Source organism: Pleurodeles waltl, chromosome 6 (genome assembly GCF_031143425.1).
Source record: "Pleurodeles waltl isolate 20211129_DDA chromosome 6, aPleWal1.hap1.20221129, whole genome shotgun sequence".
NCBI classification, from domain to species: Eukaryota; Metazoa; Chordata; class Amphibia; order Caudata; family Salamandridae; genus Pleurodeles; species Pleurodeles waltl.
The window spans coordinates 1,400,633,519-1,400,705,607 of record NC_090445.1 but is presented as its reverse complement, the minus strand read 5'-3'; positions in this window follow the sequence as shown (position 1 = coordinate 1,400,705,607).

The following is a 72,089-nucleotide window of genomic DNA, read 5'->3' as shown; positions in this document are numbered from 1 at the left end:
TACACCACACTCCTTCCACATGGCCTTTAAGTATGCAGACATGAAATTGCTTCCTCTGTCTGATACTACTTCCTTTGGGAAGCCCACCCTGGAAAATATTCCCAGGAGGGCCTTTGCCACTGCAGGAGCTGTAGTGGTCCTTAAAGGAATTGCTTCAGGATATCTTGTGGCATGGTCCACTACCACCAAGATAAACCTATTGCCTGAAGCAGTAGGAGGGTCAAGGGGGCCAACTATGTCAACCCCTACCCTTTCAAAGGGAACCCCAACCACAGGCAGTGGGATAAGGGGTGCCTTTGGGGTGCCACCTGTCTTGCCACTGGCTTGACAGGTTTCACAGGACTTACAAAATTCCTTTGTGTCCTCAGACATCCTAGGCCAATGAAACAGGGGAACAAGCCTGACCCAAGTTTTCATTTGTCCTAGATGCCCAGCTAAGGGAATGTCATGTGCCAGTGTTAGGAGGAACTTTCTGTACTCCTGAGGAATCACTAATCTCCTGGCAGCTCCAGGTTTAGGATCCCTATGCTCAGTGTACAAGAGGTTGTCCTCCCAGTAAACTCTGTGAGAGTCGCTGACATCCCCATTAGCCTGTTTGACAGCTTGCTGTCTGAGACCCTCTAATGTGGGACAGGTTTGCTGTGCCACACTCAGCTCCTCTCTGGCAGGCCCCCCTTCACCCAAAAGCTCAGCAGTGTCTGCTTCCAGCTCCTCTGGTGTAGGTTCTGCACAGGGAGGGAATTCTTCTTCCTCAGAAGTAGAATCCACTGTAGAGGGAGGGATAGTAGGAAGTGGTTTGCTTCTACTAGCCCTAGCTTTAGGGAGCACTTGGTCCATTGTTCCAGGATCCAAGCTTCCCTGTCCTTTTTGCTTTTTGGCCTGAGACCATGTCAAAGCAAAAATATGCCCTGGGATGCCCAGCATTGCTGCGTGGGCCTCCAACTCCACATCTGACCAAGCTGATGTCTCCAAATCATTCCCTAATAGACAGTCTACAGGTAAATCTGAAGCTACCACAACTTTCTTTGGACCAGTTACCCCCCCCAGTTGAGATTTACAACAGCCATGGGGTGGCTTTGTGTTATGTTGTGAGCATCGGTTACTTGGTCCTGGTGTCCAAGTATGTGTTGTTCAGGGTGCACCAGTTTCTCAATCACCATTGTGACACTGGCTCCTGTGTCCCTGTAGGCCTGGACCTCAACACCATTTATTAGGGTTAGTTGCTTGTACTTCTCCAAGTTATGGGGGCAAGCAACCAAAGTGGCTAAATCAATAGCCCCTTCAGAGACTAAAGTAGCCTCTGTGGTCTCCCTAATCAGACCAACTCCAACTAAATTACCAAAAGTGAGCCCAGCTACTCCCTTAGATTGGCTATTAGTAGGTTTGCTCCCACCACCACTGCTATTAGTAGGGACACTAGGGGTAGCAGTAGGGGTTGTAGTGGTAGGAGCAGTGGTGCCTTTCTTTGGACAACTGGGATCTGTTGTCCAATGGCCTTTTATTTTACATAAATAGCACCATGGTTTCTTTTCCTTGTTCTGATTAAAGGAGGATTTGGACCCACCACCCCCACCAGAGTGTTTTTGTGGGCCTGATGAAGACTCATTTTTAGATTTGTCCCCACCCTTGTCTGAAGACTTACCATCCTTCTTTTTGTTGCCATCTTTGTCACCCCCTGTATGAACTTTTCTGTTCACTCTTGTTCTGACCCATTTGTCTGCCTTCTTTCCCAATTCTTGGGGAGAGGTCAGATCAGAGTCCACCAAGTACTGGTGCAACAAATCAGACACACAATTATTAAGAATATGCTCTCTCAGGATCAAGTTATACAGGCTGTCATAATCAGTAACTTTACTGCCATGTAACCACCCCTCCAAGGCCTTCACTGAATGGTCAATGAAATCAACCCAGTCTTGTGAAGACTCCTTTTTGGTCTCTCTGAACTTTATCCTGTACTGTTCAGTGGTTAAGCCATAACCATCCAGGAGTGCATTCTTAAGAACTTGGAAATTATTAGCATCATTTTCTTTCACAGTAAGGAGCCTATCCCTACCTTTTCCACTAAATGATAGCCATAGGATAGCAGCCCACTGCCTTTGAGGGACATCCTGTACAGCACAGGCCCTCTCAAGTGCAGCAAACCACTTGTTAATGTCATCCCCCTCCTTATAAGGGGGAACTATCTTGTGCAGATTCCTGGAATCATGCTCTTTTGCAGGATGACTATAGGGAATACTGCTGCTGCCACCATGGGTATCTAAACCCAACTTCTGTCTTTCCTTCTCTAATTCAAAAGATTGTCTATCCAAATCCAGCTGTTGCTTTTTAAGCTTCAGTCTGGTTTGTTCCACCCTCAACTTATTGAGTTCCCTCTCTAACATTCTGTCATCAGGGTTGGTGGGAGGGACATTTCTAGAAACAGAGCTATGATGGGAATGAACAGAAGGAGACCTGTCCCTTACAGAAGCCACCCTAACAGCTTGGTTTACAGAAACATTACTACCAGTATGGTGAGAATAAATGCTTTTGCTATGATGTGAGACAACACTATTTATTTGGTGTGGCTCATCATCATTACCATCTATGCTAGATTGTCTAGTAATGGGCAGGCTAGGAAGTTTCTTTCCTGAATCTTTTCCTGGGGGAGTCCCTGAATCAGATTGGGAACTATTAGGTACTTTTTCAACAGATGGGGCACCTATGGCCTTATCCTGTTCTCTAAGCATGTTAAGTAACAGTTCCAAGGAAGGATTCTTCCCTACACTCAAACCTCTCTCTATACAGAGACTCCTTGCTCTTTTCCAGCTAAGGTTGTCATATGCAAGTTTGGACAGATCAACACTTTGGCCTGTGGCAGACATTTTTTTGAGAGAGTTAAAAGTGATAGAAAAAGAGGAAAACGTTTTCAGAACTTTTTGGAAAGACAGAAAAAAACTTTTTAAACTTTTAAGAACTTTTTGAAAGTTTAGAGGTACTTTTCAGCACTTAGAAAAGAGTGAAAAGAGGAAATGCAAAACTTTTTGGCTATGTGTATATACACTGACCTTGTTTTGTATATTTTTCTCTTATGAAAAGTACAATGACAAGAGTGGTAAGTAGTCTCAAGCACTTATCCCACCACTGCACAACCAATGTAGGAGGCTGGACTGGCTTGTAGTGAGTACCAAGGGGTACTTGCACCTTGCACCAGGCCCAGTTATCCCTTATTAGTGTATAGGGTGTCTAGCAGCTTAGGCTGATAGATAATGGTAGCTTAGCAGAGCAGCTTAGGCTGAACTAGGAGACGTGTGAAGCTACTACAGTACCACTTAGTGTCATATGCACAATATCATAAGAAAACACAATACACAGTTATACTAAAAATAAAGGTACTTTATTTTTATGACAATATGCCAAAGTATCTTAGAGTGTACCCTCAGTGAGAGGATAGGAAATATACACAAGATATATATACACAATAGCAAAAATATGCAGTATAGTCTTAGAAAACAGTGCAAACAATGTATAGTTACAATAGGATGCAATGGGGAAACATAGGGATAGGGGCAACACAAACCATATACTCTAAAAGTGGAATGCGAACCACGAATGGACCCCAAACCTATGTGACCTTGTAGAGGGTCACTGGGACTATTAGAAAATAGTGAGAGTTAGAAAAATAACCCTCCCCAAGACCCTGAAAAGTGAGTGCAAAGTGCACTAAAGTTCCCCTAAGGACAAAGTAGTCGTGTTAGAGGAATAATGCAGGAAAGACACAAACCAGCAATGCAACAACTGTGGATTTCCAATCTAGGGTACCTGTGGAGCAAGGGGACCAAGTCCAAAAGTCACAAGCAAGTCGGAGATGGGCAGATGCCCAGGAAATGCCAGCTGCGGGTGCAAAGAAGCTTCGACTGGACAGAAGAAGCTGAGGTTTCTGCAGGAACAAAAAGGGCTAGAGACTTCCCCTTTGGTGGACGGATCCCTCTCGCCTTGGAGAGTCGTGCAGAAGTGTTTTCCCGCCAAAAGGACGCCAACAAGCCTTGCTAGGTGCAAATCGTGCGTTTGGCGTTTTTGGACGCTGCTGGGGCCCAGGAGGGACCAGGAGGTCGCAAATTGGACCTGAAGAGAGAGGGGACGTCGAGCCAGACAAAGAGCCCTCACTGAAGCAGGTAGCACCCGGAGAAGTGCCAGAAACAGGCACTACGAGGATGCGTGAAATGGTGCTCGCCAAAGTTGCACAAAGGAGTCCCACGTCGCCGGAGACCCACTTAGAAAGTCGTGCAATGCAGGTTAGAGTGCCGTGGACCCAGGCTTGGTTGTGCACAAAGGATTTCCGCCGGAAGTGCACAGGGGCCGGAGTAGCTGCAAAGTTGCGGTTCCCAGCAATGCAGCCCAGCGAGGTGAGGCAAGGACTTACCTCCACCAAACTTGGGCTGAAGAGTCACTGGACTGTGGGGGTCACTTGGACAGAGTCGCTGGATTCGAGGGACCTCGCTCGTCGTGCTGAGAGGAGACCCAAGGGACTGGTAATGCAGCTTTTTGGTGCCTGCGGTTGCAGGGGGAAGATTCCGTCGACCCACGGGAGATTTCTTCGGAGCTTCTGGTGCAGAGAGGAGGCAGACTACCCCCACAGCATGCACAAGCAGGAAAACAGTCGAGAAGGCGGCAGGGTCAGCGTTACAGAGTTGCAGTAGTCGTCTTTGCTACTATGTTGCAGGTTTGCAGGCTTCCAGCGCGGTCAGCAGTCGATTCCTTATCAGAAGGTGAAGAGGGAGATGCAGAGGAACTCGGATGAGCTCTTGCATTCGTTATCTAAAGTTTCCCCAGAGACAGAGACCCTAAATAGCCAGAAAAGAGGGTTTGGCTACTTAGGAGAGAGGATAGGCTACTAACACCTGAAGGAGCCTATCAGCAGGAGTCTCTGACGTCACCTGGTGGCACTGGCCACTCAGAGCAGTCCAGTGTGCCAGCAGCACCTCTGTTTCCAAGATGGCAGAGGTCTGGAGCACACTGGAGGGGCTCTGGACACCTCTCAGGGGAGGTGCAGGTCAGGGGAGTGGTCACTCGCCTTTCCTTTGTCCAGTTTCGCGCCAGAGCAGGGGCTAAGGGGTCCCTGAACCGGTGTAGACTGGCTTATGCAGAATTGGGCACATCTGTGCCCAAGAAAGCATTTCCAGAGGCTGGGGGAGGCTACTCCTCCCCTGCCTTCACACCATTTTCCAAAGGGAGAGGGTGTCACACCCTCTCTCAGAGGAAGTTCTTTGTTCTGCCATCCTGGGCCAGGCCTGGCTGGACCCCAGGAGGGCAGATGCCTGTCTGAGGGGTTGGCAGCAGCAGCAGCTGCAGTGAAACCCCAGGAAGGGCAGTTTGGCAGTACCAGGGTCTGTGCTACAGACCACTGGGATCATGGGATTGTGCCAACTATGCCAGGATGGCATAGAGGGGGCAATTCCATGATCATAGACATGTTACATGGCCATATTCGGAGTTACCATTGTGAAGCTACATATAGGTAGTGACCTATATGTAGTGCACGCGTGTAATGGTGTCCCCGCACTCACAAAGTTCAGGGAATTGGCTCTGAACAATGTGGGGGCACCTTGGCTAGTGCCAGGGTGCCCTCACACTAAGTAACTTTGCACCTAACCTTTACCAGGTAAAGGTTAGACATATAGGTGACTTATAAGTTACTTAAGTGCAGTGTAAAATGGCTGTGAAATAACGTGGACGTTATTTCACTCAGGCTGCAGTGGCAGGCCTGTGTAAGAATTGTCAGAGCTCCCTATGGGTGGCAAAAGAAATGCTGCAGCCCATAGGGATCTCCTGGAACCCCAATGCCCTGGGTACCTCAGTACCATATACTAGGGAATTATAAGGGTGTTCCAGTAAGCCAATGTAAATTGGTAAAAATGGTCACTAGCCTGTCAGTGACAATTTGGAAAGAAATGAGAGAGCATAACCACTGAGGTTCTGGTTAGCAGAGCCTCAGTGAGACAGTTAGTCACTACACAGGTAACACATTCAGGCACACTTATGAGCACTGGGGCCCTGGGTTACCAGGGTCCCAGTGACACATACAACTAAAACAACATATATACAGTGAAAAATGGGGGTAACATGCCAGGCAAGATGGTACTTTCCTACAGACCTGACATCTCAGATTTGCTAGGATAGTCCCGAGTTTTTACCACCAGTCTTGGCAAATGTGAGTACATTTAGCAAATGTTCCTGTTTTCAGAAGGGGCGACTGAACACAGAAATAGGCCAGTTTTCATGCATTTCAGTGCAGGATTATTTGGTAGTCATCATAAGAAGGCTATTTAGTTAACACAAGTAACACTGAGTAAAAGTTGTGTTTAATTCCTTATATTGACTCATTGACATTTCAGTGGTGGTACGAATTGTCAATTAGATCATTCTGTGCCCTTTGGTTGGTGTAACATTATAGTCCCACTTCTTTAGGCCATTGATACCACTCGGGGATGGGTTCTAACTTGATTTTCTTGCAAGGGATGGATGCCTAGAGATGGAAAATATGTGATAGCAAGTCATCACTCTTTGCCTTTTGCCTGATATTATTGGATTAGCAACCATAGCCGGAAAAAATAATGTTTTTCATATTTTTGATAAATAACATACAAATTCATCATAATATGTGGACATATACATCTAATTCCACCAGATTGGTTAAATGCAATATAATTTAAAAATAATTATGAATATTAATTACAATAATAACAATATAGTCCTTAAAATAATAACAATAAAACTTCATTTTATTCCTCATATATTGATATAGATTATATGGATCGTTTTCACTTTCACTTTCAAATAATAATAGTTGGCACATCCTACATAGGCAATGTATGCCATGAGTGATTATAAACACAATTTTATCATTCACATTCGTCGTCATCATCTTCTTCTGAATAGGTGTCATCGTTCTCTGAGTCTGTTTGATTTTCACAGGCGGGAAGTCTGCACACGTCAGTGCACTTGAGGTCATTTAGAGAGCAGAAGCATGTTGGTAGTTTGCAGTTCCTAATGCAGGTACAGGCTAGTAGATCTAACACAGCTGGAGGTGCTGGCTGCCCCTCCATCCAGTCCGCTACTAGTTGCTCTTCTCCCTCATGTTTTTTCAGCTTTCACCCTTTCCCTATTGGACTAGGCATCGCGTGGATCATTCAGAAGGCATCTCTTGTTTATAGCAGCTTGATAACTTGCATGTTCAGCATGTTTCTTCGGACTGTCCCTGATGACTCTATCTCACCCGTCTTAGCCTAGAATAGGTGATATCTCAAGTTATTCACATGATGAGCAGAAGATTTTGGTGCATAGAGCAAGCACAAGAATTGCTCCAATTTGTCAATTCATTCTTCAGAGAGATCTCATTCGTCTCCGAGCTGCAAAAATGTTTCCTATGTATATCTGTTTGCGGACAGGATTTTGCATGCACTTAATTTTCCTTTTCTTGCAAATACACTTACTACATCACTTCTAGTAAATGTATGGAGACCTATCATAGCTCGAAAAACATTTTCACCAAGAGTTGAAGCTATTTTTCTAATGTCAAGGACTCGCATGCATATTTTAGTACCACATTTCAGAAACAATTTTGCTGTGATTCTGTCATGGAATCCCAAACACATTATGAACACATTGGTGTCATCTGAGCTTATCATTACTGCCCCATAACCCTCATTAACAACATGTGCAGCATGCAGCACCAAACAACCATCTGCTTCTTCGTGTGTACTGTTGCACTTTGTGGCTCCCTTCAGATGCAATTTTATAGCATTTATCTTCACAGTTTGCAAACAGTGTTTAATTCTCAAGTATCACAAAATACTCTGGTTTCCTCCATTCGTTAACAAGAACTGCAATGAGAGTTGTTTTATTCCTTACGTCGCTTAGGAATTTCCTCTACTTTCTGACAGTCTAGGAAGGTGAGAGGCTCTGTAGCTGGTGCCCTCTCTGCTCTGATTGTCCTTTGGCTGTTCTTAATTGATATCTCATAGTATATATCAAACACAACATTGATTCTTTGACTCCTATTGTCTTCCTGCAAAGCCATGGAGAAGACAGACATAGCCACCTCACCAAAGTTTGATTCCTCTCCTTTTACTGTCTGAACAAGAACCATACCATCAATCAGCGTGGCTGAAATTCCAGGTATTTTCTTGGCACGGATAATTTTTTCTTCAAGCATGTTGCTAAAACAGCTTTCTTTGTCTTTTGCAACAGATCTTTCAGAGTTGCTAAAGCCCATGGTAAAAGTCGTAAGGGATGAGAGAGTACATCCGCCATTTGAAGGTTCCGATTCTGTGCTGTCACAATGATTCGACCAAATAGAGCTTTGCCTGCTTTCATGATCATTGTCCTGCCATTGCAGTTCACTCCCTTCTTCTTGGACAGGTTAGAGAAGGTTTTTCGTTTGTTCATTTTCATTGGGTCATGAAACTTCTTAGTAGGTGGATTATTCTCAAGTCGCTCAAGTTTGAGGTTTGTATAGCACTGTTCGCCTAGTTCATGTGCCTTCATTATGCCGCATACAATGTCTAGAGATGCCTTTTTAGCAGCGGAGAGCTAATGAGATCATGTGGCCCATCAAATGGGTTTATCCAGCTTTTAACCAGACTAACAGCTCTCGCAACAGTATCTTTGTCTTTTTCAATTTGTGACTTATGTAGGTCGGCGTGAGTCAGATCTGATGTTACAAACCATTTCCCTTTTCTGACCCAAAAAGGCGCTTCTGTGTTCAGTCATCATATAATATCTTTTCACAGCACCCGCCTTGAGGTTGAACCTTGTCGTACCACCTGGAGTCTGTGGACCTTATTACGACCTTGATGGAGGGGTTTCCTCTATCACAAATGTGACGGATATCCCGTCCGCCGTATTACGATCTCCAATGAATATAATGGGATCATAATAGCATTGACGGCATATCCGCCACATTTGTGATGGAGGAAACCCCTCCGTCAAGGTCGTAATAAGGCCCTGCTTGTCTTTGTTGACTGTTACCTCTGTCCACATACAACATCCCAAATGCAGAGAGATCTCAATTTGTCATGACAAAGATGTTCCAGGAATACATCCCAAAGCTGTTTTACTTCAACAAAGGCAGCATTCTGCAGGAGGTTGTCTAATTTCTGTTGGCATAGGTCTTTGCAAAGTTATTAACATGCTCAATGAAGGAGTAGACTATCTGAATGTTCTCTTCGTAATTCTTCTCTACCCAGGGGATGAATTCCAACCAAGCCAGTCTAAAAATAGTTTTTGTGTACTCGAACTGCATGATTGTACATACAACCTTTTAGCACTGATGATATTGATTCTTCTGCTTTCATGGCTACTTCAATGGCCAGCATCTTGAAAGTGTTTTCCAAGAATGAACGTGACATTGCAAATGGTGTGAAAGGTGCCCATTCAAAGAATGATTCTGTCGTACGTTGCTTTATGCTTCCACATGATCTCATTTGCTTTTGGTAGATGCTTGATCCATGTCCACTACAATTTTTTATCAAACTCAGTGAATCCCTTATCAGCTCTTACTGTTTAAAAAATTTCAGAAACAGTTGTCAACTCAGTTGCAGGGGCGTTAATGGTGGGCAAGTAGCCAATGAAATCCTGTGATACACTAACTTGGCATCTTGTACTGATGTTAAACCCTGTTGAACTTGGTATTATCTGTGCAAGGCTTGCTTCATGTCTTGTAACAACCCAGATTATGAGGGTCATTCTGACAGGGTCACCGACCACGGGAGCACCGCCAACAAGCTGGCGGTGCTCCGTCGAGCATTCTGACCGCGGCGGTTCAGCCGCGGTCAGAAACGGAAAGTCAGCGGTCTCCCGCCGACTTTCCGCTGCTCGGGAGAATCCTCCATGGCGGCGGAGCGCGCTCCGCCGCCATGGGGATTCTGACACCCCCTACCGCCATCCAACAGGATGGCGGTAGGGGGTGCCGCGGGGCCCCTGGGGGCCCCTGCAGTGCCCATGCCCATGGCATGGGCACTGCAGGGCCCCCGTAAGAGGGCCCCACAAAGTATTTCAGTGTCTGCCATGCAGACACTGAAATACGCGACGGGTGCCACTGCACCCGTCGCACCCCTGCAACTCCGCCGGCTCCATTCGGAGCCGGCATCCTCGTTGCAGGGGCATTTCCGCTGGCCCGGCGGGCGCTCTTTTGGAGAGCGCCCGCCGTCCCAGCGGAAATGTAAGAATGGCCGCCGCGGTCTTTTGACCGCAGCGGTCATTTGTCGGCGGGACTATTGCGGGCGGCCTCCGCCGCCCGCCATAGTCAGAATCAGGGCCTATGTGCTTATTTTGTGCAAGCTTCAATTGGGCAATACATTCTGGCATGACTTCAGTACTTGTCATCAATGGCTGAGGCCCAACTTGTTCACTAGAAACATACATGAACAATTCTTCATTATTTGTGGGGGTCAATGTTCTTTGCTTTTTTCTCAGTGCTTGGGAAAGGAGCTTTAAAAGGTTGTGGTACAAACAACTTGGACAGTACAGCTACACCGTTGACTCAATGAGTTGTCCCATTACCAGTCAGAGTCTCTTCCAGCCTGTCAATGTTTTCCCATGCTAAGTTAGTGAAGACATGAGGCTCACTGTCGGCTGGAAGAACAATTTGCTCATTTAAGGTCGCAGCAAGTTTCTGAAGACATAAGGCGGTATCATTTTCTACCAGTTATGAGTATGAAATCCCATGACAAAGTCTGTTTAGAGTGCAAATGATTTCACCATTGCCTGTCAGCATTGTTATGGTGCATGGGAGCAACAACTGCTTGGGGGTTTTCTGCTGGCTAATGCATAAGTAAGGTGACCCTCTTGCACGGCTTTGTGTTTTATGGATCTCCAGTCAGAAGTCCTAAAAGGAGCCGTTTAAGGTAATCAGGCACTGTACATGAATTGTTATCAATGTCTGATGGATGATATGGCCATGGTGTTGATGTCAAGTTTGGTTTAATCATTGTTCTTATGTGTGATGATTTTGGATCAATGATCTTGTTCACGTCTGTTGCCTTAACCCTTAAAACTGATAATTCTCTTTTCAAACTCTGGTTTTCTCTTAAAATGTCCTGTAGCATGGCACTATCAGGTTGGGCAAATCATTTTCCTTGGTTGTCTGGGAATATGTGGAGGCTGTGACAAACTCGGAGTCCAATTTTCTTCTAATATGCTTCTTGGTTCATTTGTCTGTTCCCTGTATACCTCCGCATGTCATGAGGGTTTCAAGCCTTGCAGTGAGAGTCGTCACATGTATTACCTTTTTGGTAAGGAGTAATCACAGTTGTAATGTATTGAAATAGTTCGTAATGTGCTTCATCTCTCATATTTTTGTAATGATCATCGGTTTGAATGCTAGATGCATGATCTTCCTTCTTTGCTCTAACCGTTGTATAGTTCCTATAACAAGATGCATGATAATGGGCTTTGCAGCCACTATGTCCCTACTACAAACTGCTATCATTTTTGAATCACAATCAATGGTTGCACACTCTCAAAGACTTTTGTCAACTCTGAGCTCTGTGGCCTTGATTAATTCCCCACGCATTCATGTTCCCTGGTAGCATTTGATCTTTCCACAAAATATACATTCTTTAGCATACACGTTTGACTTTAATGGTGTTCTTCTGTTAAAGCGTTTACTTGTACACTCACTTGTTCCACTATCATCACTGACACTAGCTTTAGTGTTTTGCTTAATAGTCTGTAAATCTCTCTTCATAGTAAACAGGCTCCTGCACCTGTGGTAAAATACTTGGGGAATCATGTTGCTTTCCAGATTTCTCACAATGTCTAGCAGTGGAATGTGATTCCTTATTTGAGCTGCCTCTAACAAAGTCTTCCATGATAAGTAGACCTGCAAGCTTATCAGCGTAACACCATTTGGACATTTGGCCATACATGAATTATTGACTGGGGATCAGAGGGACTGGATGTGCTTGTTTCAGTCTTCTTCATGATGCTACACGGTCATTCACCACCAGTTCTGGAAAAATAAACTAATTAAAAAAATTATAAATTTTACTTGGTGTACTTAATATAATCATAATTACGATTATAAATATTATTTATAAAAATACATTTACTGTCATTTTTAATAATAAAATTTGCAATAATACAAAAAATTATGAAAAATGTTCCATTTACATCAAGGTATCTTGGGAGTGAAGTGCTAACTCACAAAAGGAAAGAGTTATGACTAGCTATCACACATTTTCCATCTCTAGGCGTCCATACCTTGCCAATAAATCATATTAGAGCCTATCCCCCGAAGTGCTACCACCAACATGGTTTGCTAACCTGTGCAATGTCACGATTTTGGTTTTCAAACACTGGTCACCCAAAGCAAAACATTGTGACATGCATTTAAAAAGGTGAAAGACATGTTGAAATATAAAAGGAAAATAACATACTTAAAGTATTGCTGCACAATATAAAGTGTGCAGAAATAGTGTGAAGTAGTAAACAATATAAAATATATAGTAATTGAGTTGCTATCAATGTTTCCACTGCACTCTGTTAACCACTTCTGTGCCTTGGACGAGATCATCTCGTCCAAGGCTACAGTTCCCCTGTGCCTTGGACGAGATCATCTCGTCCATGGCACAGGGGAACTTGGGGGCGCGCTAGCGCGCCCCCCCCCTCCCCCCCCATTGCAAAAGCATTTCTCTTTCAATCACTTGGGAGGCCCGGAGGGGCTTCAAAGGGAAGGAAAAGTATTTCCTTCCCTTTGAAGTCTCTCCGAGGGTTTCAAAAGCCGGATTGCTTGCATTCCGGCTTTTGAAACCCCACTAGACACCAGGGATTTTTTTTTTTTTACTAATCTTCACATAAGGGAGCGACCCTTTGGGCAAGGGTCGCTCCCATGGGGGGCATTTTTTCAGGAAGGCCTTTTCTGCCCCCCCTGGGGGCAGATCGGCCTATCATTAGGCCGATCTGCCCCCAGGGGGGGGCAGAAACCTCTAGGCACCAGGGACCATTTTTTTTTTTTTTTTTTTTTTATGTTTCATTTTTTTTTTTTTTAGGTGGGGAGCGACCCCTTAGGCAAGGGTCGCTCCCCTTGGGGGAAAATTATATTTAGGCCATTTCTGTCCCCCTTGGGGGCAGATTGGCCTATTTTGATGAGGCCAATCTGCCCCCAAGGTGGGCAGAAACGACTAGACACCAGGGAGCTTTTTCTTTGTGTGAATTTAACGCAAGGGGAGCGACCCCTTAGGCAAGGGTCGCTCCCTGGGGGGGGCAAATTTATTTTAGGCCATTTCGGCCCCCCCTGGGGGCAGATGCCCCCAGGGGGGGCAGAAACCTCTAGGCACCAGGGCAATTTTTTTTCTTTTTTTTTGTTTCTTTTTTTAGGGATGGGGAGCGACCCATCAGGCAAGGGTCGCTCCCTAGGGGGAGGCAAATTGTATTTAGACCATTTCTGCCCCCCTGGAGGCAGATTGGCAGAGTTTAGGTCAATCTGCCCCCAAGAGGGCAGAAACCAATAGGCACCGGGGATTTGTTTTTTGGCGCCAATGTCACGCGCAGGGGGAGCGACCCCGTAGGCAACGGTCGCTCCCGTGGGGGGGGGGGGTGGGGGGGGGTTGGGGGGCAAATTTATTTTAGGCCATTTCTGCCCCCCCTGGGGGCAGAAACCTATAGGCACCAGGGGAATTGTTTTTTTTGTTTTTTTTGTTTGTCTTTTTAGAGATGGGGAGCGACCCATCAGGCAAGGGTCGCTCCCTAGGGGGAGGCAAATTGTATTTAGACCATTTCTGCCCCCCTGGAGGCAGATTGGCAGAGTTTAGGTCAATCTGCCCCCAAGAGGGCAGAAACCACTAGGCACCGGGGATTTGTTTTTTGGCGCCAATGTCACGCGCAGGGGGAGCGACCCCGTAGGCAACGGTCGCTCCCGTGGGGGGGGGGGGTGGGGGGGGGGGTTGGGGGGCAAATTTATTTTAGGCCATTTCTGCCCCCCCCGGGGGCAGAAACCTATAGGCACCAGGGGAATTTTTTTTTTTTTTTTTTTTTTTTTTTTTAGAGATGGGGAGCGACCCATCAGGCAAGGGTCGCTCCCCTGGGGGGAAAATTGTATTTAGACCATTTCTGCCCCCCTGGAGGCAGATTGGCAGAGTTTAGGTCAAGGGGGCAGAAACCACTAGGCACCTGGGATTTGTTTTTTGGCGCCAATGTCACGCAGGTGGAGCGACCCCGTAGGCAAGAGTCGCTCCGGGGGGGGGGGCTAAATTTATTTTAGGCCTTTTCTGCCCCCCCGGGGGGCGGATCGGTCTATTATTAGGCCGAACTGCCCCCCGGGGGGGCAGAACCCTCTAGGCACCAGGGCAAATTTTTTTGTTGTGTTTTTTTTTTTTTTGATTTTTTTTTAGAGATGGGGAACAACCCATCAGGTAAGGGTCGCTCCCCTGGGCGGCAAATTGTATTTAGACCATTTCTGCCCCCCTGGGGGCAGATTGGCCGATTTTAGGTCAATCTGCCCCCAAGGGGGCAGAAACCACTAGGCACCGGGGATTTGATTTTTGGCGCCAATGTCACGCTGGGGGAGCGACCCCGTAGGCAAGGGTCTCTCCCGGGGGGGGGTGGGGGCTGGGGGGGGCAAATTTATTTTAGGGCATTTCTGCCCCCCCCCCTGTTTTCTGTGAAAAAATATGTTCTGTCCACGTTGTGTTTTGGGCCATTTCCTTTCGTGGGCGCTAGGCCTACCCACAGAAGTGAGGTACCATTTTTATTGAGAGACTTAGGGGAACGCTGGGTGGAAGGAAATTTGTGGCTCCTCTCAGATTCCAGAACTTTCTGCCACTGAAATGTGAGGAACATGTGTTTTTTTAGCCACATTTTGAGGTTTGCAAAGGATTCTGGGTAACAGAACCTGGTCCGAGCCCCGCAGGTCGCCCCTCCTTGGATTCCCCTAGGTCTCTAGTTTTCAGAAATGCACAGGTTTGGTAGGTTTCCCTAGGTGCCGGCTGAGCTACAGGCCAAAATCCACAGGTAGGCACTGTTTTCTTTCAAAAAATGTGATGTGTCCACGTTGCGCTTTGGGGCGTTTCCTGTCGCGGGCGCTAGGCCTACCCACGCAAGTGAGGTATCATTTTTTTCGGGAGACTTGGGGGAATGCTGGGTGGAAGGAAATTTGTGGCTCCTCTCAGATTCCAGAACTTTCTGCCACAGAAATGTGAGGAACATGTGTTTTTTTAGCCAAATTTTGAGGTTTGCAAAGGATTCTGGGTAACAGAACCTGGTCCGAGCCCCGCAAGTCACCCCATCTTGGATTCCCTTAGGTCTCTAGTTTTCAGAAATGCACAGGTTTGGTAGGTTTCCCTAGGTGCCGGCTGAGCTAGAGGCCAAAATCTACAGGTAGGCACTTCGCAAAAACCACCTCTGTTTTCTTCCAAAATTTTGGACGTGTCCACGTTGCGCTTTGGGGTGTTTCCTGTCGCCGGCGCTAGGCCTACCCACGCAAGTGAGGTATCATTTTTATCGGGAGACTTGGGGGAACGCTGGGTGGAAGGAAATTTGTGGCTCCTCTCCGATTCCAGAACTTTCTGCCACAGAAATGTGAGGAACATGTGTTTTTTTAGCCAAATTTTGAGGTTTGCAAAGGATTCTGGGTAACAGAACCTGGTCCGAGCCCCGCAAGTCACCACTCCTTGGATTCCCCTAGGTCTCTAGTTTTCAGAAATGCACAGGTTTGGTAGGTTTCCCTAGGTGCCGGCTGAGCTGGAGGCCAAAATCTACAGGTAGGCTCTTCACAAAAAACATCTCTGTTTTCTTCCAAAATTTTGGACGTGTCCACGTTGCGCTTTGGGGTGTTTCCTGTTGCCGGCGCTAGGCCTACCCACGCAAGTGAGGTATCATTTTTATCGGGAGACTTGGGGGAACGCTGGGTGGAAGGAAATTTGTGGCTCCTCTCAGATTCCAGAACTTTCTGCCACAGAAATGTGAGGAACATGTGTTTTTTTAGCCAAATTTTGAGGTTTGCAAAGGATTCTGGTTAACAGAACCTGGTCCGAGCCCCGCAAGTCACCCCATCTTGGATTCCCCTAGGTCTCTAGTTTTCAGAAATGCACAGGTTTGGTAGGTTTCCCTAGGTGCCAGCTGAGCTAGAGGCCAAAATCTACAGGTAGGCACTTCGCAAAAAACACCTCTGTTTTCTTCCAAAATTTTGGATGTGTCCACGTTGCGCTTTGGGGTGTTTCCTGTCGCGGGCGCTATGCCTACCCACACAAGTGAGGTATCATTTTTATCGGGAGACTTGGGGAACGCTGGGTGGAAGGAAATTTGTGGCTCCTCTCAGATTCCAGAACTTTCTGCCACAGAAATGTGAGGAACATGTGTTTTTGTAGCCAAATTTTGAGGTTTGCAAAGGATTCTGGGTAACAGAACCTGGTCCGAGCCCCGCAAGTCACCCCTCCTTGGATTCCCCTAGGTCTCTAGTTTTCAGAAATGCACAGGTTTGGTAGGTTTCCGTAGGTGCCGGCTGAGCTAGAGGCCAAAATCTACAGGTAGGCACTTCACAAAAAACACCTCTGTTTTCTTCCAAAAATTTGGATGTGTCCACGTTGCGCTTTGGGGCGTTTCCTGTCACGGGCGCTAGGCCTACCCACACAAGTGAGGTATCTTTTTTATCGGGAGACTTGGGGGAACATAGATTAGCAAAACAAGTGTTATTGCCCCTTGTCTTTCTCTACATTTTTTCCTTCCAAATATAGGAGAGTGTGTAAAAAAGACATCTATTTGAGAAATGCCCTGTAATTCACATGCTAGTTTGGTCACCCCGGAATTCAGATATGTGCAAATAACCACTGCTCCTCAACACCTTATCTTTTGCCCTTTTTGGAAATACAAAGGTTTTCTTGATAGCAATTTTTTACTCTTTATATTTCAGCAAATTAATTGCTGTATACCCGGTCTAGAATGAAAACGCACGTCAGGGTGCAGCTCATTTATTGGCTCTGGGTTCCTTGGGTTCTTATTGAACCTACAAGCCCTATATATCCCCGCAACCAGAGGAGTCCAGCAGACGTAACGGTATATTGCTTTCGATAATCTGACATTGCAGGGAAAAGTTACAGAGTAAAACGTAGAGAAACATTTATGTTTTTTTCACCTCAATTTCAATATTTTTCTTTTTCAGTTGTTATTTTCTGTAGGAAACCCTTGTAGGATCTACACAAGTGACCCCTTGCTGAATTCAGAATTTTGTCTACTTTTCAGAAATGTTTAGGTTTCTGGTATCCAGCATTGGTTTCATGCCCATTTCTGTCACTGACTGGAAGGAGGCTGAAAGCACAAAAAATTGCAAAAATGGGGTATGTCCCAGTAAAATGCCAAAATTGTGTTGAAAAATTGGGTTTTCTGATTCAAGTCTGCCTGTTCCTGAAAGCTGGGAAGCTGCTGAGTTTAGCACCGCAAACCCTTTGTTGATGCCATTTTCAGGGGAAAAACCACAAGCCTTCTTCTGCAGCCACTTTTTCCAATGTTTTTGAAAAAAACGAAATTTTCACTGTATTTTGGCCAATTTCTTGGCCTCCTTCAAGGGAACCCACAAAGTCTGGGTACCTCTAGAATCCCTAGGATGTTGGAAAAAAAGGACGCAAATTTGGCTTGGTTAGCTTATGTGGACAAAAAGTTATGAGGGCCTAAGCGCGAACTGCCCCAAATAGGCAAAAAAAGGCCTGGCACAGGAGGGGGAAAAGGCCTGGCAGCGAAGGGGTTAACAAACAAGTCTATTTCCTGGAGACGCTAACATATATACTAGAATATGATAAGGCAATACTGTGCATTGATGTGTAATCTTCAGAAGCCCTTTGCTGTAAGAGAAATGCTGCGGAATGACTTGTGGGATCAATGTTTTATTCTGTTTACCCCCCAAATTATTGACCAGTAATCTAAATACAAAAAAAGAGGCTGGCAGTAACTCACTTACCGGCACTCTTCGTGATAGGCATGATAGATCTCCATAGATCTTCAATCCAAACCCTGACGGAGCACAAGGAAATGGAAACTGGCCCCACCAGCCTAAACTTAACCCTCAAACAAGCCAACACAAACACACACTCACAACTAATCAGTATACGTGGGATCAGGGCACCATGGAACCAGTGCATGGACAAATATCGAGGTGCGTGCCTTAGAAATAGATCTAGAGCCATTCATCTTGAGACAACCACAACAAATATTGATAAACCCTTTCATGTATTTGCCTCTATTCCCACCAACAGAAGACCTGAAAGGTGAGATTCCTGTAACCAATTTGTGTAGAACTGCAGATCAGCAAGAGCAAATGCACTGTTCAGTAACACGTACTTATAAGATGGAACGTGGAAAGTAAATGCCTTTGTGACAGCACTGACAATCTGAACACTTCTTTACTCCTGGGTATGAAACAGCACATAGCTTGATGAGAGTATGCAGGAGCAGTAAAAATCAGTAAAGCACATTTGAGCCTAGTGCCAACATGATTCCAGCTTACCTTCAAGCAAAGCTTTGTCTGGACCTTACACTCTTTACATGCTCCTCAAGGATTCACGACTAAAGTAACCTTGACATGAAAGTCATGTGCCAGATGATCAATTTGCAACCACCCCTGTTGATCCAAATGCCATGTACCTAGCATGTGTCACACCTGCATGACAGCATCATAAATGTGCTATACATACAACACTCATAAAGCACACATAACAACCCAACATGGTTGCAAACACTCTTGCAAAATATTCCAAATGCACCAGTACCATGGAGCACCCCTCAATACATTCTAAGGAACAACAAAACCCTAAAATTGAACCTGGTTCAGACATCCAAGTTCAGCCACAACCACAATAAGCAGAGAACACACAAAAATCATTGAACCATAGCTACCGACTGCACAGATCATGTGACCACCACAGCAAGACACCACAACTACTACATGAGTGGCAGCAGCTCAATAAGTATTAACCAACAAGTGATTGCAGCCATGAAAGTAAGAAGGATTAGGCTAGTAGAAACAACCAAGCTGCAAGATTTTAGCTGAGGTAAAGTGCATCAGTGCCGTGTAATGGCTCAGAAACCAAGTCGAGAAGAGAATGCAGCTTTGGAGCAGGAGGGCTCTAACACAAACCTACTTCAGTAATCAATGATCAGCCATATCCAACCACCTGAGATCTCAAACACCGTCAGATGGCTTCGCTACTGAAGAAACCCTTAGTTTAGACATTAGCATGAATTTTAGCCACTACTCTGACAGCAACCTGGTAAATTGATAAGATATTTGACATGCAAACTCGCAAAGGAACACATTGAAGGAATTGACAGAGTTGAGATGGAGCAACAAGAAAAGCACATGCCCATGGTCATCATCAAGCCATTACCATCATACACAACAGGTACACAGGTAGAGGTATCCCACTTCCGTAGTGGTGCTAGGACACCAACAGCCGTGACCATACATAACATGGAAGATACATGACTGTGCAACACAGGGAAGGATGCGTTTGGAGGGTGGAAGACCTTGTTATGGAGTCATACCCATAGAATGGGTATTTCACAGAGGCCACACTTAGAGCACAGTGTTTATGTACCCAGTGTCTGTGCATTAGTACAGCTATGCACTGGTTGTGACTGCCCCCTGGTATGTTTGTTGATCCCATGCATCAAGGCAATACTGTTTGTGGAGCTATAGGGAAATATAATGCAAGATGAAGTTGTTGCTAAAATGAGTTGTCTCTTCAGCTCATTCCAAGTTTATACACCAACGACATCAACAACTGACCTGGCTCTGCTAAAAATGGAGCTGAGGGTGAAAGAAGGTAGGCTGATATCAATCCATCATTAAAACCCACAGGTTTCTACTTAGCTTACCAAGGCTGAATATTGGACCTGGACCTCTCTGTAGGGTAACCCCCAAATGTTTTGCCTTAATTCCTCTTGGTTTCTGAATTCATTTTGTTAGCTATAGGACTGTGTGCACTTTACCACTGCAAACCAGTGAAAGTGCTTTTGTTCTCTCCTTTGAACACCTTAAAATTGGCTTACACTCAATTGGCACATTTAATTTACTTGTAATTCCCTAGGAAGTGGAACTACATGTACCCAGGGCCTGTAAATTAAGTGCTACTAGTGGACCTGCAGCCCTTATTGTGCCACCCTCTTAAGTGGCCCTTTAAAACAGTGGTTCCCAACCTGTGATCCTGGTACCCCTGGGGGACCACAAAGCTTCCTGGAGTGTTCTTGACTGCTTAGAAAATGAACTAATGTTAACAGATGAATGAAGTGGCTAAATATACAATTGAAAGTTGGACGCTAAAAATTAAATGACTATCCTCAGATTGATTTGTGGGAGCAGTGCAGATACATCAAACAGAAAATAGTATGAATGATGTGTGGGTTCAATTGGATTTTGAAAATCTTCAACCTTCCAATTAAAATTAAAAATGTTATTTTTTAATTTTATGTGTTTGAAAATTAAATAAAAAGTGTCATCATTTATGTATGTGTTTGATGGAATGCTTGTTTCTAGATTTTATGTGTATTGTTTTGCAGTTCACATCATCAACAGTGTTTAGGCCCCTGGGTCCCCATCTTCCAGTAATGATCAATTGGGGGAGGATCTCCGGATTCCAATAATGATTCAGCGGTGGTCCCCGCGTTCCAATAATTATAAAGTGGGGGGTCGACAGAAGTCAAAAGGTTGGGAACCACTGCTTTAAAACATTTCTCCTGCCTGCCATTGCAGCCAGAGTGTTCAGTTTTAAACTGCCATATCGACCTGCCAAAATAAACCTTTTACCAAGCCAAAATTGTCCTTTTTACTATATAACATCCACCCCCAGAGTAGGATCTGGACAGCCCAGATGGAAGGATGCATTGTATTTAAAAATTTGGACAAGTCCTTTTACGTTTTATATGTCCTGGTTGTGAAAAACGTTTATATTTGTTTTTCACTACTGAAAAGGCTTACCTCTCTAATAGGATAACAATATAGTTATCTTATTACCTCTAAGAAGCTGTGACTTCCAAATGGGAACGAGCAACCAGGTCATGTTTAGTGTCTTTGGATTTGTAATGAAAAATCATCTCATGGTAAAGTCAGAATTTAAGTTACAATTTTAAAAATGCCACTTATAGAAAGTTGGCATTTTCCTGTCTTAGGCATGTGGTGCCTGCAGTCTGTCTCTGGGTCACATGACTGCGTGTAGGTGACAGTTTAACTCCTAAACAGCCACACACAATCGAGAGCTTAGTTGTGCCTGGATGGGCTGTCACTGGCAGGGTGAGCGGGAGGAACTTTGCAGAGCTCTACTTACACTTGAATAGGCTATGTCCTGTCTCCACACAAAGGGCTGCTTACCCCATGTAGTTAGTCTGGTGCCAGGAACAGGAAGTCAGGACACCAGTACACTTGAAAGGGAAACCTCTAGAAGCTTCTCCCACTTTAAAGACGGAACCAGGTATAAATACTGGACCTCAGACACCAACTCTTCAGTACATTTCTTGAACTGTGGATACTCTACCAGGAGGAAAGACTGCTGTGCTGCTGAAAGGACTGCCACTCTGCTGGGCTGCTGCTCTGAAGGACTGCTGCCCTGCTGTCTGTTACCCTCCTGCCTGGGTGAGAAGGACTGGGTCTGCGTCTGTTGTGCCCAGGACTACCAGCGTGACTCCAAGGGCTAGTTAGCTGGCCTCCTGACTAGAGCCTCATGTGCAGAAGGTTCCAACAACCTTGAACCCAGCACTTGGACTGTGCCATCTGTGAGTCCTACCCTGCTAAGTGGTTCCACCCCAGTCCTGGATCCCTGGAAGTGGTCTGAAAGGTGCTCCGCAAGATCATCTCTGGATCCAGCAGAACTGCTGCATGGCGCATCCCCAAACAGAACCGACGCATCACCTCTGCTGTGTGGATCTTCCCTGGGCAAGGAATGCACATCGCCCTCGCAGCCTGCAGCCTCATCGGATTCGCCACTAGGCAATGCATCCTCACCGCAGGCCCTCTCATCCCAAGTAGACGGCAGCCTCATCGATGATGCTGGACTCTGCATCGCAACCTCGCAGCTCCTTAGAACCGACAAATTGGCCCGACTACGTGATGCATCCTCGACGACAGACTTTGCATCACAAGTCCCTCATTGACCAACCTACGCAAGACCAAGGACCTCCTAACCTTCAGAAAGCACCTTAAAACATGGCTTTTTGAACAGTAATCGGCATCCTCCCACTCCCAGCGCCTTGAGACCCTACCAGGTGAGTAATATGCTTAAGAAATTATTTGATTGATTGATTGATTGATGGGATCCTTGACAATGAAACAGGACCTAACATCTCAGCCTCACAGCTCCTTGGAACTGACGCATTGCTTCGATTGAGCACACATTTTCAACGCAGGAGCTCGCAATGCTCTGCCACCAAGATTTAAGGTACTATTGTTCTACAGAGACCCAGTTAGTGCCCAAACTGTAGATATGAGCATGTGTCGGACTGGGACAAAGTCCGACATTACCTGATATCTACAGTTGGTGCTTTGTGCTTTTTTGGTGCTATTTTCACAAAAACAAATTGCTTATTTCTGGTTCTACTGATTGGATTTTTGTTGTTTTAGTCTTATTTATTAACATCACTCTATTTTTTCTAACCAGGTTTGTGTGGTATTTTCACTTTGTTACTGTTTGAAGTGTTGCTGCTCTGTGCCAAGCTAGCAGAGGGTTGAGCACAAGTTAATTTAGGGTTGACTTGTGACTTCACCCTGAAAAGAACTGTCGCCCCCTTAACCAGTAACCCAATTTGTTTTACAACACTTAATAAGTGATAACGTTTGATTGGATGCAGGTGGGAAAGTCATATTTGATGTCTTAGAAATTGTAATTTTAAACCCTCTTTAATATTAAAGTCTGATTTTTAGTCACATTTCAGAAAATCCCACTCTTAGAAAGTTGGCATATTCTTGTTCTGAAAGTTTGGTGCCTGCACTTTTGTTCCTAGATCACATGATTAGATGTAGTTGGCCTTTGTGTATTCCTCCCAGGCACTATCACAATAGGGGGACTCGATGTTAGCAGGATGAACCATCTCTGGCAGGATGGAGGTCAAAGCTGTCACCTACCACAATTGCAATTGAAAGGTGCTGTCTTAGCACACACACAAAGGACGTCGCAGTTGCCTATTGTGGGTCCCAGACAGACTGGGACCAGGGCAGGGAGGCAGGAATATCCAGCCAGGTATAAAAAGGGGACTCACAGACCCACTCTTCAGTACACTTCCGGACCTGTAGATACTACAGAAGAAGGGTGCTCTGATGCGTGAAGCCTGCCTGGCTTGCTGAGAAGGAAGCCTGGACCTGCACTCCATCCCAGGCTGAAGTGACTCCAAGGGTCAGCTGACTGACCTCCTTTTCTGAGAAAAGGGGCACAACAAGCTCCAGAGGCCTCTCTGCAACTGCCCTGCGGATCTGCTGCAACTGAACCCACATGAGCCATGCTGGAGCTCCATGAGGTGCTTCCCAGGTCCTGGACTCTTGGACCCATATTTATACTTTTTGACGCAAACCAGCACCGGCGCTGGTTTGCGTAAAAAAATGTACCGCTGGCTAACGCCATTCCTACGTGCCAGGCAGGCGCCTTATTTAAGGATTGACTTTAGCCGGCGCTGCGGGGTGGTCAGAGTAAAAAAAAAATGACTCAAACCAGGCAGCGCAAGCGTAGGGAAAAATGGGGGTTGTGCGTCAAAAAATGGTGCAAGTCAGGTTAGAGTAAAAAATCATGGCTCTAACTGGACTTGCTCCATTTTTTGATGCACAACCCCCATTGAAATGACTCCTGTCTTAGCAAAGACAGGAGTCATGCCCACCTGCCCAATGTCCCCTGGGCATGGCCATTGGGCACAGTTGCATGTAGAGGGGCCCAAGTTAGGCCCCCCATGCCACTTTAAAAAAATAAAAAAATCATACTTACCTGGGATGGGTCCGCCCATCCATGGGTGTCCTCCAGAGGTGGGCAAGGGTGGCAGGGGGTGTCCCTGGGGGCAGGGAAGGGCACCTCTGGACTGCTTCCATGGTCAGAGACCATGGAAGTGAGCCCACTGGTCCCTTTACGCGAACCAAGGCGTTAAAAAAGGCGCACATCAGGCTGTGCGCCATTTTTTAAGGCTCGCCCCCTCCTGTGCGTCAAAATGATGCGGGAGAATAAATAAGGCGCACATGCCTTAAAGTCATTTTTTGGACGGAAACGCCTACCTTGCATGTCATTAATGCAAGGTGGTTTCCCGCATCCAAAAAATGAATCACACGGAGGATTTTTGACATCCGCGGGGCAGGGCGTCATAGTATAAATTAGGGGCAAGATTTGCGCTGAATGTGTGTCAAACATTTTGACGCACATTCGGTGCAAACAGAGTATAAATATGCCCCTTGGAACTCCCCATTGAAGAAAAGGAGAAATCTTGAAGTTTTGGGCTGTTCGCAGCCAGGAATGGGCCCATTCGTGCCCAGCTCTCCCTGCCCCTGCAGACTGCCAAAATGAAGCTCCAGTGAACCTGTCTCTTTGCGCTACAGAGACTGCCAGCAAAGACCAGCAACACAACATCTGCACTTCACACTACAGTATCAACAATCCAAGGTGGCCTCCAACGTGAAACTCCAGAACGACCATCTGTGACTCCTGTCAGGATCTTTGCCCTACAGGGATGCCACTCCGTGACTCTAGGCCTGCTGTTTACGCTAAAGAGAAGACTATCTGTGACATTCTCCCTGCTTCTTTGCGCAACAGAGCTCTTTGCACTAGACTGTAGAAGGTAACTTTTTCAGCTGGACTAACCTGGTGCCTGGTTCTGGCCCTCGGTGCATCGTGTTTGGCCTGAACTTGTGACTTTCACCCTGTCTTGCATGACCAGATACCCACTGGTGGTGCTTTGTGCTGTTAAGTGCTATACTTATCTGAAATATTTGAAATTGTTTTGGTGTCGAAGAATATATTACAATTTACTCTATTTTTTCTAAATAGGTGTGGGATTTTTCTTGTGTTGTGTTTTCATTTTACTATTGTTTGTGTGCTGCATAAATAATTTACACCTTGCCTCTAAGTTAAGCCTGAATACTTTTGTGCCAAGCTACATTAGCACTTTACTGCCTGGGTGAGACTACATCCCCCAGTATCCCGATGCCAGTACCATGCTCAGTAGGAGTAGCTCATTGCGCTTTTAAGTGCTTTCAGAACCCACGGCGCAGGATGCTGACATTTGCACTTCACTGCTGGGGTGGAACTACATCCCCCAGCAGCCTGGTGCCAGTACCAGGCACAGGAGGAAGGCCTCATCTTGCTTTTAAGTGCTTTATAACACCTGCGGCACAGGACACGTGCATGCCCAGGCAAAGACCAGGCCAAGAGCGGGCCTGTCTGTACCCATCAGAGTCCAGAAGAGGCTGGGCCACTCCTCTTGACCCCAGTGTTTAAGGTACTCTTTTTATCAGCATTCAGAGACTACCAATGGCCCATAGCAGAACTTGTTATTCTTGGATTTAGCTGTCCCGCTCACTTGGTCGGCTTAACTGTTTTCAGAGGGCTCGATTGATTGTGGAAGCTGGGACACTTTTCTTTAATTGACTTTTTCCTTTTGTATTGGGCCTTACCTTTGGTCTCTGCTTGATTTCTATTATTTATTTTAATCACTGCTCTTGATAGAATGTGTTTGGCCCTGTTTCTAAACCTGAACATTAGGCACAAAGGCTTCAGGATTAAGATTTGCCAAAGGGTCCTGCAATTCACCTAGCTGAGAGATCTCTGTTTGCCCCCTTTGGGCTAATCTGTGATAGCCTTTACACATAGATGGATAGAGTCAAGTTTATCCCCATATACTAGCGAGTGGTCGCCCATCTGGCGTTTACATGTGTAGTCCAACAGAACAATGCCCATCACAGAATGATCTGCGAATCACCACAGCGGACATTCGATGGCTGTAAACCATTGGCGGTACATACTGCCGCACTCAAAATACACACACACACATACAAAACAACACTACATTGGTCAATTTAACCCATACCACTATAAAACACATACCCACATTACCCCCAACCCCTTACGAATACAATCTATTGGCACAAGACAGACACCACGACTACAGACAAAATAAGAGCCACACACCACCTACACCTATACACCACCCACACACCCCACATCACATACCCCAACACATCACCCTACACACCCTCACCTACACAACTCACACAACCAGAATCTAAGAGGAGGAGCTAAGGGTCATGGTGGAGGGAAATAATCAGAGTAGAGCCTCAGCTATTTGGAGCACAGGTGCAGCAGATATCCATTGCTAGGAAGATGGAGCTATGGTGGAGGATTGTGGACAGGGTCAATGCCGTGGGACAGCACCCCAGAACAAGGATCAACATCAGGAAGAGGTGGAACGAACTACAGGGGAAGGTGCGTTCCATTGCAGCAATACACCAACTCGCTGTACAGAGGACTGGCGGTGGACCCCCACCTCCTCCCCCACAACTAACAACATGGGAGGAGCAAGTCTTGGCAATCATGCATCCTGAGGGCCTGGCCAGAGTAGCAGGGCCACTGGACTCTGGTAAGTCAACTCTATACTACTATCACCCCCCCACCTGCATGCCATCACATACCCCTACCCTCACTCCCATCACTCCACCACCTCGCACACCCCCCACCATCACATCTCACTCATCCCAATGCCAAGCCCTGCATGCAATACCAATGCATGGACACAACTCACAGACCTGCATGGACACCTATCACTAAAGCATGCACACTAGATAGAACTAATCATACCACCATACACCAACGTACACAAGTGAAAGCTCCCAGGGCAAATACAAACAAAGATAGCAAACCACTGATGCACAATATGTCACACACAGAAACAATAACACTGCATTTACATCCCCACAGGTATCCCAGCCAATGTCTGCGGCGAAGAGGTGGCACAGTGATGACAGCAACTCTGGTCACCTGGATCTGGATGACCAACCTGGCCCATCAGGGACCTCTGGACAGATGGTTACCCAGGCAAAGTCAAACACCACCACAGAGCCTCCCCCATCTGGAAACACCACCACAGCACCCACCCAGTGTACCCATACCTCTGTCCCCAGGACATGTCAATCAGCAGTGTGTCCACCACTACAAGGAACCCAGGGCACACCTCATACCCAAGACAATCAGGGACCTGGGGTTAGTGGCAGTGGGCACACGGTTCAGGGGACAGAGGCACAGGACAACAGGGAAACTGGGAGGACTGCTGTGCGCCAGGGGGAGGACAGGCCCAGGGAACCAACTCTCCAGGAGGCACTTGCAGAGATCCTGGGAGCCTACCAACATTCCCAGGATACGGTGGGCCAGATCCTGGACATAGTGCAGGAGAACATGCGGCTGCAGGAGGGACACTATCAGGGGATCAGGGAGGACTTGCAGGCCATCAACACCACCCTGGTCTCTATAGCTGGGGTGCTGGCAGACATGGCCAACATTATGAGGGAGGGAGTCTCACAAAAGCATGCCCCTGCCACTAGCCAGATGTCTGAACAGCCTTCCACCTCCACTGCTGCTAGTGGACAGGAGGCCCCGCCACACGACCAACAGGCCACCAGCACCCCTCCCCCTGCAGAAGGTGAACCACCCCGCAAACATTCCCTGCGATCCAGGCAGAAGCCAGAGACTATTGCCAAGACCCCCACCAGGAAATGAGACTCTCCTGATTGTCACCCTTGTGTCTCACTCTATCACCCTGTCCACCTTGAACTGCCATTGCTCCCCTTCCGATGTCCCCTTGGACAATGCACCTGTGCACCAAATAGACTGTAACAATACCCTGGACATTCCTCCATCATCACCCCATCCCAATGCACTTGCCCCTCTTGTTCTTAGCACTTCAATAAACACCCTTTGAAAAAATACAAGTATGGAGTATGTCAAACTTATTTAAGTATGTATTAGTTTAACCAGGTTCAAACATTGCAATTCGACTGTAGAATAATGTTCACATAGGAAAGACCTGTAGTTGGCTCCAGTGTTCACACCAGGAGCGATAGTGGGGCACCAACATTTGCAAAATGAGTTGCCAAAGGGTACAGTGAGTGGGCATAGAAGTGGGAAATAACAGCATGCCAGTGCCAAAGATAATCTAAATAATTACAATTAAATGTGAAGTAACACTATCCTACCTGTGTGTCATTGGAAGTATTATCGAATCACTGCAGTTGTCCTCATCCTCATCCTCTGCCTCCTCATCTTCACTGTCCACAGGGTCCACTGCTGCCACACGGCCATCTCCAGCCTCCTCCTCCTGCAGAAAAGGCACATGGCGTCTCAAGGCAAGTTTGTGCAACATGCAGCATGCCACTATTATCTGGCAGACCTTCTTGGGTGAGTAGCACAGTTAGATGGAGGCACCTGAACCTGGCCTTCAGGACGCCAACGCTCCGTTCGATTATCCTTCTTGTTCGCCCGTGTGCCTCATTGTAACGTTCTTCTGCCCTTGTCCTGGCATTCCTCACAGGGGTCAGTAGCCATGATAGGTTGGGGAAATCTGAGTCACCTGCAAATATCGAGGGACACCATTTAGCCACACACTATCCTATATGGCCCACACCATACCCATACATCAACATCTACTGGGTGGGAACCAGAGCTCACTTATTAGCCACACCCTGTACCTCTGTATTTGGCCCATCACATTTGGGATGCTGCTATTCTTTAGGATAAAGGCATCATGCACCGAACCGGGATACTTAGCATTGACATGGGAGATGTAGTGGTCTGCCAAACACACCATCTGTGCATTCATGGGGTGGAAACTCTTTTGATTTCTAAACACCTGTTCATTTTGCCGGGGGGGACGACAAATGCAATATGAGTTCCATCAATCGCCCCAATTGTGTTGGGGATATGTCCCATTGCATAGAAGTCAGTCTTCACTGTGGCCAAATCCTCCACCTGGGGGAAAACAATGCAGCTACACATGTGTTTAATCAGGGGAGACAACTTTCTTGTCAGCACTATTGAGAACATTGGCTGTGACATTCCTGCTGCCAAGCCCACTGTCACTTGGAAAGAACCAGTTGCAAGAACTGGAGCACGGATAGGACTTGCACAAGAGGGGGGATCCCTGTGGGGTGACGGATAGCAGATATCAGGTCAGGGTCCAGTTGGGCACATAGGTCTGTGATTGTGGACCTGTCAAGTCTATAGGCGAGGATAATGTGCCTGTCCTCCAGTGTTTCCAAGTCCACCAGGGGTCTGTACACAGGGGTATGTCTCCATCTCCTATTCATCTGCAGTGGTTGCAGTCTAAGGGACAAAAGAATGAGGAGATGGTCACAAACTGAACAGCGGAGCCACAACAGTACAATTCACAACGTTAATTTGCAATGGTTAAGTGGTATTTGACCTGTATGTCCTATTTTTAACTGTTACACAGTTATTATCCAGGGCCTGCCCCCCCCTGAAATGGCGTCCGCCTGTCCTGTGTGGAGGGACAGGTGGAAGTGAGGTAATTCCGCTGACGTTGTGCGCTGTTGCGGTAGGCGGTCGGGAACCGCCGTGCAACTCCTCATTGGTTAACATTGGGCCCTATGGGGTACAGTGGCCAATGGTGATGTATGCCGGCGGTGACGGTATGCACCGCCGCGGACGTGACCGCCGTTTTCTATCTGATCACTCACTTGCTACCTGACCTTCAGGAGGAGAGGACCAACACTGCATGTGCTGCTGTGACCTGTGTCTGGAACCTACCATGGCTCGTGTGACTGGTGAAAGGGCCCCTGCCTTCACCTCAGCGGAGTTGGAGCGACTGGTGGATAGGGTCCTACCCCAGTACGGACTGCTGTATGGGCCTCCAGACCAACAGGTGAGTACACTGTGAGCACAATGCATGTGGCATGAATGCAGGAGTGGTGTGAGTGTGAAGGCCTCATCTAGGGAGGGTTGGTGGATGTCCCCTGGGCGGCGTGCAGAATGTGTGCTGGGCCATGTGTGTGAAAATGGTGATGTGAAGGGGAGTGGGGGGCCATAAGTGTAACAGGCAGGACGGACTGACTGATACCATTTCCTGTGTGTATTTCTCTCCAGTCAGAGCCCATCAAAACAAGGGTATAAGGTGCGCCATCGTCAAGGATGTGCGGACCCTGGGGGTCTACAGCAGGCGGAGCACCCACTGTCGGAAACGGTGGGAGGACCTGAGATGCAAGGCACAGAAGACGGCGGAGGTCCAGCTGGGGATGACCTCCCAACGAGGAAGGGGTGCCTGTCGAAACCAGACCCCCCCGATGGCCCGCATACTGGCGGTGGCGTATCCGGAGCTGGATGGGTGCTTGAGGGCATCACAGCAGCCACAAAGGTGTGAGTACAGTGCCCATCATTACAACGTACACACAGAAGGGGGGTACCCGGGTAAGGGATGTGTGTCAGTAGGTGCCCCTGGGCCAGGCCTGACATTGCAGAGTTGGTTCCATGTTGACCAGGGTTCTGAAGTGAGAATCATGCTACCTAGCTCGTAGGCATCCACAACTGGTCAGGGCTGTGCGGGTCCCAAGTGTGCTGCATTTGCTGGTATGTGCCCCTCCCCATGCCTTGGTGGCTAGCATTATAACTGGTAGTGCAATGCATAGTGCGTAGGGCTGTTCCCTGTGTGTGACGGTGGTGTGTACGTCAACTGTGGTGTTGGTGCAGCCATTGACCCAGTGTATCCTTTGTCTCTTCCCCCACTTTTTGTTTTGTCACCCTGTCCTTTTATGCATTAGCATCATCTGGCGGAGAAGAGTCACTGGCGACGGAGGGAGCTGCATCCCACAGGACCCAGGGGGCAGAGTCCACCGAAGTTGAGGGCATAAGTGGGAAGGAGGGCGAGAGGAGCACCATGGCGGAGACAGGACGGGACATTTTGGACACAGATTCCTCCTCCGATGGAAGCTCCCTGGTGGTGGTGGGCACCACTGTGACCACCCCAGCTACAGGTACAGCCACCACCCCCGTACCAGCACCGCCCTCCCAGCAGCCTCTCAGCGAGTTGCCCGTGCCCGCTCACCCAGGAGGGTGGGCATCTCCTTCGCCCCAGGCACCTCAGACCCTGCCCCAGTGAGCCCTGCTGCCCTGAGTGAGGTGGCTATTGACCCCCTGAGATCCATCTCTGCAGGGCAGTCAACCATTGTGAATGCCATCCAAGGGCTGGCAGCCCAGATGCAACAGACTAATGCATTCCTGGAGGGCATTCACACTGGATTGGTGGCCCAACAGAGATCAATCAGGCTCTGGCCGCCACTCGGATGGCAGCCATTGTCCCTGTTTCTACCCTCCAACTTCCACTTCCCAGGACCACTCCCCTCAACCCAAACCTATCCCATGCACACAGGCAGACGAGCATGCACACAAGACAACACACAAGAGTGCCACAGGCAAACACAAGCACCACACATTATCCCACAGGAACTCACACAAACATCATCCAGATGCAGACATGCTAATGTCCACATTTTCCACTGTGTCCCCCTCCTCCTCCTCTTCCACCTCCCTCCCAGTTGCATCTGCACTCACACCTGCATGCACTACATCCTCGTCCACTACCAGCATCACCACCACACCTAGCAGAACACACACCTCACTGGCAGACACCTCCACAACAGCCATGCACACATCCCCTGTGTCCTCTCCACCTGTGTCTGTCCCCCCCTCCCAAGGTACAAAAATGCAAGCACTCAGACACCCAACAGCCAACCACCTCACAACAGCATCCAGTCCATGCACCTGCACCCAAAAACAGCAAACACCTCCTACAACCACTCGCTCTTCCTCCACTCCCAAACCTTCTCCCTCTTCCCTCCCCAATGTCCCTAAGAAGTTATTCCTCTCCACCATTGACCTCTTCCCTACCCCTCCCCCTGTCATTCAAGTCTGGCCAGGGTGGCAGAAACCCAGGCAAGCACCTCAACCACCCAGTCCACGGACCCAGTAGTCTCCACACCCACTCGTGGTGGGAAAGGATCCAGGGCAGCAGACAGCCTCAAGGAAATGGTGCATCCCCCAGCTGCTGCCCGGAAGGGCAAGGAGCCAGCCCCCGCTGCTGCTAGGAAAGGCAAGGGGCCAGCCCCAGCTGCTGCCAGGAAGGGCAAGGAGCCAGCCCCAGCTGCTGCCAGGAAGGGCATGGAGCCAGCACCAGCAGGCAGGAAGGACAAGGGGCCTGGTGCAGGGACTCAGAAGGAGCCCCTACCACCAACCATGGTTGTGCAGCCGTCCGAGGCTGCAGGGGATGGGCAGGCGCTTCACCCCACCACCAGCAGCAGCACCACCACCACAAGTGGGAAGCCGTCCGAGGCTGAAGGGGATGGACAAGAGCTTCCCCCCACCACCAGCAGCAGCACCACCACCAGTGGGCAGCCGTCCGAGGCTGCAGGGAATGGGCAGGGGCTTCCCCCCACCACCAGCGGCTGCAGCATCACCACCACAACTACTGAGCAGCCATCACCTCAGGCGGACAATATGTAGTCCTGCCTCCGTGGGCTGCTGTGCAGCCTGCCCCCTGCAAATCCGGTGGGTATGACACCCAGCTGAGAGACTGTGACCTTGCACTCCCCAGGATCAAGAGCACAGGGCACAATGCCCCCTCCAGAACCAGTGGGTAAGACACCCACCAACCCCAGCCTCCCCAGGATCAGAAGCACAGGGCACGATGCCCCCTCCAGAACCAGTGGGGAAGACACCCACCAACCCCAGCCTCCCCAGGACAAAGCACAGGGCATGTTGCCCCCTCCAGAGCATGTGGGCAAGTCACCCACTTGAGAGACTGTGGTCTTGCACTCTCCAGGACCAAGTACGGGGCATGTTGCCCCCTCCAGAACCAGTGGTCTTGTTACATCCGCCTGCTGAGGTGCCCCCCGTTCCCCATCTCCCTGAGGTGCCTGCCTATTTTCCAACTGATGCCCCTGCAGTGTTCTCTCCATGTTGGTGCAGGTGACAAGAGGGGCCTTGGACTTTGGCCTGTGGCCCTGTGGCCCACGCACAATGAGGACTGGGCAGTGTCCCTTGAACTGTACATATGTATATAACAGTTATATTGCATTTTCTTATTTCTACTGTGTTGATCTTATTACAATCACTTTCGAACATTCTTGTAGTCCTTGCATTATTCATCAGGGGTAAGGGGTAAATATGTTTTATTACTGCATCTGATTGTGTGTATGGTGTTGGGGGTGGGGGCGTGTGTGTTGCGTGTGTGTGTCACTCTCGTTTTCCTCCCTCCTCCCCCGTGTGCTAGACGGCTGTACTCACCGTCATTGTCTTCGCCGTCGTTGGCGTTCGTGGTGGAGCAGGACGTAGAAAATCATTGGGAATATTTGCAGTTCGGGCTCCATGGCAGCGTGGTTCTTCCCTGTGTATCCAAAGGTGAGTCCTTTCCCTTCTGAGGTCTGTTTCCGACAGGCTTTTGATGCCGTTGGTACTGCCTCGGAAAAGGTTTCGGTTTCCTATCTCATAATACAGTGGGCGGAACATTGACTTCCACCTGGCTGTTGGCGGCTACCGCCGTGGTGGATGTTGTTTCCATCCTGGCAATCGGTGTGGTAAAGTGGCTGTCTATCTGAGTTCTCACCGCCATGGTCATAATTCGGCTGTAGTTACCGCCAGCTTGTTGGCAGTATTACCGCCACTTTATCACCAACAGCCAGGGTTGTAATGAGGGCCTAAGGGCCGTATTTATACTTTTTGGCGCACAACTGCGCCAACGCAGTTGTGCGTCAAAACATTTATCGCCGGCTAACGCCATTCCAAAGCACCATGCGGGCGCTGTATTATGGAATGACGTTAGCCGGCGGAGCTGCCTGGTGTGCGTAAAAAAAAATGACTTACACCAGGGAGCGCCGGCGTAGGGGAAAATGGAGCTTGGGCGCCAAAAAATGGGGCAAGTCAGGCTGAGGCAAAATTTTCGCCTCAACCCGATTAGCGCCATTTTTTTTGACTCCCAACCCCCATTGAAATGACTCCTGTCTTAGCAAAGACAGGAGTCATGCCCCCTTGCCCAATGGCCATGCCCAGGGGACTTCTGTCCCCTGGGCATGGTCATTGGGCATAGTGGCATGTAGGGGGGCACAAATCAGGCCCCCCTATGCTACAAAAAAATAATAATACTTACCTGAACTTACCTTAAGTTCCCTGGGATGGGTCCCTCCATCCTTGGGTGTCCTCCTGGGGTGGGCAAGGGTGGCAGGGGGTGTCCCTGGGGGCATGGGAGGGCACCTCTGGGCTCCTTCCGAGCCCACAGGTCCCTTAACGCCTGCCCTGAACAGGCGTTAAAAAATGACGCTAAAACGGCTGGACGTCATTTTTTTTTACCCGCCCACTCCCGGGCGTCATTTTTGCCCGGGAGTGTAAATACGGCGCACATGCCTCGGAGTAATTTTTTAGACGGGAGCGCCTACCTTGCATATCATTAACGCAAGGTAGGTGTCCACGCAAAAAAATGACGCAAACTCCAAGATCTTTGGCGCTAGACGGGTCTAACGCCAAAGTATAAATATGGAGTTAGATTTGCATCGGAACAAAAACGACGCAATTCCGGCGCAAACAGAGTATAAATATGCCCCTAAGTCTTACCTAAAGAAATTAAACACAAGGACAAGCAAGGTTTTTCAACCTGGCACTTCTCTGCTTCAAGATGGCACTGGGGACTTAATAGGCGAGCTCCCTGTTATGGAAGCTGAGGAAAGGGACGAGGATGATAGACCTGCAGTCCCCCCCCCCCACTGATCAATGTAGAATATAAGAACAGATGCTTCTCCTGGGAACCAATGCAACTCCTTCTACCTCAAAGAATATAACTAAGAACCCTCTAGGTGAGGAGATGTTTTCACCCCACACAATTAAGCACCCTAGAAGTGCCGAATGGTGGCCCCTTGAGCACGTAGGCAATTTTATAAAAAGTTGGATCAGGAATTTTCTGGAAAAAGAGGTGCAAAACATCCTAAAAGCTGAATGTTCAAGGCCACTCATTAATGATAAAGTTTGCCTTACTTCTAATTTAGATACAGAGCTTATCACATTCCTCTACAAGTTGGGCAGAGACCTGAGGAAAGGACTCAAAAGGTTCCACAAACTCTGCCAGGATTGTCTACTCGATAGTGTCGGACCTCTGGATAGAAAAATTGATATGTCAAGGAGGCATATATCAAAAGGCTTCCTGTCAGTCTGGAGCTGTTGAGAGGCTGGACCCAGCATGCCATGGTTCTCTTGGGCAACGTAAATGCCGGGCTGAATGCCGAAAGGTGCAAAGCAGTCTTTATTAAAATCGATCCCAAGTTGGGAGATCTAGCAGAACAAGAACCTTTGGAAAATATGATCAAGACTTTAGGCAATTATGTGGCAACATTTACTACTCTTGATAGGGCTCAGTTCAATATGTGAAATGTTTTCAACACTTATGTTTTTTGAAGGGCCGGCCAAAGGGGACCTTATACTCGCTGTGGCTTACAGAGGTCTCATTAGAGACAAAGAGGCTACAGCAGAGGCTGTCAAGCCAGAGTGTCAACTGCATTCTATCCTCAAAGGGGACTTTATCAGTGTACAAGAGGAAATAGACCTCGCGGACAAGGTCTCTCAGGATGTCGGGGTGAGTACAACAATTTCTCTTTCTTCTTTTTTCCAGGGAAAAGTGGGAGGCCATCTCAAGTATTTTATCCACATGTGAGAAACCATTACTCAGGATCCTTGGGTTTTAGAAACCGTGCAGGATTTCAGAATAGATTTTTTGGAAACACCCTTCCAATCTACCCTCCCAAGAGAACTGCTCTTGAAAACAGATCAACAGAAAATGGTAGACCAAGAAATAGAATCTATGTGCTGTTGTCGAAGTGAATATGGAAAACAGAGTCTTTGTAAGTACTCTTTTGCTACTGGAGAAAAAAGACAAGGATTGGAGGCCTGTTATAAACTTAAGGGAATTGAAGAGGTTTCTAGTATGCAGACAGTTCAAGATGGAGGGATACATCTGTTAGGAGATATGTCACTAAAAAAAGATTGGTTGGTGAAACTGGACCTAAAAGTTGCTTATTTCACAATTCCCATGGCCAAGGAGTACCAAGCTTATCTTCAGTTCACCTGGCAAGGTCATCTTTATCAGTTCTGTTCAGTACCTTTCGGCAGCACCATGGTGCTTCAACAAGGTGATGAGGGCGGTAGCTTCCTACCTAAGAGAAAGAGTTGTCCGTATGATCATCTACTTGGACGATATCCTATTAATGTTGCAGTGCAAGTCTCAACTTCTGAGGGGCTTGGACATGGTTATGTTGCTATTGGTAAGTTTGCGTTTCATAGTCAACAAAGAAAAATCTTTCTCACACACTTGAATTTCTATGGTTCACCATAGATACAATCAAAGTGATTTTGCAACTTTCCATGAAGATGATAAACAAAATAGAAAGAGATCTGGTATGTCCTCAAACAGGATTCCTTTACTTTAAGAGAGTTAGAGAGATTCTTAGGTCTACTATCATACAGAAAGCTAGTCTAGTTTTGAGGTCCACTGGAGATAGAGCTCTTTGCAAGCAGACTGACCTTTCAACTGAACAATTACTACAGTTGGGTGCCGGATTCGGGAGCATTAGCTGTGAATGCTTTCCTTCAGAGCTGGAAAGAAACAAATTCTTATTCGTTTCATCCCTACGCAATGTTTCAGGGGGTCCTTCAGACAGTGAGACAGGAAGATTGTTCCCTCAACCTGATAACTCCATTTTGGGATTATCAGGCATGGTTCCTGATGACCTTGGAACTCGCTTGCGATGTTCCATTTATTCTTCTAGCTATAGAGGGTCTGCTGAAAGACATAGATGGAGAGGAACATCCTCTTGTCCTCACAGGGACTTTGAACCTTCTTGCATGGAAAATATCAAGAGATCTTCAGCGGTGTCGGGCCCTTCGGTAATTGCTCAAGAACTTCTCAAGGAATCCTGGACACCTGGAACCTGACACTTGTATAAGGGAATTTGGAAGACCTGGGTACGTTGGTGTATGGCAAGGGATTTGAATCCCATGGAGGCTCCTGTAGTTGAAGTAGTTAATTTCCTGGTAGAACAATTTGATAGGGGCCTCAGTTATAGAACCATTAACTGTTATAGATCTGCAGCCTCTGCAGGTCACAGTTTGGCTCATGACAAGAGTGTAGAGACAAATGTTTTGCTTTGTAGAACTGTTAAGATCATCAGGTGGAGGAGACCGCCTAGATGACGATATCAATTTTTGTTGGATGTTAATCTGGTTCTGATCTTGTTTTCTACCTGGCCAGGAAATAGATATTTGGATTAAAAAAGAATTACCATGAAATTGGCAACATTACTTTGCCTTATTTTATATCAAAGAATTTTGGATGTTAAAATGTTGGACGTAGGTAACAGGCTTTATGATCCCTAGTGAGTAATTTCTGAAATTACTAAGAGAACTAAGAATATGTCTGATAGCATTTTTTATTCGAGATATGATTCATACAAAAAATTGTGCATAGTAGATTGTATGAAAGAATATGACTCCTGTATGAATAAATTCTGACTTGATGGTGTAAAGCAATTACTGCTTTCTTTTTTTAAACCCCTTCAAACAGTTACCACAGCAGTTATTGCTAGGTGGGTGAAATGTACTATGCAACTGGCCAGCATTGGTTTAGTGACATTTCAAGCTCACTCCATAAGAGGTGCTATGGCTTGTCAAGTTTTTTGGAAAGGTGGAAGAAATCATGAAAATAGCTGGTTTGTCAAACGCTTCCACATTTGCTAGACATTATTGTAATCCAATTGAACACATGTCTGATGTGGTTCTAGAGGGCAAACAACATGCATATATGCTGCCTCCGGTCTCGTAATGAAATAGCGATTCTCCAAATGAAACGCCAAGAGAATCTGGATTTCAATAAAGATACAGACGGTAACATTATCCCACCCTCCTTTCCTGATTGAGGGTCTTGAAGTATAAAAATGAATAAATAAATACAAATCAATAAAGTAAAAGAGAAACGAAAAGAGGATTTTATTGATTTAAAGGACTTTAGTATGTAATGTTGCTCTTTTTTATGCATTTGTATATTTCTTCATGTACTTCAAAGGTTTTTCTAAATGTTTCCTTTTCTTTTAGATAATAGATCGTTTGCTATGAGGCGTTTGTGCTTGATGGTTTCTTAAGCCCTCTTCTGTGCAAAAGTTAAAGGAACAGGTTTGAAAGTTCTTCTCATGCATTTTAAAGAGGAGGAAGATTCAGTCCATGGACTACTTATGTGTTGCTAATGTTCTATTCTAGATTGTTGTTGTTCTATGATGTAAATTTTAATGAGTGTCATAAAAGGAATTAATGCATAATGGTAGCATCGGGTCTTGTAATGAAATACCTGAACAGCCACATACACTTTCACCAACCCACCAGATGCTCTGTCTTACTCTCACTCGCACACACTCTCAACACCACCAAAATCAAAACTAGAGGGAACTCATTCTCTTATATCACACCCAAAACATGGAACAACCTCCTTCTACACATCAGAGCCTCATCCTCACTTCTGGAGTTCTACTAGAAGTTGAAGACCTGGCTCTTCACATAAGCACCTTGGGGATGACAAAACTACACACATGCCCAAGTGCCTGGATACCCTCTTGGGTGATTAGTGCGCTATACAAATTAATATAACATAACACAGGTGAGATGGAATGCTCAAGGAGCGCTGTCAAACAGGACCCCCAATAAAGTGGGGGGTGAGACAAGGGTGCATCCTGGCCCCCAAGCTATTCTATTTATATATGAACTGCGTGGTGGAGCTGTTGAACAAATGTCAGCATAATGCGCCAAAGTCAGCTGGCATCAGCACCCTGGTGCTCCTGTTTGCTGACTATACTTTTTTTATATTGTAATGAACACCATTGGGCTTGCAGAAATTATTGGATTATTTCATGAGGTTCACTAAGAGCAGGGGCATAGAGATTAATGCTCGAAAGTTCAAGTTTATGGTTGTAAATTCCCACTGAACGTTTAGGAACAAAATGGTTGTGGATGGGGCTCCCACCGAGTAGGTCAAGAACTTTGACGACCTAGGAGTTAGGCTTACTGATACCCTTACTTAGGGCCTTCAGTTGGGGTACTCTGAAAAAGTTAAAATCAACACTAAGGGCCTCAATACGACCCTGGCGGGCGGCGGTAAGCTGGCAGTAACACCGCCAACAGGATGGCGGTGGTGCATTAGCCACGGCCATACCGCCGGCCCCTCCAACATACCGCCAAGCTTCCGCCTTGCGGTCATAATCCCCAGGGCAGCGGTGCAAGCACCGTTGCCCTGGGGATTATGAGTCCTCAACGGCCAGCCTGTCCATGGCGGTGTGGCTGGCGGTAAGGGGGACTCGGGGTGCCCCTGGGAGCCCCTGCACTGCCCATGCACTTGGCATAGGCAGTAAAGGGGCCCCCAGGCACAGCCCGTCGCACATTTCACTGCCCGAATTTCAGGCAGTGAAATGCGCGACGGGTGCTGCTGCACCTGCTGCACATCAACATTGCCGCCGGCTCTATTACGAGCCGGCTGCAATGTTGATGTGACTTTTCCGCTGGCCCTGCAGAAATGTCATAATAGGGAGCCAGAAATACTGCCAGCACTGCCGGTATAGTGGAACCCACAGCTTCTGCGGTCTTTTTAAAAGACCGCCGAAGTTGTAATGAGGGCCTAAGTAGGGCCATTTCTCCAGCCCTAGAAGTTTATAGAGCAGTGGCTCTTGGAGGAGCACTGTATAGGGCAGAACTTTGGAGCTATGGAGTTGGTTCTCAGCTATTGCAGGCAGAAAACAAATTTATGACATCCCTTTTGAATTTACCAAACAGTACCCCTGTGATGCCTGTAAGATGAGAGCTGAACCTAAAAATGATAGATCACATTGCCAGACTCAGAATTCTGAACTATTGGGTCAGAATCTGGACAACACCAGTCCTGCCTTCTTATAGAGCTTATTTTGAGGAGTTAATTATTTTAGTTAAGAACAGTGTCACATGGTGGCTGAAATCCGTGACTGGACTGTTCCTGTGGTGAACACCAGTCCTGCCTTCTTATAGAGCTTATTTTGAGGAGTTAATTATTTTAGTTAAGAACAGTGTCACATGGTGGCTGAAATCCGTGACTGGACTGTTCCTGTGGTGAACAGGGTCAAGACTGATTTCAGTTTGGCTGGGTCCAAACTGAAGTGGCCTAGTGAGCAAAAGAACAATGGATTAAACCCAGATCTATGACAGTGGGTGAGTGTTTGAAAAGTTTCAGCACTCCGTCCATCAGTCTTTTGTGTTGCTGAAGTCAGTGAAAGCCTTGTGTAAGATGTTAAAAATTGAGTAAGTATGGAATGACTCAAGCAAAGTGGAAAAAGGAATACCCAATCGGATCAAGGATATATATTATGGATAACATTCTCTTGAAAGTATGGCGTGAGCCCAGGCGTGATGGCTTGCTTTTGCGGAGCAGCAAGGGGGATGTCGCTATTGCCCTTAGAGAGGAACATTATATATTTTTGGTCCCAGATATAGCAAGCCGAGGTCAAAGTAGTTTCTTCTACTTTGACGTTCCTTCAGTGTAAGACAGTATCGGAAGGCCCTCAGGCCCATATTTATACTTTGTGACGCAAACCTGCGTTAGCGCAGGTTTGCATCAAAAAGTATAGTGCCGGCTAGCGCCATTCCTGGATGCTAGCCTTGCGTCATATTTAAGCTATGACGCAAGCTGGCGCTAAGGCCCAGTTAGCGTCAATATTTTTTATGCGAACCGGGTAGGGAAGGCATAGGGAAAACTGGAGGTTGTGCGGGAAAGAATGGTGCTAGTCAGGTTAGAGTAAAAAAAATGACGCACAACCCCCATGGACATGACTCCTGTGTTAGTAAAGACAGGAATCATGCCCCCCAGCCCAATGGTCATGCCCAGGGGACTTAGGTTAGGCCCCCCTTATGGCACTTAAAAATAAATTTGAAATACTTACCTGGACTTACCTGAGATGGGTCCCCCCATCCTTAGGTGTCCTCCAGGTGTGGGTGCAGGTGAGTGGGGGTGTCCCTGGGGGCGGGGAAAGGCACCTGTGGCTGTTTCCATGGTCTCTGACCATGGAAATGAGCCCACAGGTCCTCTAACTCCTGCCCTGACCCAGGCGTTAAATAATGGCATAGTGACATTATTTAAGGTCCTCCTCCTCCTGTGCATGATTTTTGCACGGGAGGATAAATAAGGCGCTAGGGCCTTTGAGTAATTTTTTGCCCGGGAACGCCTACCTTGCATCTCATGGACACAAGGTAGGTTTTTTTTCTTCTTTTTTTTTGGTCCTTAATCACCGACTGAGAAGGGGCTTGCTTCAAAGAGGTTTTGCTCTCCTATTTCTCGGCGTGCCTAGGACCATCTGTCTTGCCTCTGTTCCCACCTTCATTCAGTTCTACCGCATACTACAAGAGCAGAACGTTGCTTCCGGCAGGTCGTGTAATCATTGGACCAGACAAGTTGTATAGGAATAGATCTGCCTCGCTACTGATTCAGCCATCTTTTCAATGGATTCCAAAACCTTTTTTTCTTATTCTCTTCTCTGGAATCCAATTTAAAATTATATACTAGTGAGTCCTTGCACTCTATAAAAACAGGGGGGGAAGAGACTGATCTACTTCTAACAGATCTCTCTCCTGGCCAATAATAACATATAAAATAGTAGTTTTGCTTCATGGCTCTTACTCGCCGGTGGATCATACGAACACCCAAAAATAACTGACGGAGTGCTTACCTCAAAGTTTACTTGTAAAATCTCACTTATTGCTTCACCAACCTTCTCCCAAAATGTTCCAAGCTGGGGACATTCCACAAAGATATGCAGATCATCGGCGGCCATCGGCCCGGGTTTTTCACAACTAACCATTGAGACCTGCTTCATTCCTGAAAGTCTTGCTGGTGACCAAAAGACTCTGTGGACTGTAAACAGATGATTTCTCCTTAGAGCAGCGGGTTTAACTGTATTATATAAAAGAGACATAGATACTTGCCATAACTTCTTTAATTGTGCTCCTGGTAATCGTTCCCTCCAAATTTCATCCGGGATGGTGAATTCATCCTCCGCACTCTCCGTTATCAGCCAATACCATCTTGCCACTTCTCTCTTCAAAGGGTTTGACGAATGAAGTTGATCCTCCAGATCGTTTGAGCCCCCCCCAGCTCCTCCTTCACACTTTTGACCCAACTTGTTATCTGGAGGTATTTAAATTTAGAAAGTTTACCTCCTGTCTCCCTATTCAGATTTTCATATGACCGTATTTCCCCGTTGTAACAGAAATGGTTCCATTCTACAAGACCGGCCTCCTTCAAAGGGGCAGCCAAGATGTCATTGGTCTAGCCTGGAGAGCTTGGCGAATTCCAAACGGGAGCATTCCCGCTGTAGTATGGCAGGTTTGTGACCCTCCTCACCTCACACCAAAGCCTTGCTGCATCTTAGAGCACCTTGAATCTCACTTTCTTGAAAAAATGTGGGTCTCCAAATTTATATAGATAACCCAACTGCCCCCCACCATTTATCTCTGTCATTACTTTAAATATCTTCCCCAACTCCGAACAACCGGTTCAATCAGCAACTCCTTTGCATTTTTAAAAAAGAAGGCCCATGCATTGCTTTACACATCTGGTAAAGCCAGCCCCCCTTTCTCTTTTTTTCTTCTCAACGTTTTCCAGGCAATGCGGGCACCCTTTTCAGCCCAAATAAAGCTACTAATTTTTCCCTGAAGACTCTTTAACCATTCCTTATTATACATTAACGGGTCTTAATTGAAGAGAAATTAAAATGTGGGTAAAATTGCCATCTTGATTAAGTTCACCCGTCCCACAATAGTAAGAGGGAGATTCATCCTACTCTTCATTAGCTGGCCTGTGACCTTCAGTAGGCTCATAAAGTTTGTTTCAGCCAACTTGTTTATGTCAGGTGTAATAGTGATTCCCAAGTATTTCACCTCCTTTTTAGTAGCCATCCTACCAACATCCATGTTCCAAGTCATAACCTCAGTTTTTTCCTCATTAACCTCATACCCTGAAATCTTCCCAAATTCTACTATCACTTCTTCCAGGGTTGGTCTAGCTTGACTTAAATTAGCTTCATAGATCAATAAGTCATCCCCATATAAAGCAACCTTTCTTGATAGACTTCTGCACGTGAATGGGGTTATTCTGTGCTCACTTCTAATTCGGCATGCTAAGGGCTAAATATACAGATCAAATAGTAATGGGGAAATAGGACATCCCTGTCTCATTCCCCTTACAATCTTAAACAAGGGGGTTAGGGAGCAGTTAACCAGGACTCTTGCGCCTGGGTCCTGATAAATCTTTTGTAGCACCTTAGTGAACTTTCGACCCAGGTTATAACTCTCACAAAGAGTAATTAAGCAGCCCCAATTAACCTTGTCAAAAGCCTTTGTGACGTCAACCATTACCGTCGCCAATGGGGCTTTGCATGTGCAGGCGAGATTGATTATCCCTACCAGGCCATGTGTCAGCTCATGCATCTGCCTTCTTTTTCAGAATCCTTTCTGGTCTGTGTGTATGAGCTTTCCCACAACTCCCCTTAGCCTCTCTACCAGAATTTTTGCAAAGACTTTATAGTCACAATTGAGAAGTGATATTGGACTTTTTTGGATCTTTGCCTGGCTTTAAGATTATTGTGCTAAAAGTTTCCTTCCACAATGGAGAGAGCATACCACTGTCTAGGATGTCATTACATAGCTCCGGAAAATGTTTCTCTATGGCACTCCCCAGGGCTCTGGACACTTCCATGGTTAGCCCATCCGGGCCTGGAGCTTTACCCGATTCACCTGCTTTTAAAGCAGGCTTTACTTCCCTCATCTTAATCGTATAATTAATTATTGATTTTTCTTCCTCATTTAGCGAAGCTAGGCCTAGCTTCCCTACCCAGGCCTTTACTGACTCTGGTGGCACCACTAAAGCCCATATTTATACTTTTTGATGCAAAACTGCACCGATGCAGTTTTGCGTAAATTTTTTTCAAGCTGGCTAACGCCATTTCTTTGCGCCGCTGTGGCGTCAAATTTATACTTTGATGCTCGGCGGAGCAAACCACTGGTGTGAGTCACTTTTTTTTACTCAAACCAATGCGTCACGTCGTAAAGAAAAATTACGTTAACGTGGCGAAAATGACTTTGATACGGTTTACGAAGTCGCAAACTGGATACGTGTCTTTTTTTGTCGCAATTGCGTCAAAAAGCGCCGCAAACACAGCAAAATGTGCAAAGGAGAGCCAAAATGGATCCCAGAAGCTAAAGACAGGAACAATAAACAGGAACCAAGATCACAATGTGCAACTAATAGGAAGTCAGGCCTGTCACGTTACAAATGCCACAACACAGACACACTAATTGTACTATATCTCATTGCAGAGGACGATGGCTCTCCTGGGGATATGCCTGTCCTGGACTTCCCTGATGACATGGATGACGAGCTGACAAACATCAGCCAGCAGACCCTCCAAGATGTCCTTGGAACCCTCCAGACCCTACCATCAGTCGCAAGGAGGAGCACAGATACAGCAGCCATCACAGAGGACCCACCACCCCAATTGTACGACATGTCAGCTCCATCCCAGCTGAGGACTCTGACGACACTGGCACCAGCTTTGAGAGAACTGTAGTTGGAGTACAGTGGGAGCTGGCCAAGGAGGTGCGGGTGGGGATGGAAAATATGGCAGCCAGCCTGGAGGGGGTGTGTTTGTGCACCATGTCAACTGCAGAACAGGCAGCAGCCATGCAAGGGCGAACATCAATCTTGCAAGAAATTCAACAAAGTGTGAAGGAAATCAGCACAGCAGTAAGGGAGTTGACACAACACCTCCAACAACAAACCTTTCAACGCGTGCACAAATGCAATATTGACCCCCTCAGGGCCGACTTGGCGGCCTACCACAGTGATGTAGCTGCTATCCTTAAGAACCAGCAGCTCCTCCTTGCTGCAGTACTGCCCTTAATAGCCCTTCAGTTGGCCGCTACGCGGATTTCTGTCCCCACATCTTCAAACACTAAAGTGTGTGTTGCCCCTTCAAACCCACCACCACCAAGGGCAGAGGAGACGACACACACATCAGAAGATGAAGACGTGGAACAGATCACCTTCATCCGTAAGAGTACCCGGTAGCACAAGTCCCTGCCAAATGGGCACTTATAACCAAGCTCCTGTGCTTTGTAACATTCCAGTCTTGCAACAGCTGCTCACAAGCACTCTTCTCCAGCCCACTGTTTACCTTGTCACTATGCCTTGTGATTGTCTCTCACTAACTCATTGGCAATTCTTGTCCCTCTGCACTGTACGACACTTCACCCCAGCATGTCCAATGACATGTCCTTTTGCACTTGTTTGATAGAGGGGTAAGGCTCCAAAGTGGAGAGGGTCCAAATACTATTCTCCTGTGTAAATGCCTAATTCAGCAAATAGGGGACTCGACCAGAGGACAGGGACCCAAACGTCCTCAAAAACAGAGTATATACCAGCAAAAGGAGTAAGAGTCCCACTCAAAAGTTCTTTAGGCAATCAAAATCAAAGTTTATTGCATTATGTTAACAATAGTCATCGTGCTTCCAAGTGTTCAAAGAGATTTGTCACTTCTTGTCCTTTAGTAAAAGCAACATCCAATTAGTGGCACGAGAAGAAGAAAAGAAAGACAGCCAACACGTGTTTCGCCCCCTCTGGCATTATAAGCCGGGGCTTTTTCAAGGCTGAAACGCAAACAAAAAGCTTGTTGATAGTATGAGTGAAAAATTATTAGTGAAAGAGATATCCATTAGATTCACCGAATTTGTGAACAAGAGGGCAGAAAAATTCTGCGAAAATAGTCACCACTGTTTGTGTGATAGATAAAGCAGATGCCAAAGCGCAGATCATATGTAAGTTATTTCAAAACCACAAAAGTAATTAATAAAGCTAGATAGGCTATCTGCGCTTTGGCATCGGCATCATTGACTCATACTATCAACAAGCTTTTTGTTTGCGTTTCAGCCTTGAAAAAGCCCCGGCTTATAATGCCAGAGGGGGCGAAACACGTGTTGGCTGTCTTTCTTTTCTTCTTCTCGTGCCACTAATTGGATGTTGCTTTTACTAAAGGACAAGAAGTGACAAATCTCTTTGAACACTTGGAAGCACGATGACTATTGTTAACATAATGCAATAAACTTTGATTTTGATTGCCTAAAGAACTTTTGAGTGGGACTCTTACCTCCTTTTGCTGGTATATATCCTTTTGCACTTGTGTAGGATCACAATGGAAGGTGTCACACTAAGGGACTCACAATCCTGGACTCTGTAAATATAGCACTACAGCACTTTAAAATAAATAGCACTTACACAACCACTTTATCTCTGTGTAATGTGACACATCAACCGTGAGGGAGATTAGTGATGTTTGCCTCATGTCAATGCCCCTAGAATGTCAATACAACTGCCATGAAAGATTGTGGGCTGATAACTATGCACTGTGGTCTGGATTGTACAATCATCTGCCCTTCCTGAGGGTTAATTCTGAAGTAAATAGAAACATTACAGTATAATGCTTTGTTGGACAGAATAAGTCTTCTTCAAGGGATGTCTAAGCAGAAAATCATTGTCTTCAAATTTTTCTTCCAAACAATCTTTAGGCATGTGACATTTGACTCAAACATTTCATCACACACACCACACAGCAGGAATGGATGTGTACGAGTGTACGTACAAATAAGTAACCTGGCTGTACAATGTAACAAATGATAGGTGTGAGTTATGTATGCTGTACTACATGAGATTATACCATCACTCACCTTATCAGGGTTCACATGAACATCAGGCTGCAGGCAGACTTAACACAGTGTCCTCAATACCAAACCTGGTCTCAAAGTATGATAGATTGAAAACATACATCCAAACTTAACAACACATTGAGAACCATAGTAATATTGAGTAGTGTGTGCAATGGATGGCAGATTCCTAGCGAAGTAGCTTTGGTGTAGCTGCCAATGTGACAGCTCAATTGGGATTTGGATGCAGGATGGAACACAAATGCAAATACTAAATTGACACTGTTCACCCATGCTGAGGCCCTGATCCCCAAGCATATGACACATACTGTAAAGGAGTACCTACCTATTTATTCAACTGTAAAAATAGGATGCTAAAACTAGGGGAAACACCTTAACTAACCTAACCTATCCTAACTACACATTACCCACAACTGGCCCTAACTACCTTAAGCTAAACTTACTTATCACATTTAACTAAACACTCTAAACATCAACCCCCCCACCCCTTATATGATGGGATACATGGAGGACAACATATACTAACCCAAACACATACTATCTTACACTAAACAAATATATATATATATATATATATATATATATATATATATATATATATATATATATATATATATATATTTTTTTGTTTTTATTTAATACACAAAAAAACCAACATTATCCCCCACCCACCAACCCACAAAAAAACACATGTAAAAATATCATACCCTCCAGCCCCCAACCCACTAATACTAACTAAACTAACAGCCTATTCTAACCTAACACTAAGCCCCCTAAACCCACTAATTAAAAGAACCAGGAAAGAGGAGGGAGGGGAGGGAATCATGGGTGAGGGTATCAAAGTCACAAGTTTGCCCTCCGCAGGGTCTTCTTAATCGCACACACACTCTTGTTTATCTGCGACACCTCCTGCTGCAGCCTGTCTGCGCAACATCCGTTGCATGTCACGTTGCATTGCATGAAATTCAACGTTGTTAATGACTGCAGCAGGGGTTGTCTGTATGCCAGTTGTCGAGGGTTGTCTAGTTGGTGGTGCCATGCTTGGAGGGGGAGGTGCAGGGGCTGCTGTCAGTGGTCCGGGAGCTGAGGATGTTGATGTATCTGCCGTGGTGGCTGTCCTCCTTACTGCCACCTGGGTCGTAGTGGTGGTGGTGGTGGCTGTTGTGGACACAGAAGGGCCCCCTTGGGCAAATGCCCTCCACACCCCTGAGGCTCTTTCATGGCAATAACACCGTGCCATGTTGCGGAGCCCAGACTCTACATCCATAATGTGGCGGTAACGCATTGCCCTCCGCTGAAATTCACGGATCTGGTTTGCATCCATATTGGCTGCTGTTAAAAAAGATAAAGCCAAACATTAGGTACATCATTGTGTGATACAGCTACTGATGAGAATCAGACAATGCATCTAATGTAGCTGAAACAGGCCATATCACCGTACAGATCACAGATTCTCCCTGAGGAAGTACATGCCAACGCAGCCTACACATTTCCTATCTAACAGCACAGCAATGCTCAAAAAGATGTGTACATACTTAATTGCTCTAAGTATCATTGTTCTGCCATTAGTCACATAACAAATGCTGCAAGTCCTCCATGTGACAGGCCAACTAATGACTATCTTTTGGATGACAATCAATGGCCACAAGATCTGTGATTTGTAAATGAAATTGCCAGGATGGTATGCAGTTGCTAATCAAGAGTGGGTATCCTAGGTTGGGACAAATGATTTACAGATTTACATGCCTGTGAACTACACTTGGATCATCACACCTTGGGTACACATATTGCATAACCCTAAGCCTGTGCCTCAGGGGGGATGGACAAGCAACACGTACTTTCAAACATCAAGTACAGCCAGGAAGCGTTGAACAGCTGTACATGGGTTTAGTCAGTCCCCCACCGGTAAGGAGGGTGTCCAACTAGGATAGACACAAACCTTGGACAATCCCATCCACATTTATGTTTGTAATTGCAGACAATTGCCAACATCATTTGATACCACCAATACCTGTCCTACAACAAGCAGATAGATGCAAGCACCCATCTGGGCATGAGCTGCATGCACACCTATGACATTGTACTTGAGCTAGATGCTGCTATGAAGTCAAACATACAGTCAAACATGTTCATTAGTGAACATGGAGGCTCAAGTCTGTGGGTAATACTTTGGCATCCCTATTCTGTAAGATTCAGGGTATGACTTGCTGACTAACTCATAAAAATGGCCCTCTGCAAATTTTTCTTTACAATAACTGTAACAACAAATGTCACCCTCTTCACATGGCCATGCCTACAGGGCTGCACTACAATCCCAAAATATGACTCTACGCTACTGATTGTCCAACTCAAACATGGAAAAAAAAAGTCAAACTCCAGTCAAGTTACATATCAGATAATATGCCAGCACATCATACCTTGCTATGTGTCCAACACACAGGCGTCAATCACACAACAGCTGCAAACACAACACATAACTGAAATATCAACACTTACTGGATATGTCTAGGTCCACAAATCGAGCCACTTCACCAATTGTGTAAGGGGCAGGTCCACCTGTAAAGCATGGAAGGGTGAAATGTGCTCAATATCTCTGCACTGTACAACACTTTCAAATAAAATTACTGTGTGTCGCATTATATCTGAAAGTCCAGCCCCTCACGCATGATGATACTCCAACATACATACCACTGCAAACACAACACATAACTGAAATATCAACACTTACTGGATATGTCTAGGTCCACAAATCGAGCCACTTCACCAATTGTGTAAGGGGCAGGTCCACCTGTAAAGAATGGAAGGGTGAAATGTGCTCAATATCTGTGCACTGTACAACACTTTCAAATAATATTACTGTGTGTCGCATTATATCTGAAAGTCCAGCCCCTCACGCATGATGATACTCCAACATACATACCACTGCAAACATGTATAGACCCTGTCACTCCAGTGTGTGATACACACACATATGCACACATGCAGTGGCCCTAACTATCATGTGGTGACAAACATGATCCATCAATTGGTTGCAGACTCATTTATGGAGTGTACTCCATTTCATCATTTGTTGTAATGAGAGACATGCAAAGCCACATTCCTGGAGCACTGCAATACCAGTCACTCAGGGATTGTGGCTTGTGCATCAAGGAACAATCAGTTACTGTGTGATGCTCATGTGGGGTGAGTGAAGCTCATGATTTATTATGCTTTCTATGGTCCCTTACATGTGGGCCTGTGTTGTGTGTGGGTTACATATGCTACATTTACAGTGTACCCTGAGCCACATATGCCCCCTATGACACCATAATGGCAGGGATCCTGCGCATTACTTGATGACAATCTGACGCTAAACATGGATTGGCCATTTATCAAAATTAATAAAACAAAGAAAAATATGCTGACAGTGTATATTGTGGTCATCCATGACAGAATGCATGGGCACAGGTGTAGTCATTGCCTCTGAAATGTGTCACTCATTGCCCTGTGTACCATATTGGATTTTGGAATTCACAGTTAGCCACATTCATCATCTTACATTTGCCAAGTTGGGAGATCAGCGGGTATACAGCAAACTGACACTGTCCCATTATTGAAACATGGTTTAGCAAATGTCCTACTGTGTCAATCATGATGATGTAGGTTTCAATTTGTATGTACCTTTGGAATGGCAGCAGTCACAGGAATGCTGGTCTTCTGATCTTAGCATACACCCATGTCTGTGATAGCCTCCATACTGGGAAGTTAGCTATTGTACATATGCTGCACTAGATCAGCAGGGGTGTACCTATTTGGGAACTTTATATGTATGATAGAATTGCTCAGGGGTCCCTTGCAGAACATCATGTAGGTAATACATTGTGACCATGCATTCCCCAATGTCAGGTATCCCATGATGACCCAATAACTTATGAGAAGTGCATAGCTATAAAGTAACACAGATGGGAAATGCATCAGCTCTGTTCCAGCTACTGTGCCCAAGACCAATTTAAAACACACAGGTACAATGAACAGAGGGCCAGGGATAGTTGTTATCCCTCAATTTGTATCATTTGTTTCATGTTTTACGCTAGAGCTATGGAAAGTAGCACTAAACATTTAGATATGAACCCTTGTGCATTACTTTGGCATCCATTCCTAATTTAATTGCGGCACAACCAAGTCAAACTATCAGCCTAAGATATTACCGGAGGTTAGGGAGAAATTTTTACATATGGGCCAGAATACAGTTCAGACATGTATTCAAAATAATTGGGGAACACATTAACTCTTTGCTTTAGTTTGTGAAAAACATAACTTTCCTAGTACACTCACAGACCACGGATAAAACATATGTTTGAGCCGCATTACCATCATCTATTGACGTGAAGGCAGCACTAATTTACAAGATCAAGTTGTGTTTTGTAAGTTAGTGCAGCTGTTGCATCAACAAATGACGGTAATGTGTAGCAATTATTGTATAACTCAGGGCCTCTGTATGTTTAACTTGCATTCCACATGTTTAAAAACATTGCCTGCAGCATATCAACAAATCTGCTACTGTCACTACAGAGCAATTAGATGTGCTCATTACTCTGAATTGTTCTCACCAAAAGGGCCACCAATCACAATACCCAAGTGGTCCAGCAGGTCTAGCTCTCTCGCAACAAGGTCAGGCCAGCGATGCTTCAGTTGGTGGTCGTTGCGTGGTGTGTTGAAGATGCGACAAGATGGTACAACACCTTGGACCACCTGAGCCTCCTCGCGTCCCTGTGATACCCCTGTATCACCCTGCCACCTGATTCAATCATCAGGGGAGGAAGCGGTACACCAGCCAAATGAGTGCCCCCAGCTCCTCCTCACTCATTCTCCCAAGACGTGGCCTACCCAACATGACAGAAATAATAGTAACAAGAAAGGGTACAGAGGGAAATAAAGGGAAAGGAGGAAGGAAAATGAAAGAAAAGTAACCCTCAAACAGCCCAACTGTCCCCAAACTTACAATACCCACTACATACTCCCAACAGTACAAAGATAAAATTTGACACCATATAAGAAAAATACACACTTACAATGAACAACTGAGAAAATTACAAATAAAACAGATGACAAATAGGATGGCACACAGGAGACAAAAGCACACATTGGACAGACAAAACTCTCAACACAGCCACAAAGTCTAGAAAAATCACAGACTGCAAAGTGAAAGTGAAAGTACACCCACTGTACCATTTCTGTAAACAGGATATCCTATTACATCACTTCCTGCCTCAAATGCGGTGCGTTTTTATTATGATGCGTCAAAATATTATGATGCTTACAGTCTGTGCGCCTATTTCTTTTTACCCAAATGCTTAAAAATGATCCTGCATCCATAGTTCAAAATATTTTGCATTGGTAACCAATTTCATGGGGTACAGTGTAGGAATTACCGCTCGGGCCAATGGATGTATCATGGCTGTGGGTGTCATTTTTCAACGGATATGCGGCGAATTTTGACGCATATGTGTCTTTTTTTAGGCGTTTGCGTCAAAATATATGTCTTCTACTGTGTTTGTGTCATTTCTCACATTTTTTAAGTACATAACAGCTGTAACTGTACAAAGATAGGCTGCTTGAACCTGCATTGTGTATTCCAGTGTTTGGGCACATGTGGCAGATCACAGTACTGCGGACCATAATACTCAAGTTGTTGTACCGGATGAGCACTCTTCACTGACGCAATAGATAATCAAACTTTTTTAATACAAATTTGTATTACCCAGTTTGAGCAGGTTGTGAGTCAATAGAGGATAGCAAGGCTACGCAACTTAATACATTAAATTATTACCTGTGTGTCAATGTCTGTGAATTGGCTATTTCAATTTTTTGTTGGGCCTCTGTGTGAACGTCACAAGACGTGCTTTCATTAATGTGCTTGTATGCACGTGTTGTACATGTGGATAACCTTCATAAACTATTAAGTGTAGATATGAGTCAGGATATGTGTTTGTCATACACGTAGCATTTAATGCTGTGTGAACTGCACTGACTTTTGGGACAACACATCTCCCATGAAAAACTATGCACAGGATAGATAGAGGACGGTTGATAATGGCAATGAGTAAGCCATCATATGTACAGGAATGTTGGATACCACATCCTGGTCACTTGTTTGTATACTAGTCATGAGTCAGTCATTTGAAAATGCTATGTAGGTACAGTGTTTGTGGCACAGAGTCGAAAAACAATCCAAAAATGTAATGTCACTCCACAGTTTGAGTCATATATATGACCTATGTTTCACGTGTGGCAGTGGAGGACCAGCAGACCAAGCTGCATGTGTTCACATATTTTCAGTGGTTAATTGCACAAAGGTGTACAATTCAAGTGTGTGGCCAGGTGTACCCGGTGTCATTATTGTCCTCCATGTTGTCACAGTTACGTGCATGTCTACTCATGAGTCTGTGGATCCATTCCCTGCGTTAACAGAGTATCCTTCAAAGCAGAATAGACCAAAAGCCAAACAGGAATCAACAACACACATGGGGATATTTGAGCTATGGCACTGCAGAGGTTATATGAGGCAGACAACAGGGTAACCTTGGTGTGCTCACAAACGTAATGGATCAGTAAATAGAACCCGGCAGCATTCATCATAACATTTGTACACAGTGTGGTATTGAAAATTCCCACTGAAACAGGGAACATCAGTGCCTCTATGCTGATTAATCTCACAACTAGTCACCACGCAACCATCATCATTGGGTTGCAGCCAATATGAATCTGTGTGTGGACCGTGAGGGCACAAACATGTTTTGTCCATTCACGCACATTAGCAAACATTGGGCCTGATTCTAACTTTGGAGGACGGTGTTAAACCGTCCCAAAAGTGGCGGATATACCACCTACCTTATTACGAGTCCATTATATCCTATGGAACTCGTAATAAGGTAGGTGGTATATCCGCCACTTTTGGGACGGTTTAACACCGTCCTCCAAAGTTAGAATCAGGCCCATTGTTTTTTGTGCTGGAGGCACCATTCCCAATCCATGCATACAGCCATAGTACACTGTCACTGTTTGTCACTCATGCATACATGAAACACAGGCAAGGGATACTGCTTGGATTAGGCTATTTGAATACATGTCCCAGACCTTGATACCATATGTAAACTGATTAAACTATACAATATATTTGTGGATTCATTGTAGACCTACCAGACACAATCCCCCAGGAGGAAAGTGAGGGCATGGAAAGCAACAATGAGAGGAATGTAGCCACAGGGAACCTCTATGGTAATACAAAGACAGGTAACAATCTGGCTAACAGGATGCACGCTCTGTCAGGAACTAACATGAACCAGGCAAATGCACAGTGAGCAGACTCAGATTGGGAAAAGCCTGAACAACACTGTGGAAAATTAAAACTGAATTTGTGCTATTGGCTGCAACGTTACACAATAACCCAAGGGCTGTGTTACGCAAGTGGTTTATACGGCAATGCACAACAAGGATGTACATAAAATGGCAGATTGTAAGCCGTTCCAGGCAGCAGCAATGGCATTGCAGATTCAAATGGCTGGTCTGCATGGAAGTGCTCATAGGTGTGTGCAGCTTCAGTCTCTCACAAGTCCTGTAGGTGAGAATCAAGTTAAAAGGGCCAGCAATACCTTTCACATGGGAAGCAATGGACAGGCGATTACAGGTCCTACAGACTACCATGCTGTGCATTTTGGGACCTGCAGTCCATGCAGTCAGATGAACTAGGACTATGGAATGCCATATTAAAGAGGGAAGCACACTGGAGTCAGAATGTGAGTCTGGGTGTGTGTAGATGATGGATTATCAGGGTACAAATAGTCCTGTTACAGGGGCACCTAGAAAAGCGTGGAGAGAGACTGAATAAATGCCTGTGACAGAATTTATAACCTTGGATGGTATGTACAGGGCATGTCTTGTGAGCAATGCTTGTCATACTTGCGGCACTTGTGCTATCCATTTGCAACTTACATGGACTTCTTGTCACACATGCTCCTTGCAGAGATAGCTGATGTCACACTTACTGATGTTAAGGATGTGGTCATACATTCCTGTTACTAATGCAATTGCAAATCCACTGCCTCCTGTATGAAGTAGGTTTTTTACATGTGAATGATGGTGTTTTAGTTGTGTGCCATATGCTGCAATGAACCATGTTGCCAACATGGATGTGTCCGATAGTTGTGCTACTCTGACATTGCCCTTTAAATGTGAAATGAACACGATTTATGTCATTTATACTGTGTGTGAAGTTGGGTGTACATTCATACCCAACAAATGTGATATGGCTTTTTCAGTATCCTAACCTGTATTACTGCACTGCTCTATGAGGCTAAACTCAGGTTGTGATTCCCATGGATCATGTGATGCATAAATAATTGCCCAGGCCATGATTTAGTGATTAGATTAGGTGTTTAATGAGATATTGTAAGAAAGTGGTGATGGTGACTATAGTTAAAAGAAGTTTTGTACAATGTGTTGTCTCCGACCCAATCCTGCAGCAGTGTTTGGATGGTCCCCTCATGTTGATGGACAGCATCCTACTCTTCCTTCTCTTCAGGCATTTGTGGGTCTGGCTCATAGAGGGGAATGTTCCTCCTTACACATATATTGTGCAGGATGGCACAGGTCAGAATGATCTTGCAGACCATTTCCGGTGAATATAAGTGTCTGCCTCCGGTGATGTCGAGGCACCTGAATCTTGACTTCAGGATGCCAAAGGTCCTCTCTACTATGGTGCGTGTCCTCCGATGTGCCTCATTATAGGCACGCTCTGCTGCAGTGCTTGGGTTTACAAATGGGGTCATGATCCATGGCTGGATCCCATACCCCGGATCAGCTGAAAGAGAAAATGATTGAAAATGTTTGATGGAGCTTGCACCATGATAATCACTTTGCATGGCAGTTGTTATCTTGTGTTGTCTGTGACTCATCTGTGTTTGTGTTATTGTGTGGAATCCTAGGCTTCTAGGATGTACCATCAGCAATGGGTTGTTTCATTATCTGAACTGGTGTTTGGCTGATTGACCGGATGTCAGCGGTTTTTTTGTAGACTTGCAGTACATTGTGTACTCCCATGCATTATGCCATGTGAAAGAGGCGTCCATGTGTCTTCACTGGGGGTGACATGATACTTCCATAAACAGAATCAATTCCACAGTGGTGGTAACACAGTTGCAACTATATGGCCTGGACATCCCATCTAATTTAACATATGCAATTGAATTTATAAAACATCAGTGAGGCCCTTTGATTTGGCTAGGTGACAGTGTACAACACATCTCCATAAGTTGGCAGCACTGAAGTGTTGACAATTGACAATGCACAAATACCCCATGTGTGACAAGTTCTATGCAAACCTATTTTTTCTGCCCTCACCGAGTTGGATCATGTCCAAAAGTGTACTTACACTACTGAACCTGGTCCACGTAATGTGGCTAACTTGGTTGTGGGGATGAAGGTTTAATTCTAAGAAGGTCCATATGCCTGTACATCTGTTGTGTATATGTTTAATTGCCTCAAACTATATGTGTAGCAATGTGCACTCTGCAATACTGTCACATCAATATGTGTTCTTAGCACAGTCCACTTTCTTATTGGTAGTGGGCAATGTCAGCCCAGGAGTTATGTGAGATGTTGTTACAGCCTCAATGATTCCATGTCCCATTCATTAGAGTCATCATCATTATCATGCTACGTGTGTCATGGTGTTTGACCTGAAGAAAAACACATTGCATACCCCTTACACAGTACGTATTGTTTGGAAGAGTGTGGGATTGAGTGTTATTGATGTGATGTTGGAAGATTCATCTTCCAAGTTGTACGGCCAGTTAAGGCCATGTCATTGTCACTGTGTGGTTTTAATTTGTTTCCTTGTGTCTCTAGAGTGACATCTTTTGTTATTTGCATCTGTCATTTGTCCCTAGGTGTGTATCCCAGTGGGTCAGGATATCAAACATGACTAGCAGTGTCACAACCTCAGTGTCTTCCTTGCCACATGTCAATGTAGTGGTGTATGTGTTGTGTGTCCTACAGGGTTGCTGTGCTGTGTGTATATAAATAGGTTTCTGTACTTACCAACAAGTAGGCCATTTCCATATCGTCCATCCTGGAAGTGTTGATTGATGGTGCAGTGGCGGAAGATGAATGAATCATATATACTGCCAGGATACTTTGCCACAATGTTGGTGATCAATTCCCGGTGATCCACAATGGCCTGCACATTGATGGAGTGTGTGTGCTTCCTGTTGCGGTATAGATGCTCGGTTGCAGCAGGTGGCACAATCCGTACATGTGTGCAGTCAATGGCACCAAGCACGTATGGGAAGCTGTTGATTTGGTAGAAGCCTTGTTTGATCTCCTGCTGCTTCAGCTGTGTGTTGGGGAAGCTGATATGGCGGGGTGTGAGGGAGATGATGGCATCCAGTACCTTGGGAAGGAAGGCAGAGAATGATGGCTGTGAGATCCCGGCAACCAGGGCACCAGTGGTTTGAAAAGAGCCACTTGCCAACATGTGCAGCACAGCTAGCAGCTTGGTCTCTGGTGCAATGATGTGGGGTTTCTGCAATCTGGGTGCCAGCTGTGGCTCAATGTGGCGCAGCAGCTGCTGTATGGCTTGCCAGTTGAGTCTGTACCTCTGGATGATGTCATGTTCCCTGAGGCCCAGAAGGGTTGTCCTGGTCTGGAATATCCTCTCCTGCCTTCTGCGTTGCCTTTGGGGTCCCTGCTGGTGTGGTGAAAGCTGCTGCTGTTGGTCCTGTGCTCTGCGTCTTCGTGCATGCTGGATGAATATCACCTCCATGTCTTCCTTTTGGTTTTCCTTAAGTATTGGTATGTTTGCCCCATTTTAACGCCTGCCCTGACCCAGGCGTTAATTTTTTACGCAAATCAGGCTGTGCGCCATTTTCTGACTCCGCCTCCCAGCCGTGAAGGATTTTTGCGCGGTAGGATGAATATGGCGCACCGGTGTTTAAGTAATTTTTTGGACGGTAAAGTCTACCTTGCATGTCGTGAACGCAAGGTGGTTTCACGCATCCAGAAAATGACGCAATTTTGGCGTTCGCGGGCATCAAAGTATAAATATGGTGTTAGGTTTACGCCGGATTTGCATCAAAAAAAATTCTGCTAATTCGGCGCAGACAGAGTCTACATATGCCCCTAAGTCTTCTGTATATAATTCCTTAAAGAACCTAAAAAAGCTTTCTCCTACCTCCTTCCAACTTCTCTTCACCTCTTCAGAGTTCTTGCCCCTAATTTCTTAACTAAATCTGTTTTCATTTTCCAGGCCAGCATCTTAACACAATTCTCTCCATACTCAAAGTGCCTATTAACCTCATACCTCAGTCTGGTCCTTCTATCTATTACTGCAGCCAAATCCTGTGGGGCCACCTGATCCTCAAAACGTCTCTGTTTCACGTCATCGTCCTCTAGGATGAACACGACAGCCTCTGATCAATTGGGCGAATCTGATTTTCTTAAGTACTAACCTCCTCCTTATAAGCTTTCCTCTTAAATGCAGCAACCCTTATCAATCTTCCCCTTAAGAAAGCTTTAAAAGCATCCCACACCATTGCTAATAAGGTTGACCCTCTGTTGAGGTAAAAAAATTCTTCTGTTTCCTCTCATAACTCAGTTACCACTTTCTCATCTAATAATAATGATCTATCTAACATCCATCTACTATCTCCCCCATTTATTGAGAGCCTAATTTTCAAACTGATCGCAGAGTGGTCCGATAGATGAGCCCCTACATGCATTACTTCCTCCACACTGTCTCTTAAACCTTCATCAATTAGTATATAATCAATCCTTGACTGGTGTCTATACCTTTTATTATTGTAGGTATAGCATCTCCTAAGCCCGATCTTCTCTCTTCATATATTGCATAGACCAAATTGAGTCATCATCGAATGTACCTGGGCCTTCATCCTCTCATTAATACGTGATCTATTATGTGAGGACCTATCAAGCTTATAATTCAGCACTACATTGAAGTCCCTGATCCAAATTATTGGATCCTGATATTGTAATGGGATTTGAAGCAGCTCTACCAACGGGGCAACATCGTCTCTATTAGGCCCATAGTACCCCACCAGTATAAGAGCTGAATCGTATAACCGTAATCTACCTATTACTCACCTCCCTGATTTATCTGCTAGATCCCCCTCAAAATAAATATTAGGGTGATTCTTAATTAGAATGCCACCCGTTGCTGCCTCCTGCATTATCAGAGCTTACTACCTGTTGTAACCATTTATTTGACTTAAATACATCCAGACATTCCTGTAGAAATAAATATGCTTCCTGTAAAACCAAGACATCTGCAGGGGCATCTTTTATATACTGCACAAGCCTCGCAAGGTAGGTTTTCATGGTGAGTTAGGTTTGCGTCAAATTAGCGTTAAAAAAAAATGACGCTATTTCGACGCATACAGAGTATAAATATGGGCCTACGTTTATTAAAATCCGAAACAGCAGAACCTATTGTTTTTGCGCTGTCAAGGTTTTTAAACTAAGCCTGCTATCTATGATCCGGAGCGCTGCTTAGACATAGGGATTGGGTTGATCCCATTCAATACAAGATTGTATTTAGCAGAGTCGGCTCTTAACAGATAGTTTCCATATGTATGTTAAACATGATTATTGTATAGATAACTTTCCATTGGCCTGACCTCTTCATATTCAAGTTGGGTGATATTTTAGAATTCGGGACTTCTATATGGAATTTGTATTCACCACTTTTCGATTGCTCAAATTTTCAGATATGGTTCCTCTGTACCCTTTTATTCATATGATTATTGCACTAGTTACTTCATACCTGCCTGTTTTTTTTTTACATGTGATTATTGTATACATTGTATTGTATATATATATATATATTGTATATATTGTATACATTGAGCTGACTTCTTCATATGTAAGTTGGGTGAAATCTCAGAATTCAGGACTCCTATATGGATATCGCACTCACCACTTTATAATTGGTCGAATGTTTATATATATTTCTTCTGCATTCGTTTTATTCTTATGATTGTTGCATTAGTCACTTTACACCTGCCTGATCTTCTACGCTTGCAAGTCTGATGGTGTCAAATGAACTGCAATTTAATATGACTGTGGCATGTCTTTTATGATTGTTGCATTTTTTTATTAAGGATTTCGATGTGATTTTATAGTTTTTGATTTTTTATTACTGTTTTATTTTACTTTTATGGTTGTATAATAATTAACAGGAACGAAAGAAAGACCAAGCTAGCAGAGGGTTGTATACAGGTTAACTTAGTGACTTTTGTAGTTTACCCTGTCTAGGATTGAGGCTATTGCTGAGAAGGGATCATGCCAACCAAATCCCCCCAACCAACAAGCCAGTTTCTCATACTGAACAATTACCAGGCTATAGAATATTGGGGCTGAATTTCTCTCAAGATAGAGAGGAAGGGAATAAATGTAACTAATGAATAAAGCCAAATTCGCAGAAAAAGCATATTGGAATATCTGGAAAATACCTGGCTTAGTGACAGCTAGATGGGAAAAAAGGGGATGAGCAAGGTGAAGTAATGATAAGGTTACATGCACATGTCAGGGAAGGATACAAAGAAAACACAGACAACACGAAAGGCTGCTAGTACTGAGAGAATGAGTTAACTATAAAATACGTTCTGTATTTATGGCCTGGTTTGCGTCACTCTTTCACCATGCAACGTGGTGCAAGAGCATTGAAAACCTTAAGTGAGATTTATGAAGCCACACAAGGCCACCTCAAGTAATGTAATGCAGCGCTAATCACTGCATTACCTTTCTCTGGGCCAGGGAGGCGTTTCCATACTTGTTCCCATGCAACATCCATGGATTGTGACACATACCCAGATTTGTAAGAACTTGTAAATCTGGGAATGTGCCAAAAACATACACCTCCCAGGAGAGGCGTAACAAGAAGAAATATTTCCTCTTTCTATGTGTGCTGCATTCTGGGAACTGCAATCCACTAATACAGCTAAGCCTTAGTTAGATTTTCGGCCATGGTATACCATGATAACTTTGCTGTATACCGTACATGGAGATGACAAGCCGGTATATAATTGGGTAATGGCTGTTTTTAGAGAATGAAAAGGCAGTCATGTTGTTTTTACTACACTTTGCCTGTGTTCAGTGTTAGGACTTTAGATAAAGGAAATCCCCATCTATTACCACTTTATCAAAGTGGTTATGGGGTGGGCAATTTACTGCAGTCGTTTCACTAAATTTTGTGAAATTCCACGAAAGTACAGTGATAACAGATATCACTAACTACAAATGCCTTGTAACTTAAAAAATACATACCCTACTTAACTGTGGTACCCAAAAAGCATGATCTCTGCACCACAATGTTTAATCCTGCTAGATTTCATGTAATCAATTAAGCCATTTTCGTTCTACTTCAAATATAATAGTCTATGCAAAATACATTGCTGGAAAATTCTGGGTCCGCTTTTTATCTTTGCACCCCTTAACAATTCACCACAAAAATTTAGATCATCTAAAAATGCAGAAACTGCTATAGCTTTGGAAAGTTTTGTGGTGATTCATCAAGTGGATGAAAAGTTATTAGGGTGTTAATATATGAGGAATTCTTTCTTTGTGAATACTAATTATAAATCAAGAGTGGCAATCAGATTTCAATCAATTATTCAATCAGTATTTGTAGAGCGTGGCTTATCACCCAGGGGGCTATGCAGGCCTGGGGGCTGACACTGAGTACTGACAGCTTTGCTTAGAAGAGCCAGGTCTTGAGTTTCTTCCTGAAGTCAGGGAGGGTGTGTGGGGTTTGCAGGTGACGGAGGAGGTAATTCCAGGCGTTGGCAACGAGTTAGGAGAAGGAACGGCCTCTGCAGCGCCTTCAGCAGATGTGTGGGACGTGTTCAAGGGTGAGGAAGGTTGATCGGAAATCTCTGGCTGGTTGGTGGAAGTTGGTGATTAATGTGTTTGGGTCCGATGTTGTGTAGAGCTTTGTAAGCGAGAGTCAGAACCTTGAATTTGCATCATTTATGCATGAGCAGCCAGGGGAAGTTTCTGAGGTGAGGAGTTTTGCTGGTCCATTTGGGGAGGTCTAGGAAAGGTCTGGCTGTGGAGTTTTGTATAGTTTGGAGGCAGTTGAGGAGTTGGGTGGTGACTCCAGCGTAGTTTGAGTTACCGTAGTCTAGTCTACTGGTAATGAGGGCTTAGGTTACCGCTTTTCTGGCGTCGACAGGGATCTATCTGAAAATCGTTTGTAGCATGCAGAGGATAAAGAAGCGGGAGGAAGCAACTGTGTTTATCTGTCACTTGATGTGAGTTTGCTGTCGATAATAATGCCAAGGTTGCGGGCGTGGTCTGTCGGGGTTTGCCAGAGAGCGGTGGGCCAACAGGTGTTGTCCAAGGGTGAGGAGTTGTTTCCAAAAATGATCACTTCTGTCTTGTCCATGTTCAGTTTCAAGCAGTTAGTTCTCATCCACTCGAAGACTTTGGTCATTGGCACTGCTAAAGTTGGCTCTGCGGGTGGCGTGGTCCTCGGCAAGTGAGAGGATAAGTTGTGTGTCGTCAACGTATGAGATGATGTTGAGTCAGTGAATGTGGACAATGTCGGCTTATGGCGACATGTGGGTGTTGAAGAGTGTGGGGCTGAGTGAGGACTCCTGGGGAACACCCAGATGATGTTCTTGGGTTCAGAGGCAAAAGAAGGTAGGCAGATTCTCTGGGCGCCTCCTGTGAGAATGGTGTGGATCCACTTGAGAGCTTTGCTTTGGATTCCGGTTTGGTGGAGTCTGGCGATAAGGGTGTGGTGGGAGATGGTGTTGAACGCCACTGGGAGGTCGAGTAGAATTAGGGCTACTTTCTCTCTGCGGTCGAGGAGGTCTCTGATGTTGTCTGTTGGGGCGATCAAGGCAGTCTCGGTGCTGTGATTGGCCTGGAAACCAGTTTGGGAGGTGTCCAGTAGATTGAGTTCTTCCAGGTGTTCAGAGAGCTGTCAGTTAATGCCTCTTTTTAGAACTTTGGCAGAAAAGGTAGCAGTAAGATTGGGCAGTAGTTTTTGAGTTCGCTTGGCTTTGCTGATGGTTCCTTCAGGAGTGCTTCCAGGCGTCTGGATGGTGGCCGTCATGAAGGAGGCATTGAGGATGGGTTTAATGTGTTTAATGTGATTTGTTACTTTTTATTTATTGTATTAGTTATTTATTTGTTGTATTTGGTATGTATTTGTTTATTGGTTTACACAATCATGTGACCATAAATGTAAATTTTAGTTGTTCATGTAGTAATTCTGAAACTTTACTTATGCAGTCTAGTTAAATTTTTTGGGCTTCCTTGCTTCTTTTAGTAGGATTGTTGCTACATATGTAGCCCAAAGCGAATGAAAGACAATCCTTGTTTTTACAAATATGAAGATTTTTTTTTTCTAAAGCCCCATTATCATGTCCTCCATATAGTAGTTTATGTAGCTTACTGCTAGGTCACTTCTCCATTTTGTTGCACAGCAGTATATAAGGAAGATGGTTTTTGTTTGGGTTGTTGGACACAGTTATTTTGTGAGCCAGAGAGCATTCAAAGAAAACTTCTGTAGATTAAAATGTATTCTACTCATTATGTATTTGTTTATAGGTTTCCATTAGATTGTGACCATAAATGGGCATTTCAGTTGTTCATATAGTAAACCTGTAGGAAGACAGTTCTGCTCCTTATATACTGAAAAACAGAAAGTGACACAGAGGAAGGAGTGAGACTGCCATGATGGACTGGGAAATGCTGGCAAGAATGCATGACAGAGCCTACATGATGGATTGGCTAAGTCAAAACCCTTCCTCAGGAATTCTGGGTATAAGAAACTACAGAGCAAGAATATGGCCCTCAAGGAGAGGAATGCCTCCAGCTCAGCCGACAAGGGAGGTGAAGAATGGCCCTTCATGGCCCCTTGCAGGACTTCCCAGGCCACAGGTAAATATTTAGAGTGTCTTGCTTTATAAAACGGGATGCCAGGGACACAGTGAAGTGAGCTGCAGGTTGTGCACCCTCTCCCCTTTATTTAAAGGAGTGGCCCTGGGGGGATCAGTTTATCAGGGCCTAACAAGGATTGAGGAGTGGGGTCACATGGCCCTCTCCCCTTTATTTAAGTAAGTGGCCCTGGGCGATGGGGTCCCTGGCCAAAACTCGGCCCAGGGAGGTGAAGCTGGGTGGCCACCCTCTCCTTTAAAAAAGAAAAGACCCTGGGCGATGGGATCCCGAGGCCAGGCATAAGAGCCAACTCCCTACTGCACATGGCTGAAGGACGTGCGCAGCCTGGTTTTGGCTGCATGTGGATGTTGGCTGCAGGGCCTGGCCTGGGGATCCCATCCCGAAGACAGCTGAAGGTTGTGCACAGCGGGGAGTTAGATTTACGTATCATAATTAAATATCACTTTACTTTAAAAAACTTAGAAATTCACAAAAAAAATACGTTAAAGTAACGTTATAGTTAGATGTGATAAAAAGATATGTTTTTATTTGAAGAAAAAAATCCTTCGAAATTTACTGAGAAAACCAAAGGTTAAAGTAACGCTATAGTTAGGTTAACGTTTTGACCTCCAAAAAACACAGAAATTTACCAGTTATAGGTAGCAGCGCTAACTATTACTTGCGCCCACACCATGCCCTGCTTTTGACCTCACGTATGACATCACTCATGACATATTCTATTAAATACTTTATGACATCACTGATGATATTTCAAATGACATAATTGATGACATCACTGAGGACATCAATCAAGCTTAATTTTCCCGCACATTGCACCATAAATTACTATTGCACCAGAGGCCTGACAGTAAGTATAAATAGCCATCACAGAAACATCTCCCTTAGGCATTGAAAGCAGACATTATATGGAACATTGACCCTATTGCATACACTTTACAGGTAGCATAGTTCACATTAACAGTCAACTACAGATATATGGGAAACCCACAGTGAGTATGTTGTTCAATCTGTATACAGCTGTTCAAAGAAAGCCAAAGTAGAGAATGCAGTTCTAAAACAAATGCCTTACTACGGACAGCTTTTACCTCTTATCAAATCCCTGAAACTCACTGGACCTCCGTTAATAAATGAAAATGATATCAGTAGAGAACTGGGTACTGTAAACAGTGTTTACTCTATGGAGAGAGTTTATTATATACCACATTGTTTGCAATCAATGAAACTCACATGAGAAATACCCCACAAACTATTACAAGCAATCTACTAAGATCAGTGTAGACTCTATGCGGCAGTTGTCAAAAAAGACACTGTTTGCTAAAAATAACCAAGATCGGAATATGCTAAAGACCATACTACCTTCACCATTCATACTGTTGTGAAAGCTTTACAGATAGCCTATTTCTAAAGCCAAATAAGCATGCATACATAGGTTAGTACACAGTGCACACAGTCTTCTATGTTATGTAGAAATTGTCATGTTGACACGATTCTCTCTTATAACTCAAGGTTGCTTGCAAAAGTTAGTATCTACTACATAAAATCTTTGTTCTATTGAAAACCTTTTCTGCATAACAAAAAGACTGCAGACTGAGTTACTTTTGAATACAAAGAGTTATCATATGTTAAAAACTCTACACAGCAATGGTGAATGAGGAGTACATGCATTTTGTAAACACTTACACACATTAGCTGGACCCAAGCTGTAAAAAATTAGGTTGAAAACTAATATGGTAGTTACCCACCACTATGTAAGCTGTAAATCAAACACACTCATTGGATGATGTCATCATTGATGTCATTTGAGATATCAGAAGTAATGTCATAAATTATGTCATAGAACATGTCATGAGTGATGTATGTGAGTTCATAAGCCGTCCATGGCAGATGTGCAAGTTATAGTTAGCGCTGCTAACTATAAATGGTGAGTTTCTGTGTTTTTTTTTTTAGTTTGAGTTATTAATGTTGTAACTGACAAAATCACGTAACTATAACATTACTGTAACCTTTGTTTTTTCTAGTGAATATATATGATATGAATATATGTGTATATATATATATATATATATATATATATATATATATATGTGTGTATATATATATATATATATATATATATATATATATATACTCCATAAACGACCCCACCCTTCAAATACAGAAGTCTCGGCACTCCAAAGAGTATTTAGCAGTTTACGTTTTATTGGCTCAGGACCATCAATGCGTTTTGGTGCTTCACGCGCCGTTGTCAGGACATTGACCTTTAAGAAACACAAACATTAAATACTATTTCCCATCCATTTTTGCTTTGAACAAAAATAGAAAACAGACTTCACTAAACACTATGAAGGCAACTGAGACATTTTTCTGGAGCCCCGAGGATCCACGGATCCTCCGCAGTGCTCAGTGTGGCCCCTTGTGTGAATCTGCAATGGATCTGTGGATCCAGACCCCAAATAAAAAAATACACCCACTCACAGAACCACTCACACACCCATTCACAGATCCACAAAACCACTACCACACCCAGTCACAGGCCACACAGCCACTCACACACCTACTCACACACCCACTTACACACCCACACAACCACTCATGCGCCCATACAACCACTCACAGACCCATTCAGACCCACAAAACCACTACCACACCCAGTCACAGACCCACACAGCCACTCACGCACCCACTCACACACCCACACAATCACTCACTCATACAGCCACTCACACACCCACAAAACTATTTGCACACACACTCACAGACCCACACAACCAATCATACACCCACACACACCCACTCACACACACACTAATACACCCAATCACTCAAACACCCATACAACCACTCACACCCGCTCAGAGACACACACAGACACTCACACATGCACTCACACACTCACTCATGCACTCAGACACCTCCTTACACACCCACGCAACCACACACACCTATACATCAACTCATACACCCACTCACAGACCCACAGTGTGGGATTAGCTGCATGCTGGGTGGGGAGTGGAGTTGGCTGCAGGGCATGGCACACGGCCTGAGGCGCTGCAGCAGTTGGATTAATATATGGTAATAGAAGATTAATTTATGTTAAAAAAGCCTAGAAATTCACAAAAAACAAAGGATAGAGGGATGTTTTACCCACATAAAAGCATAGAAAGGTTACAGGCATGTTTTACCCACCTAAAACCATAGAAATTCAGCAGTTGTAGTAATTCGTATCTCAAGAAACTATAAACCTGTGCCTTAAGGAAACTATAACTTACACCCTCGTTATTAAACATTTAATTTTATGAGTTAATGTGCTGTAACATTTACTTTTTGTTCCAGTTCCAGGTTAAAAAATTATTTTAAGTCAAGCTACATTTTTATTTTACGTTAAAATATTTGGTTTAAGAATTAATACACTTTAGTATTTTTTTTATTCTTTACTTTAGAGAGATTCCTTTCATGGTGGCAGAGACATCCATCTGTGTGTGAAAAATTACTAATAGTAACTTTACAATAGTAAATCGTGTTCTAGCAAGCTATATTCCCTGTTTTCAGGAGTTTTAAATATATAAGCCTGCTACTAGTAGTAAAAGTGAAAAAGTAGTAAATAGCTACAAAAAAGTCTAAAGTTACTACTAGGAGCAGAAGTAAGTTTACATACATGTCTGGAAATTTACATATGTCAATTTACTTTTGTGATTAGGACCAGATGTGCCTTACATGATTATACTGCTGGCATTTTTCAGTGATGCCTCCTAGAACTTACTTTCTTCAAGTGCTGTGCTGAAATGATGAAAAAATGACTGTTGGCTTGTAGGGCAGTTGTAACTGGTACTGAGAGTTTTTGTCAATGGCTTACTGATTCTCACTATGAAGGTATTTTGGTGACGTGCCCTTCCCTTACAGGGTATGGTCTGCTGCTTTCCACATCACTATATCTGTATGACTTTCTCTTTCCCTGTCATTCTGTATGTCATTCACTCTTTGCTTCTGCCTCATTCTTTAGCCTTCTCTTTATATGTTTGCTTTTTCTTCTCTTGCTCGTTCTCCCTCCTTCTTACCCTCTTTTTTCTTCTCATTACCATCTCTCTGTTCCTCTCACTTCCTAGCCTCCACTTTCTCTCACTGTCTCTCTCTGTCTTGCTCTCTTTTGAGAGCATCAGCATGGATCCAATATTTGCTGTTTTTTGGATGCACTGTATGCAAGAATGGAAAATGTCACATTCTTTGGATGTGAAAGGCAGGGAATAGTGTAATACCCCTGATGGATCCCTTTGTGGACCCAAAGCTCCCTAAAGCTTTCTATTTTAGTGGCCCTGCAATCTCAAGGCATTAAGCTATAATGGAGTACATGGGGGCATCACCTGGGAGGCTCGGTTGACAATCACTCTCTATGGAGCCTCAGCATCCTCCCTAACTCATCTCCTGACATCCTACAGCTGGCTAACTGCTGGGGCCTCCTCTGCAAGCCTCAGTAGAGGATGAAAAAAACTCCTGGTTCCTCTGATCGGGCTCCAAGGCCTGAATCTGCAGCAGGCGGGGCCCCGCGCTGCCGGCCCTTCTGACAATGATGAAAATGGTGGCTTCGGGCTGCGGCTGCTGCCAAGAGTAGGTGACAAGCTTGTTGCAGCGGCTGTCCCGCCCAGGGATCTGTTACACTTTGCCTGTTGTGGCCTTTTTTGCCCCCACTGGAGCGCTCTAATGCTGCTCCCTAGAGAGGCCATGGTGGCCCAGAGTGGCCCTCTTCCTGTTCTAGGTGAACTTCAGTGCATGGGCTGCAGGCAGACCCTACAGATGTCATCTTGTGGTCAAGGGATCAGCCCGCCCCCGGCCTGCATTACACTAGGCACCACCTGCCAGAAGGTAGCAGATGGTGCCGTGAAGACACCAGAGACACCAGAGTTGGAGGCAGGGCCGGGATGAGTTGAGGAAGTAGGTGCAGACTGAAAGGGCCCAAAAATCGAAAGGCCTATGTACTTTTCATGGGAGGTGGTGGCACTAAGTACATATTACATGCAGTGAGGCCTCACTATGTAGAGTGGGTCGAGCAAGACTCTCACACATTAACTACTGACACTCTATATCACCATTTGGTGGACCCAGTGACAACACCCGCATACCTGGTCTACAACCTAAACCAAAAAAGCCCTTGTTGAGTAAAGAGGACCCTCTCCATAGCTGCCTATAGCAAGTCTATACTTTCTGGGACCGTCTGGGTCGGAGAAAAAGAAAAGTGCAACAGATTGTGCAAACCCCTACCTCTTCACAGCAACAGTGCCTGAAACTTCATACTGCCTAGCACCAAGTGACACTAACTATATCCCCAGAAGGTGGCAGCGCTAAGTGCATCTACTAAATGACCCTAGCCACTGGCCAGTCAGGAATGATCATAACCATTTGAGTCCTTGGAGACTGGACACTACATGGGTTCAGCCCTTTCTCTTCATCCATGCCATTTTCCTGAATCCCTATGTGGGTAAACTGGTGGATCAACAGAGCAGCGAAGCAAATCATCTCAAATCTGCTTCCATACCTCGCTGTACAACAGTGTCTTGTCATCCTCAGTGCTTTGAAATAAATTCTCCCTAGAAGACCAGTGGTAGCCACTGCCAATATCTGAACTTATATGTTGTGAACCCCAGAAAATGAGAGTGCTGCCACACCTGCCACCAAGATATGCCACCTTCTGCCAGCACTATAGTCATGGGGAGGGATTACCACCCATCCTCACAGCTAAAACAGACAAAACTACCTCTCCTTTATCAAAGATGTCCAAATCTCTCAGAGCACCACCCCCAAGTCAGTGCTCCTTTTAGTCATCAGGGACTGACACTATACTTCAAGCAATACAAGCATCACAGGCAGCTCTCGAACCCAAGATAGGAGAGGTGGGAACAGATGTCACCCTACTGTGGTACAATCTGTGCAGTATCCTATAAAGGTTATCTTAAACAGAAGGCCCCATTGCTGAAATTGAAGATGCAGTTCCGGAACTAAAACTCATGGTATTCCCCCTTGCCATGACATCTAAGATGCAGGAAGAATAAGTTGAAGATACCAAGAACAGTGTGAAGGGATAACTTAAAATTCAGTGGGTAAACCAGAGGTAATGGAGGGACACACCCTGGGAAGGTTCTTGAAAACCTGAATCACCACTAGCCTACCATGAGTCATAGAACACTGACACAGTGTCTGCCACTTTTTTACTCCCCAATGCCTCTCATAGCAAAAGTTTTGAACTACAAGGAAAGAGATGTGATCCTCAAAGGTGCCAGAGTGAAAGGGAACGTATAGTCTATCACTCTACCCATATCCACCTTTTTACCGACTACACCCACCTCTTCCAAAAACAAAGAAAATCCTTTGAAGAGGTCAAGAAGAATCCATGGGCAATTAACCTGTATATGTTTGTGTTCCAAGTCAGAGTCAGGGTCCTTCACAACTCACACTCCTTCTTTTTTGACTCCCCCTGAAACAGCCTGTGACTGGGCTAGAATTGAAAAGCAACCCCTCCCCCGATGGAGTTTTCTTGCTTGCTCATCTTATTCAGTTTATTAATTGCCAGCAGCATAGTATCCACACACGATGCAAAATGTAGTGGATGGTTCTGCCCACACTAGACTCAATAGTTTTGTTTGGTACAATAGGGAATTTCAGGATGACAGACACTTCTGGGGGGGAAGTTTGGGTGGCAATTGGTGGGACATGGAGTACAAAGATTTCTTGGTTGCAAGGTTAACTTATTTTGTTCTTATGCATGGTGCACCCACTTTACAAAATGGATGAATTTTCATAACTTTTGTGTAGGGGTTCCCAAGGCGTAAGAACTACTTTTGGCTCTGAAGCCCACTTGTAAGACATACTTGCCCTCCCAATATGGAGAGAAATTCAATGGATAATAACCAATGTTCTACTATTCATTATTTCCACTCTTCTGATAACAAGAGTATCCCGCCTGTGGGGATTGGACTATCACTTACAACAGGAAAGAATTCATAACGCAAAGCAGAAACATCAGAATTTTTGTTTTGTAAACTGAGCCGTTTTGGCAATGTAGATAGCTGTGGTATATGGGCCCATAGTTGGCTGATTCTAAGTGAAACCTACTATGTCCAGACATTTCTGAAAACTAGAGACTCATGGGAGTCCATGGTGGTGTGACTTGCATAGACCTAATACAGTTTTCTTGCTCAGAATGGTCTACTAACCTTAAACTTTGGTTACAATCATGCATTTTCTTCACATTTCTGGAATCCGTGGGTATCTACAAAATGTCTACCACTTAACGTTTCTGCACTTCTCCCAGTAAAAACAATACCCCACTTGTATGGATGGGCCTATAGCCTGTGATAGGAATGAATGAAAACTGTGATCAGATTAAGTCAATGTGGTCTTTGCATGGTTCCTGGTTTTGTTATTTTTTGTCTCAGGTGATCAGCCAGCTGATTATTGATCCAGCCGTCCTACCCCTTCTTTCATTTATATATATAGTCAGCTATCTAGTGGGCTTTATTCCCTCCTGGGGTTAGAATGACTGCTTTTTTGGGTGGGGCACTTGCTCATACCTGGGGTGGGGACATCTCCACCTCTCTAGTGTCTAGAAGGTGGATGCTGACTTGGGGATCATAGTCCAATAGCAGTCCCTAAGCAGGAATCCAATAGAGAGAGGTACTGCTGGACAGGGTACACTGCCCCCTTTCCAGCTTTACCTCTCCTGCTTGAATCGGTGCTGGCAGGAGCTGTAATAGACCCCATGAGCAAGGAGCAAAGTTAAACCAGTTGACATCTACTGCGCATCGCAGTGACTGAAAAAAGAATATTTCAGGATGCAAGCAAAGCTCTTCTCTCGTACTCTGAAATATGTTTTTAAAAGACAAAATGATTCTAGTGCAAACACCAGAATCATTTTATTAAGGAATGCGGAGAACGAAACAATCACGTCTTCCACCAATGGTCGTGTCTGGGATCACTTTCAATCAGTGCTCGGACTCACTTCACACTGATTAAAAAACAAATTATTACAGGACGCAGAGGATGCTTTGCCCTTGTGTCCCAACATTATTTTGAAAAAAGAAAATTGTTCTGATGCGAGCACTAGAATGATTTCCTTTTGCGCTGCGGTGGAAAAAACGTTTGTATTCACTGAAAAGAGGTGGCTCCTCTTCTATGGCGGATGATCACATAATCACTTGCCCTCCACTCCCCCCCCAGCAACAGCAACAGCCACTGCAATTCTTTAACAACAAAACAATAATAAACTGTGTTTATTATTGTTTTGTTGTTAAAGGGGCCTGGGCCATGGGGGATGACAGGGACGAGGGGGAGTGCACTATGCAC